This window comes from Macrobrachium nipponense, chromosome 30 (genome assembly GCF_015104395.2).
Source record: "Macrobrachium nipponense isolate FS-2020 chromosome 30, ASM1510439v2, whole genome shotgun sequence".
NCBI lineage: Eukaryota > Metazoa > Arthropoda > Malacostraca > Decapoda > Palaemonidae > Macrobrachium > Macrobrachium nipponense.
The window spans coordinates 17,424,557-17,496,645 of NC_087218.1; the positions used below are offsets into that span (position 1 = coordinate 17,424,557).

Sequence of the window (72,089 nt, forward strand, 5' to 3'; positions counted from 1 at the left end):
GATATTTCCGGAGAACTTCTGGAAGAAAAAGGAATTAGCAACAAAGAGAAAAAAGAAATTTCTGCAGGCGAGAATTCGTAGTTGAAGACAGATTCCTGTAATGAAGGAAGATGAAGATTACGTATAACTCACCCCAGGAATAATGGATGATCGACTCTTGATGTAAAACACTTCACTGATAAAACCTGAATGGATAAAGGATGTACTTAGCTTTCGTATATATGCTGGAAGACTGTTGTGTTACGATGACGTCACAGCCTCTCTCTCTCTCGCGTTGCAGGGACACTGTGGTTGTCGTGATGACATCACAGACTCTCTCTCTCGCGTTGCTCCGAGCTTGACCCAATCTCTTCGCCTTGGCCTCTGGTCGTGCGTTGTTTATTTGATGAATGTTTCACTTCCCATTGAAGATCCGATGCTGCAATCACGTCCGGTTTGATTCTTGAAGATATGTGATGAAAGTCGTTCACTAAAAGTTGATTTGGATGCTTGAATTCGTCTCGATGAAGGACATTTCTTCGTATTCGTAGGATGTTTACAGTTACTTGTTGATTGAAGATCCTTTTTCCTCAGTTTATTTCTGATTTATAGCTGATTTTCTATGATTCCATTGCTTCGGTAGACGTAGATACTTCCTTGTAACTGTAGGTTTAGGGCTGCTACTATTTCTTGCTAAATGCTCCGCTGTCCACCTGTTACAATGGTATAGGACGGCGGCAGTTTGTATGTCTTTTCTTACGACTGTTACACTTAAGCATTGTGGTTCTTTTTCCCCTTCTCGTCTGAGTGATATCTAGTAGATTTTGGTTCTTCTTTAGAATAAGGGAGATGACTCAAACGGACTGAGTTAACTTATTAACATCTTTATTTCTTAGCTCCATCACTGGAGTATAGGAAGGATTTGGTCGGATGACCGCTCAGTTGGGAAATCTAAGTTGAACTGCACTACAAGAGGATCGCGTCGATAGCGTAACACTAGCTATCTCAGCGTTTTACATAATAACAAGAATAAAATGAACACGTAGCCATACGGCTCCGAAGTCATGTGTTTCCGCTACAGGTGAATAGGTCAACCGCTTCCCATGGATGGTGTTGTGACCTGTTTACAAGACATACTAAATGTTTATTCATGCAAATGCAAACCAGGCTACTGCAAGCATTGCATAGCATGGTCTAGTTTCACGTCCTGTTATGGTGCTGCGGTTACACTCCTAATTCGCCAATGACCCCTTGGGTCATGAGTTTATTTACAGATATGGAATTTATCTGTTTACAAAATGTAATATATTACATATATATATATATATATATATATATATATATATATATATATATATATATATATTGTCGATTTAAATATTAATTTATATTACGTATCCGAGAGGGTATACTGCTGAAAATAGACCTAGGCTAATCATGTGTGGAAATCAGAAGTCCAATTTAGGCCTACTAAATGTCTCATGCAAATTATCTTATTGATCAAAGGACAAAACTAGTTTAATTAAACATCGTTTTCAAAGAATGTTAACGCCTTGATGTATTGTTTAGCGGCTGTAGAAGACGAAATGACAACACCCCAGTGCAGTACGTTACGTTGAGTCAAGACTTAAGCGGCAGCAAAGCCATACTTCAAAATGCTTCGGTATGCTGTCACGAAGCTAGAGTTGAGAATAAAATTAGAAATTGTGGACCCATCAGTATATATTTTCCTTACTTTACAAAATAATTATCTTTAATACGTTGAATAAGTCTACTCTATTCTAAAGTAATTTATTTCAAATATAGCACCTTTGAAAGGAAATGTTATTTATTGTTAAGTAAATAATCTGGCACCTGCATATGGCAATATTTTCATAACGAACAATGAATTAAGAAACTACGCCAATTCTTCGTTGGCCGTCTGTACATTTTGTAATGGGAAAAGTTAAATTATTATTATTATTTTTTGTCTTTTCCTACAAGGGATGTTTGTAATCGGGGTTAAGCTTTACATAGCATTTCTATTATAGACAGGAGGTAGATTTTATCGGAATATATATGTCAGATAGAAAGAGTATTCGACATTATATTTGATGGAGGTTAACTATATAAACAGTACAAGGGTTTTGCTGTATAGACATCATGGGGGTTTTGATAGTGTATTTGTCAGATATAGGATTACTTGTGAGGATTCAGTGGGTAAAAATCATATTTTGTTTTAGGGAGGAATTTTTAATAATTGACTATGAGATTGGGTATATCAGTTAATAACAGATTCATGTGGTAAAGCAAGACTTTAGTTATTCTATGGTCATGTAGACTTTTCATATACAGACACATGAAGACTTTAAAGAATTCCCAACTTCACGCAATGGTGACGACGGAAACAGCTTGGTTCTACAGTACCAGAGGTCGAATCTACACACAAGCGGCAATGTTATGAATCACCTTTGCAATGGACGAGATGTCGTCGGTGGATTGTCTCAGGATATATTCTGAGACAAATCAGGAGTCTGCAATCTTCTACGAGGGGGGTGCAAGACGCACTTGCATGGAAGTCACGGGATATTTCTTTGACAACGAGGTGGTGGTTACAGTTCCTTCATCGGAAGATTTTGAATCTACAGTTCGGCGAGGGGGTGTTGGATACACTTACAGGGGTTGCAGACGCTGAATAAGTGTGCATGCAGATGGCTGAATAAGTGTGCATGAGATGGTTCATGTGCTCAGCCTGGGTCTACAATTATTCGACAAAGGTTATTCGACAAAGTTCTGCCTATCTTGGAGATGGTTAATTACCCCTATCTTGGAGGATAATTACGAGAATGAATTCTTCTTCGAAGAACGCTACACAGCTCTAGCGATTGCAGTTATGGTATCCATAGTGATAGTCGAAATATGTGTTATAGGGGCTATCTTGTAAACATTATGAACCAGTATATACCAGTTGCTGATGTGGTGTGCGATGGGAGTGCACAAGACATAGGTGGCCGAGCCATCTTAAAACAAGGTGTGGTAGTGAATTGTTAATCTCAGCTTTTTCCAGTTAGAGACAGAGGCACTTAGTGATAAGTGCTTGGCCTCTCATGTGGCCGTCCGGCGTTGCTAGGCCCTCCGCAAGGCGTGTCCGTGTGTGTGTGTGTGTTCATAGCGTGTGGTATATGGGCCTTAGTGATAGGTGATGCAAAGAAGAGAGGACACTCTATGATTGCTTGTGTCATTGAACAAAACACACTTGAAGGAGGTTTGAGAACACCCATCACAAGTAATACGAGACTTTGGAAAAGTTACCCTTTGAAGCAAAAAGAGAAAGAGAAGTGTAGTGTGTACATGTTCATTTTAATTAACTTTCACATGTTTTGAGTGGTGTAATAAATATGTCTCTTTATTTCAGATGGGTTCATGGCACCATATAGATAATGGGTTCTCTGAAGACTTTAATGACCATTTTAATGGCGTAGTTAATCAGACAGTGAGATTTTAGTGGGAGTGTTTACTTAAACCTAGTTCAGGAGAGGAAAATGATAGTTTATGGTTTTTTGGGGGGCGTCAGACTTTATCCCTTTAATTACATTTTATGTATTCATTCTGTTCCATTTAATATTAGCTAATTTGGAAAATAAAAAGTATATTTTTGTATCTATGGGGATTCATTAGCCCAGTTTGCATTTCTAGCTCATGCTAGAACGATTTGCAACGAACGAGGTAAATATAGTTGCCTGTTTGTTTAATTTGTTTAAACGAGTGTCTTTTGGTCCTAAAAACTTGTTTAATATATATATATATATATATATATTATATATATATAGATATATATATATATATATATAGTATAATAATAAAGGTAAAAGCCAAGAAGGAAAGATAAACAACGGAGTTTCTACACGATCTTTCGACTCAACGTCCTTTATGTTGAGTCGAAAGATCTTTTAGAAACTCCGTTGTTTATTTGTGGATCTATCACGTTCCAAAACTATATATATATATATATATATATATATATATATATATATATATTTATATATATATATAAAACAAGGCGGGACACCTCTTCCCATGCTAACTCTCTTTTCAATAATACCTTTTTCAAAAACATGAAAGTAAAATCATTTCAATATTGCTGTTGACATTAACATTTGGTCGTAAAGAATTTCCTTCTCTTACAAATTCCTTTTTATCATTTCCCTAGGTGGTCTTTCCATTCCCTTCCTAGACCATGTGACCGTTAAAACTCCTTTGTAGGTCACTTCGCCACTTTTGGAGACATGGCTCGACCGTATGATTGCCCCAGGCACTACTTGAGGGAGTTCCTGAGGGGAGAAACTAATCAGGGACTCAACAAAGCGAAACACAAGGTCAAGGAGGTACGATATAAAGCTGATGAGTCATGCGAAAATGGGTGAATTAATTCGGGCGAAGGGATAAGAGGACGAAGACACGGCGCCTCTCGTCAGAGACACACTAGACGCAGTCCTGACCTCTACTAAGAGCCATTTCCCAAACCACGAGGGTGGCATCCAGTCCAGTATATTTCCAGTGTCAATTTCCTTACAACCATCCCCTATCACTGGCAAATCTGGAAGACCATCTCTCCAACACAAGGTACAGTTCCAGGAATTCGAGTTTTTCCAGTCATGTAGTTCCTTTTTCTTTTGCTAATCCTTCCATGTTTCCAACACAATTCTCATACAGACTTCACTTTGTTATTATTTGTGTTCATAAGTGAATTCAACAGTGTTTTACCCAAGGATCCGTTACCACCTTGAACCCTTAAATTGCACTAAGAGTTTTATCTAAAATTCCCCTTTCTTGTAAAGCCCTCAGCTCATTTTCTTTTCTTATATGTTTTGCCAACCCAGGAATTTTAGTGAGATTGCATCATCTCCTCTTATGTTCTCTTCTCGGGTTTAGAATATATATATATATATATATATATATATATATATATATATATATATATATATATAATATATATATATATATATATATATATATATATATATATATATAATATATATATAGATATATATATATATACATATATATATATTATATATATATATAATATATCTATATATAATCAGTATATAATATATATATATCCCCTTCGAACCGAAAAAATTTTACATCTCCGATTTTGTTGAAATTCGCAGCCTATGAAGGTTTCTGTCTAATAACTGCACATACCTTACGGGAATTTTCAAATGTAACCCGTTTCTGCCTTATGAAGCCTTTTATTGTGTCCAGATTTCTTGACAGTGGGCTTCAATGCACAGATTATGGCAAGATTATCGAAATATACATGGCATAGTTTAGTCATCTGAATGATAATGAAACCGAGAAATCACGAATATCATCGCATATTATAAAAGATTTCACTAATAAAAAATAGCGTCTCAAACCCTTGAAATTTTGAGGAAAAAAATTCTCATATAATGAGATGCCGCTGTTTATCTGCTGTAAACGTGTTTATCGATGAATGTACTATATTTACGATTGTGGAATAAATCACTACAAATAATTCAATTTCGACTAAGAAAGCAAACTGTAGTTTTTCCTCAAAAAAGATCATGGGTAAATAAAAGTTGGAATGTTAAATTTTTTTACTGAAATTACTCCCATGAAAAATAATACAGCTGCACAACAAGAGTGCAAATGCTAAAATGCTCTATTAGAGACCTGATAGTTTTATTTATGACCAAGTTTTGTTTTAATTAATTGTAAGTGTAAGACTCGGTAGCTGTTGAGTTATTGAAGACTTAATGTGAATATATTTTTAAACATTTTCCAGTTGGGGTTGGGGGGGGGGGGGGAGAACTTAGATATCTCCTTTGTTAAAGTCCAAATTTACCTTTGATTCTGTGATTCACCATCAGAATAATTCATTACAGATCTCTCTCTCTCTCTCTCTCTCTCTCTCTCTCTCAGTTAAGTGCCAAATAATGTCTTTGCGTTAAGATTTCAATAGCTCAGTGACTGTGTGTGTGTGTGTGTGAGAGAGAAGAGAGAGAGAGAGAGAGAGAGAGAGAGATATCTGTAGCAAATGATTCTGATGGTGAATAAGAGAATTAAAGGTAAATTTGGACTTTAACAAAGGAGGTCTTTAAATTCTCCCCAATCTCTCTCTCTCTCTCTCTCTCTCTCTCTCTTCAAGAGAGAGAGAGAGAGAGAGAGAGAGTGGGGGAAGAATTTAAATAGCTCCTTTGTTAAAGTCCAAATTTACCTTTAATTCTCTTATTCACCATCAGAATCATTTATTACAGATATCTCTCTCTCAGTTAAATGCTTCAGGAACTCAACAACTATTGAGGCTTACACTTATATTTAGCCAAAATAAAATTTTGTCATAAGTGAAATTCTTAAGTCTGTAATAGAGCAATTTAACACGTCCACTCTTGTTACGGTGATGCTGTTAATGTAATTATTGATAAAACTTCCAAGTGAGTTATTAAAATCATTGTATGTTAAGCTTAAATAGCAAAATGTTGATTGCAATGAGTTTCAGCATTAACTAATAGAGGGAAAATCGGAGTATTACTGAGGCCCAGTGTCCCAAATTCTGCACACTTTCCAGCAAGGCATTTCTTCACAATACAATTCACAGATTAAATGTGATAGTATGATCATTTCATCATTAAAAATATAATTAAACAGAATTTCTAGAGGTATCTATTAGGTTCTAAGTTTGAAATAAAGCTTGTATGATGAAGCAGTTTACGATTTATTTAAATATAAATTAATTTCCAATTAATAGAAGCCCACTGTCAAGAATACTTGACACTCAAACTCCAACGAGAGCTGTCTCCTTATAACACCTTTCAAAAATACATTGTGGGCCTGGTCATACTCAATAATGTGTGAGGGAGCTTCACTGAGAATTTTAAGCAGATGTTGTAATAAATAGGACGTGATAGGTCATGAAATTTACCCTTAATTCTAGATGTTTCCAAGAAACGGAACTTCTGGTCACTTGGCGGCTTGCTGACGCCATGTTTTCAGAGGTGAATATCTAAAACTTCTATGTTGTAGAGTGCATGATCTCTCATAGAAGATGGGATATTTATATTCCATAACTACTGAATTTTTCAGCTATGAGGATTGTTTATTAAGTGTCCAGTATTTTGGACACTTTACTTAAGGCTGGGTACGAAGGGGATATATATATATATATATATATATATATATATATATATATATATATATATATATATATATATATATATATATATAGTACATGAAGGACAGGTGACAAGGAGACAACCAGTTGCCAGGAATCATACATTTTATTGCCTATGCGTTTCGTAACTTCTAGTGACGTCATCAGGCAGTGAACATGTTTTCATCATGGCTCCGCCTTCTTTCTTTCCTTACCCATTCAGCTGTCATCTTCCGACGCAACATTTGCATTTATGATACTGTCTTGATTCCGTCTTTTTTTCTGGTACAATTTAGATTATTTTAGGTATTTTATTTAGTGTGAGTTGTTGTGTTTATGTGTTTATACGTATTTTAACTTGTTTGTCCGATTTATTTCATCTCTGATATTGTAACTATAGGTTACGAAACGCTTAGGCAATAATTGTATCTTCCTTGCAACTGGTTGTCTCCCTGTCACATACCTGTCCTTCATGTATGTTTTGGCACTCATTGCCGACGGATCTCGCCTTTATATATATATATATATATATATATATATATATATATATATATATTATATATATGTGTGTGTGTATACATGCACATACACATATATGTACATAATGTATACATATAATTATATGTATTGTATGCTGTATGGTTCAGTTAATTTTATAAAAGTTTAAAAAGAAGAAAAAAGAAAACACAAATCAATATACATAAGCACAACACAAAATCAGTTCAATATAGCTGAATGCTTTTGAGTAGGAAACAACGAGTGTGGTCATTCTGTCCACATTGTATTCCTATTTTGGGCAACTGGTGTTCCCATTCCATTTGGTCAGAAGTAAAAACTAAAGTGGCTCCTTTCCATTCCTGGAATTTGCAGTTGCTGTTGTAACCTAATCAGTGTTGCCTGCTGGAGCAGTATTTAGAGTTAGTCTGATATTTGATTATGTCATGTTTATCGGAGAAAGATCTCTTCAGGATGAAGTGTACTCAAAGTTTCCAGAGCCTCTAAATAGAAGGGTTCAAATGACCCTTCAGAGGTCACAGCTCCAGCCCAACCATACAGTTGGCCTTTGAGACGAACCAGTCTTCAAAGTCTTCGTACACTTTGAAATCGTAAAAGTCTTTGTCATATAATCGGGAACACATGTGGCACAATACCCTCTCTCCGCCGATGGTTGACGGTTGATAATACTTCCTCCATTCCAAGTATTTCTCGTACTCCTGTTGAGAAGTAATAAGATGTATTCAAATTATAAGAATCACTGTAGGTGACTGAGAGACCCAGGACCCTGCAGAAACCTACCGATACAGGTACAGTTAATTACCATCAGACAATCAGATGATGTAAATGCGTAGCCCAGGTTTTTTTTTTTTTCATCTATATGTGTGTGCAGGTGAAAATATTTTTTATAAGATAAGGACACTCAGCTTAGAATTACATGAATTGAAATTGCAATTTATAATATATAATGATATGGTATATATATATATATATATATATTATATATATATAAATATATATATATATATATATATATATATATATATATATATATATATAGTATATACTGTTAATTATCTTAATCCACTTCATCGTCGCCTTAACCCTTTGACTACGGCTGAGATGAGGTCTCACAGGTCCCCAGAGCCCGGAGCGTTTTCAGACGAGAGACACATGAAAACGTACACAATCATTGTATTCAGCTCGTTTCTTTGTTGTTTTCCTACAAATTAACCTGTTTTAGTTTTATGATAATATTTTGATAGTAGCCATCCAAGATATATATAATGTGTAATTAATGTAACATCACAAATAAATAAACATATGATATGTACTATATATCAGGGTTTTCTGTTGCCAGAGGTATGAGTACTTCACTGATTGCGGACGACACAAACTTTTTTCTTTTTTTTCTGTTTGAATCCGCGAAACACATCTGCATCACAGTTGAGTATTAGTGTTAATAATTATTTGCATATCCGCCAGAAAACTAATCATGAAAATTTTGATCATTTTTATGTTTCCGTTTACTATTCCAATAGTTATACACACAAAAAATTGAGATTTATTATTATTATTGAGAGAGAGAGAGAGAGAGAGAGAGAGAGAGATTTACAAAGATACATACCCTCTAAGTGTACAATAATAACTTTCCAGTAGACGCAATTACAATAATAGTTGTAAATGAGTACATCACTGATTATATATTAACCCCAGTTCTGAATTATATTTGTAGCAATAACCAAGTAACCAGTCGACAAGGAATACCATACGTAGTTTTAGAAATTATGATTTATGAACGCTTTGGGAGCTCTTATATAAGACTAGCATAGAATTTGTCTTGACCTCGATTTTACCATTCAGATATACACTTAGATTTATAAAACTCATGACTACGGGAGATTTACGAATATTTAGTACTTTATAATCATACTTTATATTTAAGCGATATAGAATAACTTCTACTAACTTATTATACATTCTTGGAAATAAATAGGAATTTTATCTATTCAAGATTATATTTTTTTAGATGTCTATAGGAATTCTCTGATATTTACATTTTTTGTTACACCTTTATTCTAAGACTGCTATTCAGAAGAAATAAATAACTGCGACACTTCCATAATACTGAGAATACTGTGTTACTTACCGGGAAAGTGTTTATGAGAGAGAGAGAGAGAGAGAGAGAGCGGTGGGGTGGGGGGGAGAGAGAGAGAGAGAGAAGCATAAAAACGGTAAGAATGGCAGGTATCTATTTTTCTTGAGTAGTGCAGCTGCTGCCAAATAATAAATCAACACTAAGAAAAATTAGAATATCTTTTTGTGCCACATAAAAAGGTAAATAATTTATATGGGTCCAGGTTAAATGAATAAAAGGAGACGTATAGTTGTTCCCCCTGAGCCTCTCCATCACCTGTGAAAATTATTGTAGCAGATTATACGTTTGCTGTCTACAAGTGGTGAATTATTTTGTTATTTTTTACCTAAGCGGTAAAGGTTATTGCAAAAAGGACTACTAGACATCCTAACAATTGTCTGTGGTCAGAAATTTCCCCAGTATTTTTATATTCGTTATCTATTTCCCACTCGCCTTTTATACAAACCTTGCCTCCATATTCCGAATAGTACTAGACAAAGAGAAACCACCCCTGGACTATGAAGCAATTAGACCTGGTCCCCCACACAAATGGTTCGCGCTGCATGGATCCATATAAGTTCTTGCCTTACCGGAGATTATTGATAGCCTAAAGGAAACCTTACCAATAACACCCGGCCCCAACTCTTCTCTTGTTCCTGCGTTGCTAATCACTTTTATTACAAGTGAAGGAAACTGATTTAATTTCTTTAGTGGAGCAGTAGCAAAATAAAAAAAAATAGTAAATCATATACTCTAACATGCACAAGAAACACGCACACACACACAAACATGCGCACACACGAACACACGCACACAAACACGCGCACAAGCACACACACTATATATATATATATATATATATATATATATATATATATATATATATATATATTATATATATATATATATATATATATATATATATATATATATATATATATATATATATATGTGTGTGTGTGTGTGTGTGTGTGTGTGTGCGTGTGTGTGTATCAGAATATGGGCATTTGGTCGGTGACGATCATATATGCATGGCGCACGCAGCAGTTGTGACCAAGATGGGGTGTGACAGCCGACGTAGGCGCTATTTGAGATGCCGAAATCCTTTTGACGAAAATGACTTGGTTGTTGTTTTCTGCTCTCGTTTACCTGCCACCTACGTTGAGATTTGTGTACCGGAACGCTGAAATACTACCTTGGGAATAGGGCCAAGGATTACCCTGTATCCCTCTGACAGATTCCAATTCACTGTTTGATTGATGATAGCGGTCAAAAGTCAGGGGGAAAGTGGAAATCGTATTAGCAGCCAGTGATGAAGGAAGATTTCAAAATCCGCCATTGTCAATGAAAGAAGGAACTGGAGACCGTCAGGACTTGGGATAATCCCGTGGCCTTATTTTCAAGCTAATATTCCGACGTCCACGCCCACCAAATTCGATGAAGGCGGAAGGTACAGTGAGCTGGAGACAAGGCAGGTCGTTTCTGCCAAAGGAGGCGAGCATCTCAGATACCACCCACGTCGTTTGTCACATCTGCATGTGACATGTAAACACGATTGTCACCTACCCACATTCACCAGGATCAATATTATAATCACTGTTGATCAAGTAGTGTATGCAGCGTTTTCATGGCCTCTAGAGATATAAGTACATACGTTCATACATACATACAAGCGTAAACATGCATATGAGTAAATAAATTTGTATGTATATATATATATATATATATATATATATATATATATATATATATATATATATATATGTGTGTGTGTGTGTGTGTGTGTGTGTGTGTATTTATGTATGAATGTATGTACTTATGTATATATCAAGAGTGTCTACATTCATACACATATGCATGTATACATTCAAACATACAAACCTAATATATATATATATATAATATATATATATATATATATATATATATATATATATATATTATATCTATATATATATATATGTACATATATATACGTATATATATATTATATATATATATATATATATATTTATATGTACGTATGTATGAATGTATGTACTCATATATCAAGAGTGTATTCATTCATACATAATTACATATATGCATGTATACATACAAACAAACACACACACCTAATATATAAATATATATATAGATGTGCATTTGATTGTATGTATGCATGCATGCATATTTGTATGTATGTATGAACGTATGTACTTATATCTCTATAGGCCACGAAAACACTGCATACGCTACACAATTATATATTTTGATCAACAGTGATTATAATATTGATCCTGGTGAATGTGGGTAGGTGACAATCGTGTTTACATGTCACATGCAGATGTGACAAACGACGTGGGTGGTATCTGAGTAGGCAGCTAAAGCTTTTTGAATGATAATAATAATAATAATAATAATAATAATAATAATAATAATAATAATAACACTCTATGCTATTAACCTTATACATTGCCTTCTCAACATGGCATTAAATTTTAAGTTTCTTTGTTTTGTTGTTAAATTATAAAGCAGCTGTCCGAAGTTTATTATCCAGTGTTGTTTTTCGCTTGCTACCATTTATAGAGGTGAATGGCACCAGGGGTGTACATGCAGGGAGTATTTATACAAGAAAACATGTTTACAAAATAAGGGTGGGGGGCGATATTTCATTGGTTGGTCTATTCTAGGATTTCTCCTAAGGGCTGTAAGCTTGATTTGACTGATGCAAGGGCTGATTACTTGCTGCCAGGGGTCTGCTCATTGTTTGAGGAGGAGAGTTGTTGTATCATTGTATCAGGGGCGTGCCTCATTGTTATCCTGACGTGATCAGCAGGAGGAGGGTAGGTTTTCACCAAAGAATGGCGATGGCCTTCTTATAGCAGAAATGTCAGTAGTCCATGTCGCCACCAAGGATTCTGGTATTCCTTATGATCTGTTGCTGTTGGGGAGCATTGCCTTGGCCCTCCATGCAGTTTTGGTACACCACCCTTGCATGCAGATGGATAGTAAGTATCTTAGAAAGACATCCATTCATAGGCACAGTATTTCGTAGACAACTCTTCTCCTATTCTGGATCACTATTGATAGAGGGGCTGTTCATCCTAAGGTACTGGGACAGTCCTCTGATCCTTATAGTAAATTGAAAGGTCAACAGTTGTGTCTACTTTGGCATGACTTCCATGAGCCCAAATGATGTTTTTCTGTGCAGCCTTGTTTTCGATATTCATGTATCCCTGTAGAATCATTTTATGGTCCTTGTCCCCTCATGAGGGGCAAGGCTCTCCCACTGATACCAACTGTTGACGCCATTCCTCGATACTCTTATTACTTGATGGTAGGAATATTACTGACGTATTGAATTATCTGGGCACTCTCCATTGCCATTGAGTCTGAGCCTGATGTCAAGAAGCTGTGGTACTATCAGTAGCTCTTTCGCATGTGAAATGAAGGACTGATTCTTCTTCAAATCTTCAACAGTGTCTCCATTCGATCTCATTGGCAACATTGATGAAGGTATCGTCTATGTATCTTATGTCCAGGGCGGCTTTGGGATCCTGGTGAAGACATGCTGCTCAGTAACTACCAAGTAGAAGTTGGTGAACGGCACACCAATGAGAGAACCCATGGCAGACTACCAGCCATTTGGAGAGCTCCTAGAATACAACCAAACAACCTTTTACTTTAAATTTCCTTTGCAGCACTGAATAACCTCATACGTCCCATGGCTGGACCTTTGTTATAAATATGTTCCTTTCCATTCCATACCTCTTAAATGAACTACATTTATCTCTTCAAAATGTTTACTACATTTTTGAAGAATGCCATTAGCAGATATATAATTCTTTTCATATAACATCTCACTTTGGACATTAACCTTATAGTTTATTTTTAAACATCTTTTTTTAGCCCCCATTTGTCTTTTATTACCTTGATCATTCGTTCCTGTATAACAACTGCACTTCAAACACACTTTTTATCATTCACCCAGTCTCTTCTTATTCTGCCATTCAGTGGCGCTACACCTTCTTCCTACATCCCTGTACTCTGAATCCTTCAAGCTAACCGATACCATATTTTAAGCAATTTGGTCTTGGTTGATCTGTAATGTAAGTAAACAATGAAGAAATATGAAACTGCTTTTACCTTGGGATGATCTTTCAGATAAAGCAATCTCTCTGCCAGCTCCTTAGGCGAATAATTGTTGGCGTCGATGTAAGAATTAGGGGGAAGAAGTGCTGAGTAATTCGCTGATCCTCGAACCACCGGAACAATTGGATAATATAGCAGATTGTAGACTTTCTCCGTGACGTATTCTTTGCAGAAATTGTTCTCGAAAGCAAAGAAGAAGAGATAGTGTTTGCCAGCAATCTTCAAGCACTGGTTTGTTGTTGCATTGTACTGGTGTTCTACATACATGGAATCACCACATTCCAGAGGCCCACATCGTCCAACAACATCAACTTGAGCATATTTCTCAACCCTTTTGATATATTGCAGACGGTTGGACTCTGCTTTGCAGTTGGATATAAATGTCACTGCTAACTTTCTTGAAACATTTATTGCCTCCATTACTGGAGGAACGACCCATGATCTGGGGAGTAAGTGGGATTCATTTCTGTGGACAATAAATCCATGGTGAACCATTATGTCGGCATCTTGACGGTAGGTCATCGTTCGGTTAAATAGTCCGTTGTAGTTTTCATATCTGACTTTGTGTATATTGTTTGAGTATAGTGGCGTTTCAAAGGTCATTATGACCCAAGGTTGCCGAGGGTCACGTGGTGATAATTTCTTTGTGATAGTCTGAGAATCTTGTGCACCTCGCATGAAGATGATAACAGCATCTGCAGTATTCCTCTGGAATGAAATTGGTGTGGAGTGAGTTAATGACATTTTCAGCATTCTCTACTTTTAGATCTTTCATACTTCTTGCCACAGCAGGAAGTAATACTCTATGAAAAAGGCAAAGGAACCTGTATGTGATTATGAAAACAGCTACTGTAAGATGGATATGGATCATGGGTCAATAGTTTCAAGATAATTACCTCTTTTACCTCGTAGATCACTTCACAGTGTAGAGGGCATTGGCCTTTGTCAACATGGGAAAACACAGCCCTCCAATAAGAACTGATGAGGGGCACTGACCAAAGAAGCACACGGGGTACAGCGCCAGATCTAAATCTAAGTTAAAAGAAATCTGTATTATTGTAGAAAAATCATCTGTAATACGGCAATAATTTTGGACTCTCATGGCTGGAAAATGAAGATCCAAAGCTAATGGGAAAATTCAGAAAAATTTCTGAAAAATGCCTATTTATAAAAAAAGAGAATATTCTCTGTTGGTTCATGAGTGCTGAAGTCCACAGCATCAAACAATACTGATGCGGCCCTTTTGGTACACTGAAGAGTAGCCATTAGACATTCCACGAGGCAGAGCTTAGAAATACCTTTTCAGTCCCGGAACCAGCTGTCCCACAGCTCTCTTCCGGAAGAGCTCCATCATAGGAGCATAAACCTCATCTCGAAAGGTGTTTGATGACTGAGGGAGGGCAACTGAAATAATAATAAAAATAATAATACAATTAAGTAGTTGCAGTAGAGTAAGGAAAGATTCTCTTAGAAATTAGTATAAACAATAGGGGTTGACTGTCAACCCTTCCCGAGGAAGAGTGAAAATGAACAGGAAATGAAATGAGATTAAAATAAGATTGATGAATCATCTCAGGAATGGAGTGAAATAATAGAAAAGTATAAACAATGACTATTGTTTGTATATATGATACCAGAAGTAGATGTTTAACATATAATGTGTTGTTGAAGTGATCCCTGCTAAAGTGAACTAGTTAATTTCTTGCTAAAGAATGGCCAATGTATAGTAAAGCCTCAAGGAAATCATGGAAGCAAAAAGAAAGGTCCCATGGAGTAGTGAAGAAAGTGAGTCATAGGTAAAGATACAATATCTGATGTTAACACACGAATGGCAACTTACCACTGTGAAAATGCAAAAATGTTCCAGAATTGAAATAAACATTTAGTGCACCGAGTCCACATAACATTGCGAAAACTATGAAGGGTTTGTTTTTGGGCCTCTTTCCATTCATGGTTATTTTGTTGAACCTGAAAATGAGACGACTATCATTGTAAAGTTTTAGCCTACAAAAAAGTTACCTGTAATCATATTTCATTTTAGCTTTCTCAATTGTACTGTCCAGCCTTTCTCTCTGATGTCTATCGCTTGTGCAACTATGGGGATTCCTCTCAGTTCCAATTTTAGACCCTTGTACTTTATCTCCATTATTTTCTGCATCTCTATCTTGTTTTCCAAATACTCCAGCTCCTTCTTTTCACCTTCTTCAGCCTAAATGGCAGGAGGAGCCGCAGTGCTTAGCTTTGCAGCCTAAACATAATACAGTCAAATAATTTGTGGGCCAATTAACAAGAAACGGTTTTATCTAATTAGTAAATGAATGTACCAGATTTGCAGGAGTATAAATTTTTTCTTCTCTTAGCTTACAGAAAATCGAAATAATTAAAGCCAAACTTTTACAAATAAATGAACACGGGAATAGCTTTAGTTATATGTATATATACAGTGGTCCCCCGTATTTGCCACAGATGTGTACCAGAACCCTCCTGTGAATAGTTAGAATCCGCAAATAGTTATAACCCCTATAAAAACACTGAAAATAGCCTATTTTGGTAGGTAAAAATCAAGAAATACCCCCTAAAAATTTTTATACCTGGTTTTTTAATAGTTTTATCGCAAAAAGTGCATTTTATGATGAAACTGATAAAAAGTCAGGAATTTCTAGATATTTCTCATAGAAAAATACTGCGAATAGGCGAATTTCCCGGGAGCAATGGGTAGATATGGTCCACAGAGAAATCCGTGAATGCGTGAGTCCACAAAATCGGAGTCCCCTGTACATATATGTATATATAGTATATATATAATGATATATACTTAAATTATATATATATTATATTATATATATATACTATAATATAATATATCTATATATATATATAATATATATATAGATATCATATATTTATTATATATATATGTAATTAAATACATTTAAAGAATACAGATAAATTACATATCTGTAAATAGAACCCACGACCTAAGGGGTCATTGGTGAATTAGGAGCGTCCTACGTGACAATATGAAACTAGACCACGCTTTGCAATGCTTTGCAGTAGCCTGGTTTGCATTTGGACATATCATCATTTTTGTTTACAAACAGCTAACAACACCTTCCATGGGAAGAGGTTGACCTGTTAACCCGCGGCGGAAACTCATGACTTCCGAGCCGGCGGACTACGTATTCATTTTATATGTAAATCGCTGAGATAGCTATTGTTCCGCTATCGACACGATGCCTGTATTATTAGTTCTCTTCTAGTTACGAAACAGAGCGGTCATCTGACCAAACCATCTCTCTACTCTAGTGATGGAGTTAAGAAATAAAGCTGTTAAGTTTCAACTTCCTCCGTTTGAATCATCTCCCTTGTTCTAAAGAAGAATCAACTCTACTAGATATAACGTAGGCGAGAAGAGAAGTAGAACCAACAATGCTTACGAACAACAGTCGTAGGAAAAGACATACTATCTTTCGCTGTCTAACACCATTATACATTGCATGGACAAGCGGGAGATAAGAAATGGTGGTAGCGCCAACCTACATACACAAGAACCATATACGCCTACCGAAGAAATATATCATCGAATCCCAGCTATAAGTCAATAATAAACTGAGGAAACGGGATCTTCAATCAACATGCAACTGTAAACATCCTATGAAAACGAAGATATGTCCTTCATCGAGACGAAGTCAAGCATCAACATCGACGTTTAAGTGAACATATCTACAAGAATCAAAACCAGACGCGAAGCAGCATCGGACATCAACGGGAAGGAAGAAACCACCATAGAAAACAACGCGCGATCACAGGCAAGGACATAGAAGATTAGGTCAAGAGGAAGCAACGGGAGAGAGAGAGAGAGAGAGAGGCTGTGACGTCATCACGACATCGACGGCTTCCTGCGACGCGAGAGAGAGAGAGAGGCTGTGACGTCATCGGAATGTCAACATTCTTTCCGCATATATACCAAAGCTAAGTACTTTCTTTATCCATTCAGGTTTTTTCAGTGAAGTGCTGTACATAAAGAGTCGATCGTCCAGTATTCCTGGGGTGAGTTATCCAATCTTAATCTGAATTCATTACAGGAATCAATCTTCAACTACGAGTTCTCGCCCGCAGATTCTTTTTCTCGTTGTTGCTAATCGCTTTTTCTTCCAGGAGTTCTCCAAAAAATATCTTTATCAAATTATCTGTATTAATATTATCTTTTTTGGGGGGATTTTCCTATTATTTGCAACACATTTTTACTTTATATTGCATATGCGTTTACGTAGTGGTCGTGTGTACTCTTATAGATATTTTGATAGGATCGCAAGAAATCGTAGTGACAAGAAAAAAGTAAAAGTTAACATGGCAACTACTGTGGCTGGTTCTTCCGCACCGGGTAACCCCAATGTTGTGACTCTCGTCAGTGCTAGGTCAGCAATAGTCCCTTTTCAAGGTCGGGTCAATGGGTTCCTGCCTCAAAACGTTGAGTCATGGATCTCATCTGTAGACGCTCATTTAAATGCAAAAGGCATCACAGACCCATCTGTACAATTACAGGAAGCCAAAAGCTTCATAGACTTTGCTAAAGGAGATGCAAGTGCATATCTGAGAGGTGTTTCTTTCCAAGAGGCGGTTACATGGGACGATTTCAAAGTTAGGTTACGTGCTGTATATGGCGGTGAAGAGGCTTTAGACGTAGTGCTGGCTTTAAGGAACATCCTTAACCAAGCCTCTATGACTCAGCTTAACGTTGTAGAACGGGCGGTGCTAATTGCCGACCGGCTAAATGAATATCAGGTTAATTTAAGTAACTCCGCATGGGTTACAAGTTCCAGAATCGCCGTGAAAGATTTTATACGTTTGATTTACCTCACATGTATGACAGTCATGTTGCCTGAAGCTTTAGTGCGGTGTTTTGACAAAAAGCTGCAGCAAACAGTACGGAACTAGATGTGTATAAACAGATCAAAAAACACATGTCTAAATGTACTGACCTTGATCCCTTGTTTACTCAAGTTTTTGCAAAAAATGAGGATAAACCACAACAAGTAAACGTGGTCAATAATAATCAAGCTGCAGGGATGATTTGTTATAACTGTAAAAGGCCAGGTCATATGATTTCAGACTGTCGGACGCATTTTTGTTCAATTCACAACAGTTCCACGCATTCATATAATCGTTGCTTCTCGTGGAATCAACAGCAGAATCCTAAAAACATGCAAACAGTTGCCAATGAAAACAAAAAGAAGGGTCCTCAGTACTTTAAAAAGAAGCAGGCGAACAGTAATGTTGCTCAACATCACAAACAAACAAATCGTGCTTCAAGTAACTCTGTTCCTGGGCCGTCTAGCCAGAACTCGCAAGGTCAGGCGAATTTTCCGAGTGTGTAAAACAAAGCACATACCACGTAGTAAGCTCCAGGGGGGGAGAGGACGGTGTTGGGTCATCCATATCAACATCTTTTGTATCAAATAATCAATTTAATCATTTACCAGATCATTGTGAGGCAATCGATTTTCCTATGAAACACACGGCCGAATCCAAAAAATCAGTGCAGGTTCCCGTAGATTTGCAACAAATTCACGCAATTATAAGTCAAGATGAGTTACGCCCAACCTTACATGCAGTAAATTTAGATCATAAGTTACTTACATTATTCTTTGATTCTGGTAGTCCACGTAATATCATGGATTTGCGGACTCATCATTTGCTTTTTTCGAACTTCCCTATAGAGGAGTCCGGAGTAAGACTCTCAGGTATAGGAAATAATGAATTAAATGTGGTAGGAGTAACTCATGTTCAGTACAAGGTCGGTAAGCGCACGTTTTCCGATACCTTTATCGTTGTACAAAACATTGATATGTATCCAGCGGTAATTATAGGATACCCGTCTATGGGCACTCAAAACATTACCTTAGCCCCTGCAAAACACGGCGTGTATATCAAAGGAAAATTCTATAAGTCTTCTAACACCTTAAAATCAGTTTTAGATAATAAGGAGACAGCAAATAGAGTAGTAACATACATTGAAGAACCAATCACTTGTCTCATGAACCAAGAAATAATCCATGCGACCCAACAGAATTCTCGCTCACCCGTCATATCAGCTTGCACGCAAACTCTTGAGCCGAACGTAACTTCGAACATATTAGTGCGTGTAAAGAAAACCTTGCCGGGATCTGAAATGTTAATCCTTTCCGACACTCTGAAAACACAAGGATTATCCGTCACACAAGCCATTTATACAGTCAGCTCACAACAACAATGTAACATCGAAGTCTGTAATCATTTGAATACCACTTTAGTAATTCACAAAAATCAACATATCTTGGATGTGGAAGTTTATAAACATCGCATTCTTACCGTAGCTGAGATCAATCATGCTCAATCAGTTGCGGATGAATCCCTTTTGCAATCTATAAAAAATAAAATCAATAAAGGCATTCAAGAAGAAGAAATTCAGCAGAAATTTCTTGATCTTTTAACTAAATATCATGATGTTTTTTCCACTACGGATGGATCCATAGGAAAAACGGATGTCATAGAACATCAAATAAGGTTAAAAGACAAGCAGAAAGTTATCTATGTACCTTCGTACAGATTCCCTATGAAATTCCAGAATGAGATAAATGAGGAAGTAGGTAAAATGCTAAAGGAAGGAGTCATTAGGAAATCGAACAGCCCTTATAATTTTCCTTTCCGTAATATTGTTGATACCGAAAAAAGATCGAACTTGGCGTATCTGCGTAGACTTCCGTCGCTTAAATGAGGAAACGATCCCTGACCGATTCCCAGTGCCATGTACTGACGATATTCTATCTTTACTAGGTCAGAACAAATATTTTACCAGTTTGGACTTACTCAAGGGTTTCCACCAGATACCGTTAGAAAAGGAGAGTATCCCATACCTCTGCCTTCAGCACAGCAGACAAATATGAATTTCTGCGTATGCCTTTTGGTTTACGTTGTGCTCCCATAACTTTTACTAGAATGATCAACATCGTGTTTGGAGACTTGTTAGGGGATATCCTACATGCCTATATGGACGACCTTGTAATCTTTTCTAATACCTTAGAAGAACATCTACGTAAACTAGAGTAGTGCTACAAACGGACTAAGGCAGATAACCTAAGGGTAAAGATAAGTAAGTGTGAATTTTTTAAAACAGAACTAGTCTATTTAGGTTTCACGGTGTCTAGTCAAGGTCTTAAAGTAGTCCATGATAAGGTATTGGCTATCCGTAACTTTCCGATACCTACTAACGTCAAGGGAATACAGCAATTTCTAGGATGTAGCGGGTACTACAGGCGTTTTATATGCAACTACTCAATCATAGCCGCTCCCCTAACCGATCTTATAAAGAAGGGCGTAGATTTCATATGGTCTGAGAAACATCAACAGGCGCTTCGATTACATTGAAAGATGGAAACTGTTGTAGTTCCCCTATCTTAAAGTTTCCTGACTTCGGTAAGGAATTCTTTATTGCAACAGACGCCTCAGACCTAGGAGTAGATGGGGTATTGCTTCAGCAATATGACAAACAGTTTTTCCCTATAGCTTTTTATTCCACGTAAATGAGACTTCCGAAAGTAAATATGCTGTATACGACAAGGAAGGGCTCGCTATTGTTAATTCACTAGTGCATTTTAAGTTCATAATATACGGTTATCCCGTCAAGGTTCTCACTGATCATAAGCCCCTAACCGACTTCTTTAAAGGCTTTAGTCACAGCCCTAAACGAACTCGGTGGCATATGATCATCCAAGACTTTGGCGCAAGGATCGGGTATTTACCTGGGAAAGCAAATATCATTGCTGACGCATTATCACGCAACCCTGCGTCATCTTGTACGGAGCCATTAGCTGAATTAATAGATATATCAACATCCATGCCTATTGTTAAAACTATATCTGAACAGGAAGATCTGGGCTGGAGTGCTGAACTATTACAGACGGAACAAAGAAAAGATCAGCAATTAGAAAAAATCATAAACACTTTAAAAGGAAATCCTAAGGAAAAGGAATATATAAAGTATAAGCAGCAGAATTATATAATCAAGGATAATATCCTGTGTAGATCCGTGACGAGGAAAACCCGCAACACACCACAGCTGAATAACGACCAGGTGGTGGTACCTATCTCACTTATACCCACTGTCTTAAATTGGTTGCATGCAAATCTATTGCATGGACACCCGGGTTTCTCCATCATGTCACAGAAAGCCAAATCCTTATTTTATTGGCATACGATGCTTACAGATATAAAAAAAGCACATAGCTAATTGTCGCACTTGTCAAGAATACAAAGGGCACACGAAGACACCTGTCAGCCTAGGGGCTTATCCCGTGCCCAATCAACCCTTTGAAAGAGTACACTTAGATTTATTAACAGGGTTTTACGAGTCAGACAGAGGAAATAAGCACCTCCTAGTAATCATAGATGCCTTGACTCGATATACCGAACTGATAGCGCTTAAAACTAAAACCGCAGTCGAGTGCGCTAGGAAGTTTTACAAGTGCTACATTTGTAAACATGGAATTCCACACATGATAATATCCGACTCTGGCGGAGAGTTCAATAATCACTTCCTTAACTCATTGTGTGAATTCCTTTGCATAAAGAAAATCAATATCATGATCTACCACCCAGAGTCTAACGGGCTAGTGGAAAGAGCAAATCGTAAGGTTTTAAACATTTTAAGGGTCACCTTAGGGGGGATGGACCCCAACTGGGACATTGCAATACCTGCGGTACTAAGCACTCTCAATCACTCATATCATGTATCTATTAAAATGTCGCCGCACGAGGCACTGTACGGTACCCCAGCTAGAACGCCTTTCCATGTATTAACGCCTACAACCAATTTATCAAATCCTCTAAAGGATGTTATGGATGCAAGCATAAGTCGTCATAATATACTTCGTAAGAATCTAGAAGAATCACAAATCATAATGAAAAGAAATCATGATAAAATAGCTAAGCCAACTAAAACATATGCCGTGGGCGATAAGGTATACATACAAGTTTGAAGGCCCGTTTAACATTTTAGAAACATTAACGGCCAATAGATTTAGGGTTCAAAACGTATCCCAACCCACTGATATGAGAATCGTTCCATTGGCACATATCAGAAATTAAAGAGAAGGGTAGATGGAAGTGAGGGAAATTTTTGTATCTATGAAACTTGTATAATAACTTATATATATATATATATATATATATATATATAATATATATATATATTATATATATATATATATATATCATATTTGTATGTAAACATATTCTTTAACATTAGTTATTACATATATTTTACTCATTGCAGGTTTCCAAAATGAATCTGTTATTGTTAGGAGTGATATTGTTCGTTCAGACATCTTTGTCGTGTGGGAAGAGCGCTAAACAAAAAAATTAGATTTTACTCATGGCACTATTGTAGAAAGAACAGAAGACGTTTTCATTACCGCAAGCAATATAGTCATAGAAGTTGATATGCAGGCGATATTTCTTCCTGAGGATGACGTCATTAACCTAAAGAGTGACCTGTTGAGGTTTGCTGTTTCGTTAAATGAAATGCACCAACGTCATTTTCATGCTAACTCAGAGGGTTCGCTAGCTCAAACAATCAGCGTCGCGGAAATGTTATCATACGACTTGCAGAATAAAACCGCCGAGGCAGAAGATCTGGCTCAAGACCTGCTGATGTGGTCTGTGCGGCACAATACTCTCGAACGTCGCAACCCGCTTATCTTTGCTGGATTAAACATCTTTGGATCTGTTGCAAGTTTAGGCTTAGGAATTTCAAATCGCCTTAAAATAAATAATGAAAATAAGAGAATTGAGTTTTTGCAACATAAAACCGAATTAGCTTTGTCCGAACTGCGCAGCCAGTTATCCTCAATCAATCAAATCATTTGTTTGGTGAACGAACATTCTAGTAATATCGATCAGATTATGGAAGTACAACACTTGCTGGCTACGTTAGCTTATTATAGTTCGAAAATAGATCATATCCGTACCAAAATATCACATTTTATTGAGAAATCAAAGGACTATGTAAAAGCTATTACGCAAGCAACAAAGGGTGTTTTATCTCCTCATCTTATGCCTATTAAAGATCTGACTTTAACTTTGGAGAACGGACGGGAGAAACTAGGTTATATTCCTTTATTAGACGCCCATAAGATAGTTTTATTATAGCTTAATATCGGTAAGCGTTGAAAATTACAGGATCATGATAACCATTCCCTTTGATTCTTCCGATGCCTGGCAATCATACAAAATAGCACCGTTTCCTACTTTCATGACGAATAACTCAAGTCCAGTAATATCTAATTTGATGGGACACGTATTGATTTCCCCTGATAGGAAATCATATACAGTCATTAACGACTTAGATAAATTCACTCACTGTTCAGAAGCCATGAATAATAAAGTTTGTACAGCTGACTCTTTTGAATTCCATCCTATATCAATGGATTCATGTGAGTTAAGCATGGTGCTAAACGGTTCTCTCTCCCATACACGCGAAGGTTGTCTGAAAAAACTTTATCCTTTTGACGGTAATAAGTTCAATTACAGACTGAACAACGGCTCGTGGATCCGATACAACAAGGAAGGCTTTCAAGTGGCATGTCCGGACGGGACCACAGCCCACTCCCAGGTCTTTGTTGCAGCAGACGGATGTACCGGGACGTCTATGAACTACACGGTCCGCGGGGTCAACACTATAATCCGCGAACGTGCGTTCTATGCCAATTTTATGTGGGCGACTACAGTTATCCCATCACTACCTCTCCCATACAACGCGAAGGTGGCTCATCGTTTGACGCAACTGGCTGAGATGGACCACACGTCGCCGACTTATGCAGGAGGAGAAAATCTTCGTTTCTACGTGCTGCTAGCCGTGTTTTGTGTTACGGTGATGGTTATTATCGCTGTTAACATCTTTGCTTGGCGTAGGTTGAGGCGAACACAGATGGATCTTCAAAAGAACGTTCTGCCGCGTCCAGACGACACTCCTGTTGCGTTAAAAGCGTTTACTTTCAGAGCCATCTGAAACTGGCCATTTCACCTGACTCCGAGGAAAATTGTCTAGAATTATGTTGTGTGTGAAAAGCGGTCTGTATGCTGGCAATATGTAGGACAAGAGACTCCAAGCCTTTGCATTTATATATATATATATATATATATATATATATATATATATATATATATATATATATATATATATATATATATATGAACAGCTAAAAGTATCTTTATATATATATGAACAGCTAAAAGTATCTTTCGGGCACCTAATAAAATATTGAAGCACTATATATAAAACTGTTGGTGCGTGTACGTACCAGGAATCTATATCTTGTGCACAATTATATGTTATCTTTATATCTTTACAAAGAGTAACAAGTACTCTTGAACAGTTATCCATGATCATGTTATGTATCTTTACAGAGTAACAATTATTCTTAATCGGGTTACCTATTACTATAATCTTCATGTATACATGTTAACCTTTTAATTTTTTTTTGGTACCTAATAATCATTATTTACATTATATGCCATATATATATCAAACATGGATCTGTATTTTCCATGCATTTTTCTTTATTTATGAATATGTCCAAAAAGTGTATGTAACAAAACCTTCTATGCACTTAATCACTTGTTTATGATTATGACTATATATATATATGTTACGGGCACACTCCTAAGAAACCATGTTTAACGTAACTTTTGTTATTCAAGGCTTGAATGGTAGCTGTCCGAGCCTAATGTAATAAATACATTTAAAGAATACAGATAAATTACATATCTGTAAATAGAACCCACGACCTAAGGGGTCATTGGTGAATTAGGAGCGTCCTACGTGACAATGTGAAACTAGACCACGCTGTGCAATGCTTGCAGTAGCCTGGTTTGCATTTGGACATATCATCATTTTTGTTTACAAACAGCTAACAACACCTTCCATGGGAAGCGGTTGACCTGTTAACCCGCGGTGGAAACTCATGACTTCCGAGCCGGCGGACTACGTATTCATTTTATTTGTAAATCGCTGAGATAGCTAGTGTTCCGCTATCGACACGATGCCCTGTATTATTAGTTCTCTTCTAGTTACGAAACGGAGCGGTCATCTGACCAAACCATCTCTCTACTCTAGTGATGGAGTTAAGAAATAAAGCTGTTAAGTTTCAACTTCCTCCGTTTGAATCATCTCCCTTGTTCTAAAGAAGAATCAACTCTACTAGATATAACGTAGGCGAGAAGAGAAGTAGAACCAACAATGCTTACGAACAACAGTCGTAGGAAAAGACATACTATCTTTCGCTCTCTAACACCATTATACATTGCATGGACAAGCGGGAGATAAGATATATATATATATATATATATATATATATATATATATATATATATATATATATATATATATATATATATATATATATATATATATATATATATATATATATATATATATATATATATATATATATATATATATATATATATATATATTATATATATATATATATATATATATATATTATATATATATATATATATATATATATATATATATATCTTGTATGCCTACATTCCTTTTGTACATTCGAAGATATTCAAACAAACACTGCAAAACTCAATTCGCAGTACATTTCCAGCTCTAGATATCAGATTATGTTCGAAAAATTCTTTGACAATTGGGTCATTATTTCACCATAAGGATAGGCTTCTTGCCTTGATGCGGTATCTAGTGGTTATCGTTTCACTTGCCCAAAATGTAAAGTTGGGAAATATATCGGAGCCACTAAGAGATTGCTCAAAGTCAGAGCTGATTCTCATCTTGGAGTTAGTCACCGAACTGGATGTCAATTAAAAAACTAAAGAATGTTCTAATATAAGAGATCACTGTAAGAAATACAAGACATCATTCTCTTATGAAGATTTTAATGTTATCGCCCAAGTACCCAATGACCACTCTCTCTCCATCCTGGAATCGTTAACTATCAAGCAGCTTGTTCCTTTCCTAAACAGCCAGACCTCTTCCACTATGTTATATATAGCCTAAGTTGACGTCGTCCTTCTGAAAACTAAGAATGTCACTCAGTTCTTAGCTCAGATAGAGTAAGGTACCAATACATTTTAACATCATAATTTTTTATATATATAATTTTAAAAGTTATTAGTATTAGGTTTTCAAGGTTTAAAAAAAATTCTTTAGCTTGTTTTTGTTTGTTTTAAATTCAAGTTTCATATTTTAAGACTTTGTGAGTTTTTTTTTTAACTGAGTCCATTTTTTAATTTTTATTCTTTGTAATCTTACAGCCATGATGATGAGACATGTGGTCAGGAATAGAATGGCAAGCAGCCATCGTAGCATCGTAAATTTATTTGCCAAATTTTCGAGACCACATGTCTCATCATCATGGCTGTAAGATTACAAAGAATAAAAATTAAAAAATGGACTCAGTTAAAAAAAAAAAACTCACAAAGTCTTAAAACATGAAACTTGAATTTAAAACAAACAAAAACAAGCTAAAGAATTTTTTTTAAACCTTGAAAACCTAATACTAACAACTTTTAAAATTATATATATAAAAAATATTATGATGTTAAAATGTATTGGTACCTTACTCTATCTGAGCTAAGAACTGAGTGACATTCTTAGTTTTCAGGAGGACGACGTCAACTTAGGCTATATATAACATAGTGGAAGAGGTCTGGCTGTTTAGGAAAGGAACAAGCTGCTTGATAGTTAACGATTCCAGGATGGAGAGAGAGTGGTCATTGGGTACTTGGGCGATAACATTAAAATCTTCATAAGAGAATGATGTCTTGCATTTCTTACAGTGATCTCTTATATTAGAACATTCTTTAGTTTTTTAATTGACATCCAGTTCGGTGACTAACTCCAAGATGAGAATCAGCTCTGACTTTGAGCAATCTCTTAGTGGCTCCGATATATTTCCCAACTTTACATTTTGGGCAAGTGAAACGATAACCACTAGATACCGCATCAAGGCAAGAAGCCTATCCTTATGGTGAAATAATGACCCAATTGTCAAAGAATTTTTCGAACATAATCTGATATCTAGAGCTGGAAATGTACTGCGAATTGAGTTTTGCAGTGTTTGTTTGAATATCTTCGAATGTACAAAAGGAATGTAGGCATACATGAGCAATTTAGGGACATTAGGTATGGACAGACGGGGTTGAATCTGCGGCGTTCTAGATGCCACAGTCTTCCAGTATATATATATATATATATATATATATATATATATATATATATATATATATATATATATATATATATATATATATATATATCTCAAGTATAAAAGGCCCATTAAAACACTGTTTTAAAGCTGAGGACTATATTTTGGTGGACTTACTTCCACCCTTATCAGGCAGTGTATGACAGAAGGAGTCTCATTAGTGAAATATATAGTAGGATAAATGTCCTTAGGCGATAGCTGGGGGCGCCGCTGAGCCATCGTGGGTTTCGTTAATTGCCTTAACCCACTTCATCATTGCCTTAAGGAAGATAGTTTCTATCTGGTCAGAGGCCTAGGCTCCATTGGAAAGGTTGATCCTACTATCTTTCTGTTTTATCAGTGAAGATTCTATCATTTGACATTTGTATTGACAGCTTTTTTTGTATAAAATTCGGGATGAGTTCCAATCCATGGTATGGTTTGTGTTATTTGTATGTTGAAAAATTGCCGAACTATGTTCCCCATATCTAAATGATCGTTTATGTTGCGTTAATCTTTGCAAGAGAGATTTTCCAGTGAAACCGAAATATGACTTATCACAGTCCCTACAAGGGATCTCAACTGCTCCAATGCTTTTGGAAACTGGTTTCTGCTGAACATTAATTAATGATTTCCCTACTGTATTAGGATAAGTGAAGATAAAAGGGTTCGAGGGACCTAAGATTTGTGTGATCTCTCGTAGATTATCCACGCGAGGGATTATGATTTCGTTTGTTTATTTTTCTTTGTTTTTTTGTAGGTTTGTAAAAAGTGCTGTTTGCTTTATGTATGGCTTTTCCTATTGCGTGCTTGAGGTAATTTATCAATATAAGTTGATTTCTGATTGTTTCAAGTTCCTTGTTATGAAAATCTGGGGAGCAAATTCTCAGGGCTGTAAGAAATAAGTTACTTCTATGCCGTGTTTGACTGAAATGTCATGATAGCTGACTCGGCATAGCAATTAACCATCACGACCTAACTATCCTGGAGTGAATTATCATAAAGAGAATTGTTCCCTCGTTAAATAGTCACTGTTGTCAACTCAATTATATGTCGCCAAGCCTTTCCTTTATGGTTATTTTCTTTTTTCTCTTAGTATTATTCTTTCATATCTCTTGGTGAGTCTGTCTGTTTCCTTGATGTATAACTTTTGTGGTCCCTTTTTTTGTTGGTTTTATGTTCATTGACATACTTTTTTTTAATGCTGCATTGCCAATTTTGTTTAATTGTTAATATGAAGATTTTTTATTTTTTAATAATACCATGATTCTATCTGTACTGCAAATTATTTTATTTTTTAGCCTTGAAAATGTGACATCTGTCATGAAAGGTCGGCAACATATATGTAAGAATGGAGGTCTTCGTTTCCCTGGTTCCTTCTGTGTGTGTGTGTGTGTGTGTATATATATATATATATATATATATATATATATATATATATATATATATATATATATATATAATATTATCCACATTCTAACCATTTATTCTAACGTTTTGCAATACGCTATTGCATTTACTGGCTGTTCTACAATAGATGTAAATGGAAAGTTTTAGAAAAACTATTTAAGATTATTTATAGAATTCGAAAATAAAAAAAATTAGATTATTTGTTATCTGCAAATTAATTTAGCTATAATTATTATAAAAAACACAATGTTTGTTTTTCACAGTAAAATTTCACGATATTTCACAAAAACTAAAAACAGAAAAATGTAAAGTAAGCAACAAGAAACTTTAAAGTAGGGACAAAATCACGATAAAATGAAGTTGAACAGCAGAGGACAGAGAATTGAAACTGGCGCCAACTGTTCCATTTCTAATGTTTCTAAAATATAAGAAAGCCTTTAGTGTTGTTAACTTGTCCAGTTTTCAAGAAATCTTTGTATTCAACAGAAATTTTGCATTTCAAAGAATGATTTTATACATCAGACGTTTCTGGGTTGGACAAGCCACATCCAGTGTTATGACTAACACCCCGCCGCCCCCAACCCCCCGGACTTGCTGTGATGGCCAATTCGTACCCTAGTTCCTATAGAGCAAGTGGAACAAGTATACGAGTATATACTGTACCTGTAACCACATTAGACGTCATGAAACGGAAGAGCAGGTCGTCCTTTGCGTTCCCCTGACTCTCTCTTGTTTGGCAGACAACTCAGCTAAGTATAAGTTCCAAACAGACAAGGGATTTGACACTTAAATATCAAAGACTGTCATGAATACTGCAAAGTTCGCTTAGTCTTTCGCATTATAGCCTTAACCCGCACCGACAGACGAATATGATCCGGGCAGTTCTGGGTGATATGTCTTGATTGATTCGACATGACACAGGGGAGAGTGGGGCACGTTGAACATATTTTTGTAATTCTCTCTCTACAAAAATTTTTCTGGAATATTTCGGTCTAGTACTTACCATCAAAAAGTTCAACCATTACGCTAATTATTCTGTGAAGCACATGGGGTTCTTATAATTTCTTGGGGGTGTACTTTAAGGTAAAAAAAAATCCAAATTGCTTCAATCTGCCCCGTAGGTGGGGTACATTGAACATACCTAAGGGGCAACTTGATCCATGTTACTTATAGAAGGAAATAGAAGTACAATTTATTTATTTGCATATATGTAAGCCTATTAATTAGTTCCACTTATAAAAATAGAAATAAAATATCCTCTTTGCTTTTACAAAATCCTAACATAAACTACTTTCTTTGGCTTCATTAAGCTAATTTCTTATGGATAGGCTATTCTACAATTAAGCTAACGAGATCTGCCATCTTTGGCATGGCTCTGTTATAATGGGATTTATAAACCTCACATCTTTGGCATAAAACTGTAATAATTGGGTTTATGAATCTCGCTTGAGAGAAATCGCTAAACAATTATGGTACAGAAATAATTATCTGTCCTTCAAAAAGACACTGTTCTATCTGAAATAAAAGAAGGGATTTGAAAAAGTAAAGAAAATTAAAGGACAGATTTAAAAAGGAATAAAAGGAGAGAAAAACAAAACCATAGTAATAACTTATTGACATTTGTATTGCTCCAAGTCCACATCAAAGTGTATCATGGACTGCACCCTTTTTGTACCATCACTGCTGACTGGATTTGAGAGGCGCATCAGAATATCACTTCTCATAACTTTGGCCTTGTCTTCTTCTTCTTCTTCTTTCTCTACAAGCTTGTCCCTATTTGGGGTCGCTGTAATGGTTCTTCAACACACTCTTCCATCTCCCTCAGTCCAGTGCATCCTCCTCTCTCAATCCCAACTCTCTCTCTTCACACAGTCAATCCATCGCAATTTTGGTCTACCTAACCTTCTCCCACCTGGTAGTCCCATCTCCATCATCTTCCTTATCGGGTGGCCTTGTGCTCATTAATATTAAATAAAACCAGTTTTATACCAAGTTTACAATAATAAAATGCATTGGGTACTTTGAACCATAAGGTGGGGTACATTGAGCCATATGTGCAATTTGCCCCTTCTGCAATGGTTCAAAGTCCCCCATTTTCAATCCTTAGAAAAACATGAACATCCACCACTGGTATAGACCTAATCAGACCTAACAAATCTCTTATAAGAAGAATTATCTGATCCACTAGGTATACCAGTCATGTGACTGAGAGTATCTGGTAAAGGAATATTATGAGGAGGATTGTTACTCACCTCTGAATATTTACAGAGGAGGTTAAAAATCCAAGAAGCGTCCTGTGCCACGTATCCACTACAGTTTGGCTAGCACCTTACTGGTCATAAAGTGAGTCATCAACAGAGGGTTCTTGCATGGGAGAGAGACATCTAGTGGCAAAATAGAAAACTGTGCCTGAAAAGTCCAATGGTTCAATGTGCCCCTATGTTCAAGGTGCCCCACTCGCCCCTACTCGTATGTATTACATATTTATTTTGCTGGCTTTTGAAAATCGTCAGAAAACGAGTGTGGCGAAAATTTTTCTGTTGATGTTATTTATAAGAATTAGGCTGACAAGTGAAGCTGTGGGGCACTTTCGGGCATTAAACGCTTTAGAAGGTTAAAAGAGGGAGTTTGAGTATTATGAACAGCAAGGTCATGAGGTCAAGAATATCAAGAGACGAAGTACAAAGACCTAAAGGTAAAATTGGGAGAACATCCCACAGTTGCACCAAGATGTAGTATTTGGGGAGGCTAGACTACTAGATACGAGAAAGGAACGAGAATGGCGGTCAAGTAAGAGACTCGAAGTGGATGCAACTAGGGCCAGTTAACAAGAAACATTTTCTTCTAACAAGTAAATGAATTAACCAGATTTGTAGGAGTATCAATTTTTCTTCTCTTAGCTTATACGGAAACTTGAAACAGTTCAAGCCCAACAATGAACCTCTTACAGATAAATGTTAATCTCAAATGTATGTATGGGCGTGTTTATATGTGGCTGATTTTATATGTAATTCGCATATTTGCATATAGATGTATAACTGAATGAGAAAATGATTGCGTATGCAATAGTACATTTATATATATATATATATATATATATATATATATATATAATATATATATCTATATATATATATATCTATATATATATAGATATATATATATATATATATATATATATATATATAGATATAATATATATATATATAATATATATAGATATATATATATATATATATATATATATATCTATATATATATATATATATATATTGTGTGTGTGTGTGTGTGTGTGTGTATATATATATATAGTATATATATATATTATATATATATATATATATAATATATAATGTGTGTGTGTGTGTGTGTGTGTGTGTGTGTGTGTGTGTATTTGAATGGATCTCTTTTCTTTTGAGACTCTGTACCGAGGTTGAAACCTCGGTAACACATTATTTGTATACAAATGTATGTATTTATCTAGGCAGTTCTTTATGTATTCGTACAATCACACAAGGTCGCATGTACGAATGCATGCGTCCGTGCATTTGGATCCTCATTTTATTAGGGTTCACAGCGGACCAAGCCCCTCATCCTCCTTCCCGCCCCCTAAAGAGAAAATGTCCGTTGGAGGCAACAACGAGGACCTGCAGCCAAAGAACAAACTTACTTCGTTGGAGTCTTTAGAGCTGAAGTGACGAGGAGGCGCGTTCCGGACAGCGCCGTGGCGATGCTTCGGCAGAGGAAGAGAAGAGAGGTTCTGAGTCGGCGAAACATCTTACCCAGAACACGACAAAGTTCGTCTCGCTCACACTGGATCGCGCTTTATCGGATCAGTTCAGTTTATTTGCAGATCTCCATCTTGCTTTGTTGATCATAAATCTCCAGCATTTAAAGAAAACGAGCTCTTCCACACCTTTGCCTGACGCGATGTGCTTGCGAAATTTAAATGAGTAACGAGCGCGCCCAGTTAAGACGCGAGGAAGGGCTGTAGAAAATGCCGAATATAATACTCTCAGGAAATCTCGAGGGAGCGTGAGTTGCCAGAGAAGGAGAATATTCTCAGGAAATGTCCCTCATTTTGTGACTTCATTCTTCCAAGTTTTTGGTGACGATTAATCATTAAATATGAAATATTGTCTATATAGTTATTGTTATAATTATCGTCCATTATAATGATAATTATTGCTCTTGTAAGCAACGCAGAGACCAGAATTTAGAGAAGCTCCGGGATCATGGCTACATTTCCTTGACTCATCATCTATCCATCCGCCTGAGGGTGATATGTCGGCGAAGAATCTTGCATGAGAAATATTATAATTGTTGTATATATATGTATATAGTATTCACCACTTGCCTCCACCCCATTGGACGGGTGATTCCAGAAACATCCAACAATTATAATATTTCTCATGCAAGATTCTTCGCCGACATATCACCCTCAGGCGGATGGATAGATGATGAGTCAAGGAAATGCAGCCAGGATCCCGGAGCTTCCTTAAATTCTGGTCGCCTCGTTGCTTGCAAGAGCAATAATTATCATTATAATGGACGATAATTATAACAATAACTATATACATAATATTTCATATTTAATGATTAATCGTCACCAAAAACTTGGAAGAATGAAGTCACAAAATGAAGGACATTTCCTGAGAATATTCTCCTTCTCTGGCAACTCACGCTCCCTCGAGATTTCCTGAGAGTATTATATTCGGCATTTTCTACAGCCCCTCCACGCTTCTTTAACTGGGCGCGCTCGTTACGCATTTAAATGTCTCAAGCATTTGTGTATATGTATTTACATAGTTATGCATACATACAGACATATTTATATATACACATATATAGGCATATACTATATATATACATATATATATATATATATATATATATATATATATATATATATATATATATATAACCATAGAATGAGAGAGAGGAATATATCTCTCTCAGTCTATATATATATATATATATATATATATATATATATATATATATATATATAAATATATATATATATATATATATATATATATTATATATATATATATATGTATGTATGTGTGTGTGTGTGTATCTTATATATGTGTGTGTCTATGTTGTATATTTTTTGTGTGTGTATATGTTATGTTTATATACTATATATCTCACTTTTATCAGTGGAATAACGACATGATATAGAACTACAAACTCTGAATTGTGCAAAAGCATAATTTATGACATTATCCTTTGCTCCCAGCGTCGTTTTATGTTGTAGTTTCGAAAAGGTGACAAAAATTGTAATTTCCACTTACGCTTTACAATCATGAGCAAAGTATATGTGAATTTCGTTCAATAGCTTAGTTTGCACAAATGTTATATGGAGAGAGTGTAAGAGAAGGCTGAGAAATTTGCAATTTCACTCTCTGGGACGTTTTACTGCAAATTGTTGTCCTGGTGTTTCCAGACTGACATTACAGTATATATATATATATATATATATATATCCATATATATATATATATATATATATATATATATATATATTATATATATATAAATATATATATATATATATAGTATATTATATATATATATATATAGATATATATATATATATATATATATATTATTATATATATTATAGGTATATATATATATATATATATATATATATATATATATATATATATATGAATTGATGTGTTAGTGAATTACATGATGTATCAGAGTTGTAGTACCCTTTGCATCCGCCATTTTCCTCTCTTTACGGAAGCTTTTGTGTTCTTTAAGATTCCCCGACCTCAATAGCATTAATGTATTTACTATATACACACAAAATCCAATCCAGAACAATTATTGCAAACTTCCCCCAATAAAAGATAAAAAAAAAAAAAAAAAAAAAAAAAAAAAAACATGCACCGCACCAGTAAACAACCCACAACAGCTGTTCGCAGCTGTTGTGGCTAAAAAAAAAAGAAATGCAAAGCGCTTTCCTCAGCGGATCAGCCCAGCAACAAACTTCTCTCCGTCCCTCAGACTCACGCACTCAAATCCTCGCCTCTCTCTCTCTCTCTCTCTCTCTCTCTCTCTCTCTCTCTCTCTCTCTCTCAGGGCGTGACTCACAACAACCACAAAAACCTCGCTCATATTTTCACAAAACCCTCCCTAATGTCCATCGAATTTCGAGAGGCATAAAAAAAACACCCTTTGAGCAAATTCATCACAAATAAAAAGAGAATTAAAAATAAAATACAAACAAAGACGGAAAAAAAAGAAAGAAACAATGAAATTACACTCACATCTTCATATGACTAGAACCCAAACTCGTATACGCATCTCACGTATGCATAACCCGTAACCTATTCACCACACTCACGAAACACTTTAATATGTCAAAAATCAAACTTTTTCCCTCACAATTTCAAGACCCTACTATGAGATTCAGGGCCTCTGTAACACGTTTTTTGGACTTTGCTCCTTGTCAAAGCATCGGATGTAGCTGAAAGTTGACATATGTATATTTTACAACCACACACAAATTTTGTCAGCATTATCCACTAACCTAACCCGATAGTTTTAATTTTATAAAGTAAAATGATCTAGCCGACGCCATGGCCAATGATTACGAGCCAAGAGTCGAAAAAACACTTCATTACGTAAGCAAAGTAAACACCTTTTCACGAAATGTTGCGCCGCCCATCCACTAGACAGAAACCCATTCACCTTGTTGTTCCATCGGCTCTGAAACCCAAAGACTTTATGAATGGCGGAACGATACATAGATGTGGGTGGGGGTTAGCGTACCTTCAGCCTACAAAATGTATAAAAAGCTTTTAAATCACTACCACAAATAAACTATAACCGCCCCGCCCTAACAAAACTACCCAAATGACAACTCTTGCCTGTTGGTAGCAGGCACCCTTTCTCTGCAAACATTGTCAACTAGGCTAATAAGCTCACATAAATAACATATGTTGGTTTGTTCATTATGACAATTATCAGTGGAGAGGTTCAGAATTCATAAAGGTGTGCTGCTTTGCTTGTATTTAAATTTGTTTGTCATTGTTGCCAGAGGTATAGTCTTTGTTACGCATAGCCAATCATCCATCGAGAAAGAGGGAAGAAATGCTGTCATAAGTTACGTAACGAGTGCGTTCGAAACCTTTTCTCTGAGTAAGTTGGCCCATCTTCAAAAAGAGTCACTTTTACATTGTAAGTACCAAATTTATTCAACCTACGTAATGCAGAATACAGTCAAAATTTATGTGTAGATATAATGTGTATTCTGAATAAGCGTTATAACTATGAAATGCATAGATAAAAAGTTATTGCGAAAAAACCGTGTTACAGAGGCCCTGAATCTCATAGTAATTTTCATGAATCACTGACCGGCTAAAACTATCTAAGAAGCAGAGAGACACCCGACGCTTCGAACACCAAACCAATGAATCAGCAAAAAGAGCCCGAGTTGCCTGTGACATAATTATAACCTCTCTTCCTACCAAAAAATATGTCAAACTAGTCACCAGTCTCTTCGTTAGCGTACCTACAGCCTACAAAATGTATAAAAAGCTTTTAAATCACTACCACCAATAACTATAACGCCCGCCCTAACAAAACTACACAAATGACAACTCTTGCCTGTTGGTAGCAGGCACCCTCTCTCTGCAAACATTGTCAACTAGGCTAATAAGCCCACATAAATACAAAAATATGCTATTTATTACCCAAACCAGATAAACATAAAATAGAACAAAATGATTAATAATTCATGTTTTAAAAACCCAAGTCTGCCCCAAAAAGAACTGTAAATTATCATTCGACTCTTCTGGATTAGTTTAAGTAATCACTCCAAGTCTCAAATTGTCAATGCTACATTTTAATTGTCAGGCTTAGAGAATCCCGTTTCTAGAACAGTGATATGGGACCCATCTTTTTGAGATGGGCTTTTCCTCAACACCTGGTGTCCTCTCAGCCGTATTTCTTCTTATCTCAAAGGAATGTGTCTTTCTCTTAAGTGCCTCGAACGGCCGGACCTGTTATAGGTATGAATTGATGTGTTAGTGAATGACATGATGTATCAGCTTCCCTGGCTTAGAGACAGGGCGCGCCTAGAGATAGCCTTCCTTGGAAGAAGGAATTTGATGTGTGTGCATTATTGGTGACTGCTAGGGCTGTTGCCACGGGCGATCTTGGGGCGTGGTAGATATGTACATTCGTTCGAACGTGCATAACAGGTCCGGCCGTTCGAGGCACTTAAGAGAAAGACACATTTCTTTGAGATAAGAAGAAATACGGTTGAGAGGACACCAGGTGTTGAGGAAAAGTCCATCTCAAAAAGATGGGTCCCATATCACTGTTCTAGAAACGGGATTCTCTAAGACTGACAATTAAAATGTAGCAGTTGACAATTTGAGACTGGGAGTGATTACTTAGACTAATCCAGGAGAGTGGAATGATGATTTACATTTCTTTGTGGGGCAGACTTGGGTTTTTAAAACATAACATTAATCATTTTGTTCTATTTTATGTTCATCTGGTTTGAGTAATAAATAGCATATTTTTATATTTATGTGAGCTTATTAGCCTACTTGAAAATGTTTGCAGAGAGAGGGCGCCTGCTACCAACAGGTAAGAGTTGTCATTTGTGTAGTTTTGTTAGGGGGGTTTGTATATATATATATATATATATATATATATATATATATATATATATATATATATATATATATATATATATATATGTGTGTGTGTGTGTGTGTGTGTGTGTATATATATGTATATATATATATATACATACATACTGAAAGAGATCCTCTCTCTCTCTCCTCTCTCTCTCTCTCTCTCTCTTATTCTATATATATATATATACTATATATATATATATATATATATATATTTATATATATATATATATAAATGTATATGCATATATGTGTTTATATAAATATGTCTATATGTATGCATAACTATATAAATACAAATACACAAACACACACACTATATATATACTGCCTATACTATATATTTTATAATGAAGAGGCTGGAAGAAATACCAGGAGTTATGACACCAAGGTAGCAGCCAATGAAAACACACCTGAGAAGGTCAACGCGCCTCGAGCGTTTCCGAAGCCTGGCCGCCAGCCAATGAAAAGTCGAGCATTCTCCGGGTCTTGCAGGAGCATCCGTGAGCGCCCGCACGACCATGTATAGAGAAGACTCACCCACCTTCATTGGTTTACGGGCTGCTCTGTGAGCAAGAGCCCGTGCTGACACAAGGTCAGCTAAATCAAAAAACAACAACAACCTTCATCACCTTACGGGCTGCTCTGTGAGCAAGAGCCCGTGCTGGCACAAGGCCAGCTTAATCTTAAACAACAACAACAACCACCTTCATCCTACGGGCTGCTCTATGAGCAAGAGCTCGTGCTGGCATAAAGCCAGCTTAATCTTAAACAACAACAACCACCTTCATCCTACGGGCTGCTCTGTGAGCAAGAGCCCGTGCTGGCACAAGGCCAGCTTAATCTTAAACAACAACAACCACCAAGGACCTACGGGCTGCTCTTGAGCAAGAGCCCGTGCTGGCATAAAGCCAGCTTAATCTTAAACAACAACAACCAAGATTCAGCCCTCCAGCAACCATCGCTGTGACCATGCCCTGGCAGATCTGGGCGAAACGTGAGAGAGAGAGAGAGAGAGAGAGAGAGAAAATTGTAGTAGTAATAGCAGTAATAAAGATAAATCAATATGACTACACTGGATTTGACGATCCCCTTTGGCACGTTGCTTGCCAGTTTCAGCAACATTGAGAAATCCTAAATAAGGAAAATAGAGAAGACTCTGTACAAAATTAATGGAGCAGATGCAGCCATCCTTTTCAACAAGACTTGTTTAAAAGAGGGTCTACTCCCAAGCCTATACTATATATTATATATGTACATATATAAATACTTAATTATCCTGCCCGCCTTCTGTTTTGTGTAAATCTGCCAAGTGCCCTCCAGTCAGTTACATTATATATATATATATATATATATATATATATATATATATATATATATATATATATATATGTATATATGTAAAACTATATATATATATATATATATATATAGATATATATATATATATATATATATATATATATATATTTATGACTTCATTAAATAAGCGAATACCAAAGGAAAATGATAGGCAGAAATCCAGGCGCTTTCGTCTTTACTAAGACATTGCCAAGGAACGAATGAAATACAGATGGAAAGAGACTTATCAGGTAAACGAAAAGATCAAGAATACCAGATGGTTAATTGTTAAAAAGGTAAAATCAAAGAGATAATCAAGGATTATCGGATATCACACGGTCACAAACTTAAATATAGATTTAACCCTAACAGAAACTACAACATATCCATATAGTCAAAAACATGTAAAAACTGAATATATTAATTTTGTTGCTTATATTTATCTACAACTTTTTTCATTATGAAGGCATCGAGTTTAAATAAACGAAGACTTAAATTTAGAACATTATTTGACTTGGTGATACAAGATTCAATGATATTCCTTTTAACTGGTCATTACATGGAATTAAGGCTCTTGCTTAACTCCAGTTAATAGGATGATCTAAATCTCTCATATGTACGAATAATGCATTCGATATTTGTCCAGTTCTCACAGAATATTGATGTTGTTTGAGACGTTGTGAAAGTGATTTGCTGGTTTGTCTGTAATAGACTTTATAACATTTTTTGCAAGGAATTTCATATATGTAGCCCGGAAGATCTTCAGGAGAATTTTTAATTACTGAACTCTTGACATTAATATTACTGAAAACAACATTTATGTTAAAATGCTTTAAGATTCTACGAATTTCACCCTATGATGAAAGGTTTTTGATAATTGCTAGAATTTTAAAGCTTTTTAACTTAAATGTTGTTTTCAGTAATATAAATGTCAAAAGTTTAGTAATAAAAAATTTGTAATGTAAAAAGTTGTAGATAAATATAAGCAACAAAATTAATATACTCAGTTTTTCCATTTTTTTACTATATGGATACGTTGCAGTTTCTGTTAGGGTTAAATCTATGCTTAAGATTGTGACCATGTGATATCGATAATCCTTGATTATCTCTTTGATTTTACCATTTTGACGATTAACCATCTGGTATTCTTGATCATTTTGTTTATCTGATAAGTCTCTTTCATTCGTTCCTTGACAATGTCTTAGTAAAGACGAAAACGCTTCGATTTCTGCCTATCATTATCATGTGGTACTCCGCTTATATATATATATATATATATATATATATATTATTATATATATTATATATATATATATATGTAATATATATATATCTATGGAAATTAATTCGGTCACGGAACCAGATCTTTAGTACTTGTATCCCGATAAGTTCAATGGAAGTGTCTTCGTGGCATTCATTGTAGTTATGCCCTCGGGCAGTGGCGAATTGGCAAAGCAAAACAGTTGCGCCCTGGTACTTCGTGTCAGGTGCATAGTCCTTACGTTGCTTGCAAGCGTTAATCTAGCCTTTACGAAGGCAATACGTACTTCCTACTCATTCATCACCCGTTGGCATCTGATCGAACGTAGAAAAATAATGAAACACGATCGTCGCCCAAAACGAAAAGAACTAAGTTATAAAATGACGAACATTTCGATAGAGTATTCTCCGGCCATGAACCGTTCAGGCACCTCTGAGCTCAGCTTTATTAATACATAAATTCGCTTTTCCGCGGAGATTTCCTCAGAGTCAGTCAGTTCTTATGTCCTCTTGATCTTCCTCGAGCTTATTTCACTTCAAACAAAGATTCAGACGACGGTGCGACAGGGCTTGTTTTCCTTAAACGTAAGACTTCCATAATCAAACGGCAAGATGGAGAACCTGTAAATGTATTGTCTCCACGCGAAGAGAGAAAAAGGCGACAGAAGCAAAGAGGAACACAACAAATCCGATAAAACACAATTCACTGTGAGTAAAGCGAACTTTATCGGATATTGTTTAAGATGTTCCGCCGAATCAGAACCTTTCTTCTTACTCTTCTCCGAAGGATCGCCACAGCGCCGTCCGGAACGCATTTCCTCGTCACGGCAGCTCTGAAGCCGCTAACGAAGTAAGTTCCTGTAGGTCCTCGTCGTTACCTCCTTCCCTAGGTGGGTGCTGGAAGGTCGATTTTTTTTTAAGTTTTTTTTTAAGGCGACAGGATTTTGTGATCAAGTGAACTCTAATTTAATCTCTCTCTCTCTCTCTCTCTCTCTCTCTCTCTCTCTCTCTCTCTCTCTCTCTCTTATCCGTTGCCTTTGATCGCGGTACATAACTGTTGCATCTCCCTTCATTTTCTATTATTCATTCATAATTGAAGATTCTTCTTTATTGATTATTCCTCTTTGACAGCTGATTCTCTCTCTCTCTGGCCTCGTAGTGCAATGGTAGTGTAATAAGCTCATAAACTAAGGGACTTCCGTTCGATTCCCGAACCACTAAAGGAGGGAACATATGTGTCGCTTTCCTGATATCAAGCAGTGAATTGGTTTCTTTTTTTTCATAATGCAAGTAATTCTGTATTAAAATTAGTATAATTTCAAGTAATTGAAGCAGTCCGATTGCAGACATCAGCAAAAGACAGGTAATATATAATATATATATATATATATATATATATATTATATATAATATATATTATATTATAATATATATATTATACATATAATATATATATATACATATATATTACATAAATATATATATATATATGTATATATATATATATATATATTATATTATATATAGTATATATCTATAGGCTATACATATATATATATATATATATATAATATATATATATTTATATGATATATATATATAATCTATATCTATATATATATATATATATTTATATATATACATGTATGTATATATATATATATTATATATATATATATATATATATATATAATATAGTATGTATGATGTATGTATGTATGTATATGTATACTTTTAGGGCATAGTTTTTCTCTTATACAATTTTCGTTAAAAACAATTGCTTTAGTGGCATCAATAAGTTTCTTGCAGGTATCTTCATACCAACAAAGTTTTTTCCGATTCTCGTTCGTCAATTCCTGGTGAAAAATACGTACACTTCATTCTTCCATTTATTGAATTCTGTTTCGCCTTATGGCATTATCAAGCGACTACGACTTACAAATCTAGGGCCTTCAATCTATTTATTTCATCGTCAGGGAAGCATGACCTTGAGGTATGGATACTGGTTAGTCTAGGGATTAACAGCTTACGGGGTGTTGTTTTGGATACAAAGAACATAAGGACATACGTATGTACTGTGACAATAAAAGTGAAAGTTTTAACAGTGGTTAAATAAATATTCAAAATACAATGCCATGTCCTAGTGTTTCCTTAAATGTATGTTTAAAATTTAATATGTTACAAGTTGGTTTTAAATAAAAAATTAAGAAATTACATACAGGAATCAAAAGGAATATAGAAATCTAAATACAGGTATAAAAAGCAAAAACAAAAAAAAATATTTTATAGCATGCATAAAGGCACAAGTCAGATCATTTCCGTTTATACATAAATTTGTATAATCTAAATTTGGGTGAGTGCTCGCGCGCGTGCGCGTGTGTGTGTCCAAATGGTCTACGTTGGTTAACGGCTGCAGATTCGTGTTGGGCGGGGTCTCAGTGACCTGAGCGATTCTTGTTGGACGTTCAAGGTCGGCCACCGCTTCGGTTATTAAGAGGCGACCATAATTGTCTTCTTTGTGCACGACCTGGGTACCTTCTATGAGCTCTTGTAGAGATGGCTTCCTGTCGTGAACATCTATATAATGTTGATGGATGGCCCCTTGATTTCTATGAGCCAGCAGACGTCTCCGAAGGGTCGTTGTAGTGTGCCCGATGTAGTTTTGGCTGTGAGATTGACGCATCTCCTCTGGACAAGTAAATGTGTAAACTACGTTCGTTCACATCTCCTTCGGTCCCCCCGGAGCGGTGTTGTTCTTCATTATTAAGGCTGTTACAAGGTTGGGCTTACTATATATCCTGAGGCTTATTTTGTGGTAAGGGGCTTTTGGGGTTACGCCTCTGTTTATTATCCCGCGTAGTGTGCAGCAATCCTCCTTGTATGCAGACCCATAATGTACACAATGGTAAATAATCAAGTTCTCCTCGTTTTTCGTCGTCGTGTTGGGTGGGTAAAATTCGTCCATTTTCTTTTTTATTGCTGCTTCGATCATTTGATCTGCATAGCCGTTGTCTGTCAGCAGTTGGCGAATTCGATCGAGTTCGTTATGTATGTCTCTCCATGATGAGCTGTGTGTGAAGGCTCTGTTGACATATGGACTCACGACAGACTTTTTGTATGCGTCCGGGCTTTCCCCGCGTGCGTTCAAGCAACGGCCAGCGTTCGTTGCTTTCGTATAAACGGTCGTCTTAAACTGTCCTTCTTGTTGTTTTACCAGGACATCAAGAAATGGCAAAGTCTTCTGCTGGCTGTACTCTGTGGTGAAGTTGAACACTGAGTTTCTTTTCAGAGCTTCTGCTAGTTTTCTGGCATCATCAGGTTCTTTTATTGTGACGAATATTTCGTCGATGTACCGCCCATAAATCCTAGGTTTTTGATGTTCTCTAAAGGTCCTTTTTTCGACAGTGGCCATGTACATATTTGCAAAAAGGACCCTGATGAGAGAGGGAAGTGGCCTCAGTAGTACTAGCCTTCAGCATATCTCAGAGGACATCTTCGGAAATGGGCAGCGGGTTCTTCTTGGACCTGTATACACGATCAAGGATGATGTTGATCGTTTCTTCGACGGGAACATCCGTAAACAAACTCTCAATGTCGAGTGAGACAATGTCGTCTTCTGGTCCTTTTTCCTGTAGGATATCAATAAACTCCACCGCCGATTTCAGTGAATATGCACCGGGTATGTAAGGTACCAGCAAATCATTCAGGACCTTCGCTATCCTATAGGTTGGAGATGTCATCTGAGAGATGATGGGCCCTAAGGGGTTGCTTCCCTTGTGCGTTTTCACTGTCCCATAGCAGTAACCGGGCCCATAGTCTCCTTATACCTTAGGGAATTTTACGACGTCTTGCTAATTGTTGGCCCTAGTCACAAGCCTTGACACTTTTTTCTGAGGTCTTCGGTGGGGTCCTTTGTTAAACGTTGGAATTTGGAGGTGTACAGAAGGATCATATCCATCTTTTCAAAATAATCACTTCTCTTCATCACTATGTAGACTGATGATTTGTCACCTTTCCGTATGATGATGTCTGGGTTGCTACGTAGTTCTTCAGCGGCATCACTATTCAGAAGCCGACCTTGAACGTCCAACAAGAATCGGACCATATACTCCCCTCCAGCAGGAGAAGGAATACGCCAGCCAACAGGGACCAGACAGCGTGCCCCAACCCACCGGGAACATCTCGCCCCTCAGAAGACATGAGAGGACCCAGCGAGAGCCAAGTAACATCCTTGCTCAGGTCGCTGAGGACCCGCCCAACACGAATCTGCAGCCGTTAACCAACGTAGACCATTTGGACACACACACACACGCTCACACGCTCACTCACTCAAATTTAAATTATACACATTTATATATAAACGGAAATGATATGACTTGTACCTTTATGCATGCTATAATATATATATATATATATATATATATATATATATATATATATATATATATATATATATATTATATTATATATACATACGTATATATATTTTTTTTTCTTTTCTTTTTTTTTTCTTTTATTTTTTTTTTTGTTTTTTTTTTTTTGTTTTTATTGCCTGGTATTTAGATTTCTATATTCAATTTCATTCCTGATGTAATTTTGTATTATTTTAATTTAAACCAAACATGTAACATATTAAATTTTAAACATACATTTAAGGAAACACTAGCATATGGCATTGTATTTTGAATATTTATTTAACCACTGTTGCAACTTTCACTTTTATTGTCACAATACATATGTCCTTATATTCTTTGTATCCAAAACAACATCCTTAAGCTGAAAATCCCTAGACTAACCAGTACCCATGCCTCAAGGTCATACTTCCTACACGATGAAATAAATAGGCCGAAAGGCCAGATTGTAAGTCAGTTGTCGCTTGATAATGCCATAAAGTGAAACAGCTGTCGCGACAAAATTCAATAAATGGAAGAAGGAAGTCTGCGTATTTTTCACCAGAAATTGACAAACGAGAATCGGAAAAAACTTCGTTGGTATGAAGATACCTGCAAGAAACTTATTGATGCCAGTAAAGCAATTGCTTTTAACGAAAATTATATTTAGATATATATATATATATATATATATATATATATATATATATATATATATATATATATATATATATACACACACAAAAGGAACCAGGGAAACGAAAACCTCCATTCTTACAAATATGTCGCTGACCTTTCATGACAGATATCACATTTTCAAGGTTAAAAAATAAAATAATTTGCAGTACAGATAGAATCATGGTGTTATTAAAAAATAAAATTTAAAAAAATTAATATTAACAGTTAAACAAATGGCAATGCAGCATTAAAAATAAGTATATAAAGGAACATAAAACTAACCAAAAAAAAGGGACCACAAAAGTTATACATCAAGGAAACAGACAGACTCACCAAGAGATGAAAGAATAATACTAAGAGAAAAAAGAAAATAACCATAAAGGAAAGGCTTGGCGACATATAATTGAGTTGACAACAGTGACTATTTAACGAGGGAACAATTCACTCCAGGATAGTTAGGTCGTGATGGTTAATTGCTATGCCGAGTCAGCTATCATGACATTTCAGTCAAACACGGCATAAAAGTAACTTATTTCTTAGAGCCCTTAAAATTTGCTCCCCAGATTTTCTTAACAAAGAACTTGAAACTTATATTGATAAATTACCTCAAGCACACAGTAGGAAAAGCCATAACATAAAGCAAACAGCATATTTTACAAACCTACAAAAATACCAAGAAAAGGAAAAAAAACAAATGAAATCATAATCCCTCGCGTGGATAATTTATGAGAGATCACACAAATCTTAGGTCCCTCGAACCCTTTTATCTTCACTTATCCTAATACAGTAGGGAAATCATTAATTAATGTTCAGCAGAAACCAGTTTCCAAAAGCATTGGAGCAGTTGAGATCCCTTGTAGGGACTGTGATAAGTCAGTCATATTTCGGTTTCACTGGAAAATTTCTATCGGAAAGAAAAACACAACATATAGGATGACTTAGATATGAACAACATAGTTCGGCAACTTTCCATCATATAAATAACACGAACCATAACATGGATTGGAACGCATCCAGAATTTTATGCAAGAACTGCTGTCAATACCAATGTCAGATGGTAGAATCTTCACTAATTCAACAAGATAATAGTATCAACCTTTCTAATGGAGCCTTAAGGCAACGATGAAGTGGGTTAAGACAATTAACAGAACACACCATGGCTCAGTGGCATCACCTAAGGAAATATTGCCTACTATATATTTCACTAATGAAACTCCTTCTATCATTCACTGTTTGATAAGGGTGGAAGTAAGTCCACCGAAATATGGTGTTTTAATGGGCCTTTTATACTTGAGATATATATATAATTAAAACTATTCCTAAGTTAATTTATCAATAAAGTTATACCAATTGGCTCGAATTATTTTAATTTTCTGTAAGCTAGGAGAAGAAAAAATTTATACCCCTGCAAACATGGTAAATTCATTTACTAATTAGATGAAACCGTTTCCTGATAATTGGCCCTCGATTGATTTGACTGTATTACGATTGGGCTACCAAGCTACACACTAGGGCACCTCCTGCCATTCAGGCTGAAGACTTAAAAGGAGTTGGAGTGTTTGGACAGCAAGATGGAGATCCAGAAAATAATGGAGATAAATTACAAAGGTATAAAATTGGAACTGAGAGGAAACCCCAAAGTTGCACAAGAGATAAAAGTCAGAGAGAAAGATTGGACAGTAAGATTGAAGAAAGCTAAAATGAAATGTGATTAAAGATAACTTTTTTGTAGGCTAAAACTTCACAATGACAGTCATCTCATTTTCAGGTTCAACCAAATAACCATGAAAGGAAAGAGGGCCCAAAAACATACCTTTCATAGTTTTCGCAATGTTATGTGGACTCGGTGCACTAAATGTTTATTTCAATTCTGGAACATTTTTGCATTTTCAAAGTGGTAAGTTGCCATTCGTGTGTTAACATCAGATATTGTATCTTTACCTGTAACTGACTTTCTTCACTACTCCATGGGATGTTTCTTTTTGCCTCCATGATTTCCTTGAGGCTTTATTATGCATTGGCCATTCTTTAGCAAGAAATTACCTGTAAGACTATACATGGCTAGTTCACTTTAGCTGGGATTACTTCAGCAACACATTATATGTTAAATATCTACTTCTGGTATCATATATACAAACAATAGTCAGTATTTATACTTCTCTATTTTTTCACTTTATTCCTGAGATAATTCATCAATCTTATTTTAATCTCATTTCATTTCCTGTTCATTTTTCCCTGTCTTTATCACACTTCCTTGAGTAGGCCTGACAGTAAACCCCTATTGTTTATACTAATTTCTAAGTGAATGTTTCTTTACTCCACTGCAACTACTTCACCGTATTATTATTTTTATTATCATTTCAGTTGCCCTCCCTCAGTCATCAAACGCCTTTCGAGATGAGGTTTACGCTCCTATGATGGAGCTCTTCCGGAAGAAAGCTGCGGGACAGCTGGTTCCAGAACTGAAAAGGTATTTCTAAGTTCTGCCTCGTGGAATGTTCAATGGCTACTTTTCAGTGTACCAAAAGGTCCGCATTGGTATAGTTTGATGCTGTTGACTTCAGCACTCGTGAACCGAAAGAGGATATTCTCTTTTTTATATCAATAGACATTTTCAGAAATGTTTCTGAATTTTACCGTTAGCTTTGGATCTTCATTTTCTAGCCATGAGAGTCCCAAATTATTGCCGTATTACAGATGATTTTTCTACAATAATACAGATTTTTTTTAACTCAGATTTAGATCTGGCGCTGTACCCCGTGTGCTTCTTTGGTCAGTGCCCCTCCTCAGTTCTAAGTGGAGGGCTGTGTTTTCCCATGTTGACAAAGGCCAATGCCCTCTGCACTGTGAAGTGATCTACGAGGTAAAAAAGGTAATTATCTTGAAACTATTGACCCATGATCCATGTCCATCTTACAGTAGCTGTTTTCATAATCACGTACAGGTTCCCTTGCCTTTTTCATTGAGTATTACTTCCCGCCATTGCAAGAGGTATCAAAGACCTACATAAGCGTACAGAATGCTGGAAATGTCATTAACTCACTCCACACCAATTTCATTCCAGAGGAATACTGCAGATGCTGTTATCATCTTCATGCGAGGTGCACAAGATTCTCAGACTATCACAAAGAAATTATCACCACGTGACCCTCGGCAACCTTGGGTCATAATGACCTTTGAAACGCCACTATACTCAAACAATATACACAAAGTCAGATATGAAAACTACAACGGACTATTTAACCGAACAATGACCTACCGTCAAGATGCCGACATAATGGTTCACCATGGATTTATTGTCCACAGAAATGAAGCCCACTTACTCCCCAGATCATGGGTCATTCCTCCAGTAATGGAAGCAATAAATGTTTCTAGAAAGTTAGCAGTGGCATTTATATCCAACTGCAAAGCAGAGTCCAACCGTCTGCAATACATCAAAAAGGTTGAGAAATATGCTCAAGTTGATGTTTTTGGACGATGTGGGCCTCTGAAATGTGGTGATTCCATGTACGTAGAACACCAGTACAATGCAACAACAAACCAGTGCTTGAAGACTGCTGGCAAAGGCTATCTCTTCTTCTTTGCTTTCGAGAACAATTTCTGCAAAGACTACGTCACCGAGAAAGTCTACAATCTGCTATATTATCCAATTGTTCCAGTGGTTCGGGGATCAGCGAATTACTCAGCACTTCTTCCCCCGAATTCATACATTGACGCCAACAATTATTCGCCTAAGGAGCTGGCAGAGAGATTGCTCTATCTGAAAGATCATCCCAAGGTAAAAGCAGTTTCATATTTCTTCATTTTTTACTTACATTACAGACCTTAGAAGACCAAATTAAAAGGTATCACTGTGTCAACCTGAAGGATTCTGAGTAGAGGCAAGTGGGGAGTAGGCGTAGAGCCATTGGATGGTGGAATAAGAAGAGATTGGGAGAATGATAAATGGTGTTTAAAGTGTAGTTGTTATAGAGAAACGAAGGCTTAAGGTATGTAGTGAACATTTTGAATAGATTAATGTAGCAGATTTAAGAGGTATCAAATGGAAACTAAATATAAAATTAGACCAAAGCCCCAATGCTGGGACCTATCCTAAGAGGTTTTTCAGAGGTGAAAAGGAAATTGAGAGTAAAAGGTTTAAAGGTGTAAGGAAAGTTGTACTATGGAAAAATTTGTGGAAATGTGCGTGTGCATTCTTAAAGGCTACCTGGCACTTCTTGTACTACATATTTTTATATCCCTCTAGAATCATTTTATGGTCCCTGTACACTCACGTGTGGCAAGGCTCTCACGTTGATACCAACTATCGACTCCATGCCTCAATATCCTCATTACTTGACAGTAGGAATATTACTGATGTTTTAAATTATCTTGGTACTCTCAATTGCCGTTGAGGCAGAGCCTGATGTCAGATAGTTTCCTGTGGATCTTCATCAAGAAGCTGTGGGAAGTAGTGGTAACACAGATGTCCAAGAAGATGGTAATATCAGTAGCTCTTTCGAATGTGAAATGGACTGATTCTTCTTCCAATCTTCAACACATTGTCTACCATTTGATCTCACTGGCAACATTGATTAAAGTATTGTCTATGTATCTTATGTCCATGGCAGACTTTGGGATCCTGCTGAAGGCACGCTGCTCAATACCATGTAAAAGTTAGTGAACAACACACCAAGGGGAGAACCCATTGTAACTCTGTTAATCTGATTCCATAGTTTTCCCCATTGATCACTGGACAGAGCCTCCTTGGCGCAATTCTCCAGCAGCAGGTAGAGGGACTCTTCCAGGATGTTTAAATTTTTGAATGATTAATCCCAGTAGACCTTGATGATGAGCATCAGTACGGCAAAGACATTAATTAAAATATTAACAACTTACATCGCGAATGAACTTTTCATTGCTTCTGTAGGGTTTCTTGACAGGCTATGCACCTTGCCATCCAAAGTATCATCATATCGTTCGATGTAGTCTCTTCACCTCGTGCCCATCGACAAGACCATGTAGATGATCCTCGAAAAGGTCTACAGGGACAAATCATTCCAACTTAAACATCTGGAAGAGTTTCTCTACCAGCTGCTAGAGATTTTGACTAAGTAAGTTTCATTGGTCGATCAACAGGGAAGACTATGGACTCATAGCGACAGAATTTCCATGGGTTCTCTCTCTTGTGTGCTCTTTGCCAACTTCTACATGGGAGGTATTGAGTAGTACATCTTCAGCAGGATCCCAAAGCCTGCCCTGTATGTAAGATACATAGACAATACCTTCATAAACATTGCTGATGAGTTCTAGCTGGAGAAATTTCATTGAACATTTGAGGAAGGATTTGTCCTCCATTTCATGAGTGAAAGAGCTACTGATAATACCATCTCTTTCTTGGACGACCATGTTACCACCATTGGCCATGCCCTCTTCCACATCTCTTCTTAGTGCCACCTCCGATGAACTTGAACACTTCGCCCAGTCACTAGTTAAAAACAGATAATCTTGCCATCAAGTAGTAAGGGTATCGAGGAGCGGCATTGACAGGTAGTATCAGTGGGAGACCCGTGCTCATCGTGAGGGCACAAGGACCAAAAAATTATCGTACAGGAGATACAAGATTATGGAGCATAAAACGGACGAGGCAGCCCTGAAAAATATCATTTGGGGTCATGTAACTCCGGCCAAATAAGATACAACTGTCGACCTTTCAATCTGTTATAAGGATCAGAGGACTGCCCAGTGCCTCAGGAAGAACAGGCCCTACAACAGTGATCCAGAATAGGAGAGGAGCTGTCTACCAAATACTGTGCTCAAGAATGGATGCCACCATTCTTACATTGGTATGACAACAACACGGCTTTCTAAGAGGATGACTATCCACCTGCATGAAAAGGTGGCAAAACAAAACTGCATGAGGGAACATGGTAACGCTCCCCCAACACCAACATATCATAAGGAATACCAGAAATCCTCGATGGCGACATGGACCACCGCCGTCTCTACTATAAGGAGCCCCCCGCCATTTTATGTGAAAACCTACCCTCCTACTGCTGACCACCTCAGGAGAACAATGATGCAAGCCCCTGATACAAAGATACAACCGCCCTCCTCCTCAAACCACGAGCAGGGCCCCCTGGAACCAGCTAATCAGAGCCTGTATCGGTCAATCAGACGCACAGCCATTAGGAGATATCCCAGAATATGACCAACTAATGAAAAATCTCCCCTTTTCTTTTATAACCCTGTTTTCGTGTATAACTACTCCCTGAATGTACGCCTGGTGCCATTCACCTCCATCAATGGGAGCAAGCGACTACCAACACTGGATAATTAACTTTGGACATCTGGTTTATAATTTACCTTTGAAACGAAGAAACATAAACACCATATTGAGAAGGCAAAATATCAGGTCAACAGCATATGCTATAATTATTATTACTATTGAGTGGTTAGGCAATTTACTAATAGACCACGATCCATGTATATATATATATAATATATATATTATATATATATATATATATATATATATAATAATATATATATATAATATATATATATATATATATATATATAATATATATATATATATATCTATATATATATATATATAGTATGATATATATATATTATATATCTATATATATATATATATATATATATAGTACATATTATCCACCATATATATATATATATATATATATACATATATTATATTATATATATATATATAATTATATATATCCTAATTATAAACGTATCTTTAATGCATTTAGTTTTAAGCTGTAATTGCATGAGTATCTAAGTATATCTTACGGAAAGATATATTCATGTATACAAGAGATGCAAAAAAAAAAAAAAAAAAAAAAGAAAAAAAAAAAAAAAAAAAAAAAGCTTATAAGTGTGCCTGTATCATTAGGTCTTTGCAGGGTCCTGGGTCTCTCAGTCACCCACAGTGAGTCTTACAATCTGAATATTTCTTATTACATTTCGACAGGAGTACGAGAAATACTTGGAATGGAGGAAGTATTATCAACCGTCAACCATCAGCGGAGAGATCGTTTTGTGCCACATGTGTTCCCGATTATACGACAAAGACTTTTACGAATTCAAAGTATACGAAGACTTTGAAGATTGGTTCGTCTCAAAGGCCAACTGCATGGCTGGACTGGAGCTGTGACCTCTGAAGGGGCGTTTGAAGCCCTCCAGTTTAGAGTTGTCCCTCGAAGAGGCTCTCGTGACTCTTGAGAATACTTCTTAAACCCGAAGAGGTCTTTCTTCGATAAACATGACATAATCAAACGTTAGCCTGACATCCAGTATTGCTCCAGCCAGGGTGGGCTGAGCAAGGTTACCACTCAACAAACCCTGCCACACATTCCAGAACTGGGAAGGAGCCGTTTCCATTATATGTATGCCTCCACCACAAAAATGTAACACCAGTTGCTCAGAAGAGAATATAGGGACATTCATGCATACTGAACTGGTTTTGGGTTGATCAGCTTCATTATACTGATTTGTATTTTCTATCATTCCTCTTTGTTAAATTTTATACTACGAAAGTACTTCTTCCAAGTCCCAGTTTCACTAACCATTCTACCCTGGATTTATAGAAAGTTATATATATATATATATATATATATATATATATATATATATATATATATATATATATATATATATATATATATATATATATATATATATGTGTGTGTGTGTGTGTGTGTGTGTGTGTGTATACATACACCTATGCGTGTGTGTACTAACACACGCACACAAATATATATATCTGCAATACAACTAAGCTAAGTAAGCAATCATGGCCGACTTAGGCAGTCTGCGAATATGTCAAAAAAATATTCGTCATATAAAATATCACTGAGAAAATTATAAGAAATTTCAAAATACAATTTCTCTTGTACTTTCTTCATATACATTTATGCAAAGTAAGCTAATTTACAAAAATGACGTATACTTTGTTAATATAGATACTTGGGAAGATATAGGACAGTAAATGGTAATTTCATGAATTATATTCCAACACTATTCCTGATTTATAGCGACGATTTGGAGACTCATCTAAAGAGAATTAGAGATCTAACCGAGGCTATGAGAAAGGCTGGTTTGGTAGTTAACTGAAGGGAGAGTGATTTTAGTCAGGCCACGTTAATTTATCTTGGGCACGAAGTAGGCCTGGGTAAAATCGCGCTGACGAAAGCAAATGGGGAGGCAGTTTCATACTACCAGCATCTCAAAATAGGAGAGGAATAAGACGTTTTCAGGACATGGTAGGTTAATACCGCAGGTTTGTGACGAACAGTTTCCAACATTTGCTCATCCTTTAACTATCCTTTTAAAGAAAGATGTAAAATTTATTTGGGATAACCAGTGTCAGGAATCATTTGAAAAATTGAAAGTTTCTTTAATAAATTTTCCATTATTACGTTCACCGGACTTTTCTCTCCCTTTTTGTTTGACAACAGTTGCAAGTAATGTCGGTTTAGATGCGGCCCTTCTCTAGAGACGTCCCGATGGAACGAATAATTCTGTGGCGCATTACTCAAAGACGTTGTTACCAGCAGTGAGGAGGTACTCGACCATGGAGAAGGAAGCCTACTGTTTAATAAAAGCCCTTGTTCATTTTGAAGTTTACTTATACTGGGAGCCCTGACCTATGAGGAGGCCATAGCCTCCGAGAAGCATTCCGGATACTCCAAACGTGCTGTTCCTCCTTTTGTGGGAGAGTTAGGCTTGACATTGATAATCTGAATGGTCAAGGGTTTGTTATCTTCAATTCTAGCACTGGTAGGTACCCTATCTCGCCAGATGAGGAAGACTTGGGCGCCAGTGTCTTCAAAGGCAATGTCCCTTTGTAGTCAACAATGACCTCTGGGAGGTGTGACAGTGATAGAACCCCCACGTTGGGGGTCCTAGGGCCAAGTTTGGAGTGGATGCTATAGCAACAATGGCTGGAGAGGACATATAGTTGTGTGTATGCCTGTATCATTGGCACACTTGGCAGAATGCCCGATTCCAATCCCTCTTGGAGCTGTAACTGTAAGGTTGGGCAGAGGGCGCTGTTTGGAGTACTTGACAGCTGTCTGACAGCACTCCAGGAAAGTGGTAGGCTTCTTCTCATCAATTTAAAGGGCTAGTGGCTCTTGAAGGATCAGTTAGACCAGGTTTGACCAGTGGGTTTGGGAAGACTGCACTAATGCTGACGCCAATTTTTGTGGCTGAGCTTGTAAACTACCGCTAAGGCTCTCCTGACTTCAGTGAGGTCTCCTCTATTTCTATTCTCCAGAGGGTAAGGTGTCCTTTCCTTTCCCAACCATGTGCTTAGGTAGGATCAGGACCTTCTCTTGTGGTGTTGGGTGGTATATATCAAAGATGGTGTACATTTCATTCATCCATCGTGTAGGATCCAAGTCGTTACATTTTGAGATGAGCGAGTTGAAGATGGGGATGACATTGTGTGCTGGCATGGGTGGAGGAGGAGGATTGCTAGCTCAGTGCTGATACTTCTTTTCCTCCTCTTGTCTCAGCCTTTCTAGTTCTAGCTTGTGCTCTTAATGTTCTTTTTCCTTCTTTCTCTGCTCTGCCATCAGTTCCCTTACTTTGTATAAACTCTCCTTCTTAACAGCTGCTATATACACTTCTAGCCTCTCGGCGGTATAGCCCATCGCCTGTCCATTAGCAATGATGGCAGCTATCTCAGCAGTGTACATTTGCTGGTGTTAAAGACAGAGATTAACCTCACTCAGAACATAAGAGTATGCAGGCTGTGCATTCTGTGCAATTGCACAGATAGGAAATGGTACTCAGTGAACATGTGGGGAGAAGTCCGACATTCACGAAGAAATGTGGAAACTAATGAAAATATCTGAATTAGGCTAAAGCCTGTTTCTCTGTGAGAGACAAAGAGACTTCTTAATAATATGGTTAGCACAACATACAGAATGGGTTCTCATCGCCTGAGAGAGAGTGAGAGAGGAATTTGCATCACTTCGAGTTCGTACAAACAACACCACTCAGTTGGGCAATAGCACACACTCAAATTAACATGAAATTTGATCCAAAAGAAAAACTGTATATACTAAAAGAAACAACAACTCTAAGAAATGCTAATAACACTCTAAGAATCTGACTTACTTCATTCTACTACTGCGTTTTTCCTAGTCAAAACAAATCCCAAATGTTTGGTTTATGTACAAAAACACTCACTAAGACTTTCACCATTTAAGTGGGGAACACTAACAAAACAAAGGCAAACGTTTCAATGTAAATTATGCACTGATTTTCTCCTTATCATCTGCAAAACTGCATTTGGTTCCTCAAACATGTGAGGAATTTTCTGGCTCCTATTTCTAAGTTCCTGCAATCCCTGGCTAGATATTTTGGCACAAAACTAGTCAGCCCATACTATTTCCTAGCAAAAAACTTTTCTAGCAAGAAAAAAAAAAATTCTAGTGAGAATTAAGAATGCGCGGACACATATTTTCGGACATTAATTACACTGCTGGGTCGTTCACTTTTCCAAAGCTTCTGCCTGAAAGTGCTAACTTTTTTAGGTTCATCTTAATCACCTAGACAGAATGGGAAATTCACATAAATCTTAATTTCCATGAAATTACTTTAAAGTTTCCAAACAAACTACCTTCTTTGTGATATCCTGGCAAGGTCGGCAATGTTGCAGATCAAGGTCTGGTAAAATCACAATGACTAGATAGCCAAGGAGCTAACTGGGGACCCCAATTAGAATTATACTGCAATTAAGGGGAAGGAGATAAAAGGGTTAATGTTGAATAACATTAGTGTATTCATAATTAACTGGAAAAAACGAGACAAATCAACTTACAAAATTAAATAAGAATCAAATTAATGGAAAAGTTAAAGAATGCGATTAATCAGCACACATTTTCGGTAAGCTTAGATGGCTGAGTCGGGCAGTGATTTGGGCCTGACCATTAATCTCATGTGAGGGCCAGACAAGCTATGAAATCATAAAAGCAGCACAAACACCTCCTGTAAGTGGAATGATGCCGGAATTACTAGAGATTCGTTAGATACCACGAGTTATTGAATCAATTAATGAGGCCGGAGTAAACAAGGGCCTAAGGATGGAAAAGTTACATGCAGATGCAAACCACACAGTTAGAATTAATTCAACATGGCGGTCCTGAAGAGGATGGATGGACAAAGGAACGAGGACAGGAATGAAGCATAAAAGGGATTGGTAGGGGAGGCAAAGATGTAGGTTTGAGAGGGATGATTTGGGCTGAGCAGGAGGCCACTGTTCACAGACACTTACCTTAGTCAATTCAATGGCATTCATTTATGTTACATGCCCTTGAAGATACAGTCTGCTAAGGGTCCCACTCGTAAAGGCCTGGGAAGCAGGTAGGAGCTGAAGGCCTCGGTTTATAACAATAAACATAACCGAACTACAGGGGTAAATAGTACAGATAATCAAGAGAACATTTATATATACCCACTTTTGCTCTTAGAGATCTATTTATATCACCTGCACCACTGGCAGATTTAAGGGGAGCCATCTGGTCACGTGCCCGCTCTTAGATATGAATAGTAGAACATTGTTTTCTTTCAATAAATCACCAAGAATAGCAAAAATTTGCTTAGTTAATGATTATTTCAAGAACAACATTAACTGTACAACAACAACTACTACTACTATTACTGTGTATATATATGTGCATATATATATAAATATTGATATATAACACCGTATGCTTGTACATGTTAGATATATACATATATATGATACATAATCCTAAGTGGTCACCAATGAAAGATTTCTAGATCTGCCACTGACTTGCACACAATCACTGATTTATATACTGATGTATATACAATCATATTCTAATTAAAAATACATCTAAAATCACCCACACATAAATATACACCTACATACAATTATATATATACGTATAGTTATCTATATATATAGTATATATATATATATATATATATATATATATATCTATATATATATTATATATATATATATATATATCATACATTTCTACGAAGGACACTTCTTTTCCAACAACCACCACCAGCCTATAATCATTCTAATGTATGAGATATAAGGAATAAAACTCATTTTACTCATTTTCAAATAAAAGCATGATGGGTATAATTCGCTCAGCACCAACTTTCTCTCTTTATTTATTGGTACAACCTCAATACCTTTCTGCTTTCAAAGTGACTACCAACAGATTCGCTGGAGGCGTACAACCAGCAAGGGAGGAAAATAAAAGAGAAGGGCCCGGACTATAGCAGCTGAACATGTGCTTGGTCACCATGACACTTGGGAAAATGACCCGACGTGAATGACCCCATAGGAAACGAAACGAGCATCGACTACAACGCCACCTACAAGGATGCCCAAACGTAACTCTCCAAAGATACATAAGAGCCACGGTCTGGGAGTTCGAAGCAGAAACGTTTATACTCGGAACTGCTCAGAAGCCCCCAGAACTTAACCTAGGACACTTGCCGTCCTTCAGTTTTGCCTCTCCCTTGTACTCCCTCGATGGGCACTGAACTTGTTACATAAAGAATACATGCATTCATTTAACTCCTCCTGGAACAACATTCTGTATGTTAACTCACCAGTATGGCGCCCTAAAGGCAATAACTAGCTAAGCTGTAAGTTAAACCATCAAAGGGTTAACAAGGTATCTCAGAACTCTCTGCTACATAAACATTATTGTTCATTGCATTTCAAATGGTCTCCCAACACCAAACTGCTAATAATATGACAAGCGATACAATGCAGAATGTTTCTCCAATGTGGAGGTGAAGGCATAGTTAAACTAAGCCTAGTATTCGAGGAAACTAATGAAATTGATGCTAAAATCATCATTTTTTAGAAAATTGTAAAGCATTAATTAAAACTTCATTTAAATGTAAAAATAAATCTTGTATGGGATGAAATCTAAAGACATAAGGTTTTATCTGCTGAAAGAGCTTTCCTTTCATCTCCAATACTTTTGGAGAAATTAGTATTTGAATAGCGTTAGGGCCACGCCGGGGTTGGTTGGACTGGAACGGCCACAAATGAGCCCACCAGTATTGACTTCGCTCTGCTCGTAACAAACTAAAACAGCTGGCTTATTTTCCAGAGACCATTTTTTTGTATTTTGTACCTTTACAGTAATTGCCTTTTCCAAGAGCTTTCTGTCAGTCAGGGATTTTTTCTACGTGGGACTTCTGAGAAACTGTTACAGATTTGGAGTTCCAACACTGCTAAGACTGAGCCCATTCTTCAGTTTGTACTTTCCACATATGTAAAGTAATTTATATATACCTAAAAGGGAGGGAAACTAACGTCCTGCCTGGGGTGGGGCAGGACAGAGCATAGATTGCTCAAAAGCAGGACTGTCCTGTCTAAGGGTGCAGCCACACCATTGGCCTTGGGCTATAATACAATGTTGCCATAATCCTCACATGGAAAGGTAACTGGCAAACAGGCCTAATGTTCTTCATCGTTGTTAGTGAAATTTATCCTGGAGACGATTTTTCTCATGTGGTAACACTGCCAAAATGACTTGCCTGTGACGTCACAAGCGAGTATGCCTGATGCGACACTGCCGGGCCGTGTAGACGTACTCAAGGCCCTCAGAGTATATTTGAAGGATCTTGGACGCACCCTATGGTAGGAAGTCTGACCAGCTTGAATCTTACTACATTTCTGATACGCCATTTCCTTGTCACTATAAAGTTTACTTTCAAGGTGGTTTATCAACTTATCTCGCTAAGTACTGGGATCCTGAACACCAAGAATTTCAAATTCATAGAATAAAATACCTTCGCATACCTACGAATTTTAGAAGGGATTATAGCGATGCTTGGTCCAATAAATGACATTTCTGGCAGTTACTTAATGTAAATCCCTCATCCTTACCAATGCTATTATAACCTCTACAAGTTCATTCTTTATACTATCAATTGTTATTTTTATTCTACTGTACCTTTGCCAAGGTTTTATGGCGGGTTTCTAGCTCGCTGCGTTGTTTTATTTGAAAACAAGGTTCATCTCTTTATTCTCGCGAGAAAGGCCAACCCACTTCAACAGCAAAATTTGTATAATTTGTTGCGATGTTACCTGAACTATTCATTTTTAAATCGTTATGAACACCCACACATATACTGTGTTTGCTGTGTGTTATAATACTTTTCGGTAAATTAAGGAGATTCCCTTTAGTCCTAAATTATTCTTTGTTTCATAGTTCAGGTTTTCTCTGTTATTACTTATTTATAGTTAATTATTTCTACCCCCATTTTTTTCTTATTGGACTTTGTTTTCTTTCAAGTGTATTATCTATCTGTAATTCATTTCTTCCCCAAACCAGCATATAGCTGTAACTTTTTCTTCCTATTTTTTACTACAAGAGAGAGAGAGAGAGAGAGAGAGAGAGAGAGAGAAACTGTTTCTTTTTTACTTGATCCATTCTTCATTTACAGTTAATTACTTACAAACTCGGCACGTTAAGGATAATTCCCTTAGCCTGGGTAAGAAGAACACTGTGCTGATTATTTGTTTCCACGTGAATTTTATAAGGCTGCTATATAGGGGTCCTTTCCTTCAGAGGATTACACAGCTGTGGCAGAAATGCCGATAGCTTCTGCCAGTTTTACAAGCAAACACTACCTTCACCGTCACTGAATGGTAGTAACACTTACTGCAATAATTGCATGTTGAGACCAGCAGTAAAGTACTAGAGTATACACTATAATGTGGGAAATTTCAAAGAGGTATCGTCGCACATGACTTATATTCTCTCGGACTGCCAAGATGGCCTGGGAAAGGTATCGCTTCAACCATTTCAAGCCCATAGTCTGAATTAATCACCGAGTGAATTTCCTTTCGTACCCCAAGGCTTCTTCTTCCTTATATGGAGCTCTTCCGGAAGAAAGCTGCAGGACAACTGGTTCCAGGATTGACAAGGTATTTCTGGTACACTTTGCCTCTTGGATCGCCATAAACAATGGCTGTGGACTATTAAACTCGTGAGCCAACAGAAACAATTATCCTTTTCGGATAACTAGGCATTTTCGAAATTTCACCACACTGAAACAACATAATCAAAATCAGATATGAAAACTGCAATGAACTGCTCAACCGAACGGTGAATTGAATTGAATTATATATTGCATTAGCCAAAGGCCAAGCACTGGGACCTATGAGGTCATTCGGCGCTGAAACAGAAATGAAGAGTAAAAGGTCTGAAAGGTGTAACAGGAGATAAACCTCGCAGTTGCACTATAAATCAATTGTTAGGAGAGGGTGGAAAGTAATATGAAAGAAAGAGAATATGAAGGGAGGTACAGTAAAAGTAATGAAAGGGGTTGCAGCTACGGGCCGAAGGCACGCTGCAAAGAACCTTAAGTAATGCCTACAGTGCACCACATGAGGGTGTATTGATGGCACTACCCGGCTACGGAGAACCGAACGATGACTTACCGTCAAGATGCCGACATAATGGTTGATCGTGGATTTATTGTCCACAGAAAAAAAACCCACTTACTCATCATGGATTGTTCCTCCAGTAATAGTTTAAGAAATCCCGAGAAAGCTAGCACTGGCATTTATATCCTACTGTATAGCCGAGTCCAAATGTCTCCAATATATCAAAAATGTCCAGAAATATGTTCAAGTTGATGTTTATAGACGATGTGGGCCTCCTGTGATGGTAATTGCTTCCTATCAAAGAAAGATAAAGGAAGGAGAACGAATTTTCGAGAAGTTCGGCAGCAAGGAGGCTTTCGCGCCACTGTTGGAGGCGTCTATGCTTGTGGTTGTTCTAGAATCGTCGGGCGTGTTGTGGAGCGCAAAAACGCGCCAATGTTACGTGAGAAACGCCGCGATTTTCTGATGCAATACCTCGTCTAGATTCATCTAAGAAGTTCTAGAAATCCCTGGAGTCGGTGACGTTCGCCGTAGGCTCCGCCCCCAGAGTGCCGTATAAATACGATGAACGAACTTTGGAGAGGAGTGATCGTAAGAGGAAGAGATCGTAAAAGAGAGGGATCACCAGTTAGTAAGAGACACAGATCAGATTATCAGTGAGAGATCAGCAGCAGCAGAGATCTTCCGTGAGATACGAGAAAAATGAACCGACGCAGTATCAATCAAAAGAAGAGTTGTTCGAGAGTTGGTTGGATATTGGTCTAGTCGTCTTCAGGTGTGGTCTACCGTGTTATCTCGACGTCGAGCAGACTTCAGAGAAGAAAAGGTCCTGTTACAGGTGTTGGGAAATTCCCGCCTTACAAGAAGATTAGTTTCTGCAATACGGAGTCAAGGGGACGTCCTCAATCGCCGATCTACTTTTATGAAGCCAGCGCGTCGAATTGCCAAATCGATTAGCAAGTATTTTAATTGCCTCGCTGTTCCCCCAGTTCATGCAGTGTAAGATTCTATCTTTTTTATGTAAATAGGAGATACCATTCTGCATTTACCTTTGTTAGTAAGCTTGTAAATAAACCTTTGTTGTGTTAGCGTTTCTTTCTATATTCGTATCCCCAGTTTCAACTGTTGTGTTGATATATTTTTTTATTTATTATTTCATATCGAACCTGAAGCGGACCTCTCTCAGAGGCCGTAACATTGTGTCGACCTTTAGCCAGGATATTTCGACACCGTAACATTGTCTCTGAGATCACAGTCCTCCGAAATGTGATGGTTCCCCATATGTGGAACGCCAGTACAATGCAACAACAAAACGTGCTTGAAGATTGCTGGTGAAGGCCATCTCTTCTTCTCTGCTTTCTAGAATAATTATTTTTGCAAAGAATACCTTATGGAGAGAGTCTACAATCTGCCATATTATCAAATCGTTTCATTTTCCAATCGTTCCATTGGTTCGAGGGTCAGCGAATTTACTCGGCACTTCTTAATCCGAATTCTTACAGAGCGGTTGCTTTACCTGAAAGTTCATCACAAGGTAAAAGCTTCATAATGCTCTATATTTAATTATATTTTATATCATATAATGCAATTTAAAGGACAGTATTGCATCAGCTTTAAGCAAAATGGGAACAATATTGTTGGAAAGAGGTACAGAGCCACCGCTTATTGGGATAAGGAGAAAAATTTGACAGTGACATAACCAGGTTGTTTGATATGCAGTTGTGACAATACAAAATAATGTCCCACGCCATTGAAAACAGTGAATGTGTTAGTGAAAGAAAATGGGGTGTGAAACAAAAGATGCAATGAAAATTGGATGGCAATTCTGGGCAAAATGAAAAGTTAATTAAATGAAGACAAAAAGGTTGCTGAGCAAAGTGATACGCTATCTTGAAACAATGTTAATGTATACAACTGCAGTTCAACAATAGAATTGGCATCTTTGAAAAACAAAGTGTACAAAGAGTCTTTCGGTGAAAAAGGCAAGGTATAAATACCCGATTTATGAAACTGAATAGGTTCGTTGAAGTGATTTAAATGAGGGGAAAGTGAAGTGAAAAACTGAAGGGTAGTACCAATAATTGCTAGTACCTACTGTACGGGAGATATTACAGTACGATTGTTACCGACTGTAATGTGCGTCTAGAGGAGAGAACTGCCTACGGGTTAATATATGATCAGTGTGATGAACTGTAAAAATCATCAGGGCCTAACATACTTTGCATACCTGGGAGGATAAAGCACAAGGACAAGAGCAGTGTATTTAAAAGTTATGCAACAAGTCCGGTGGTAAAGGAAAAGCTGTAGGCAGCAACCACACTCTTCAAGCAGGTCCTGAGGAAATAGGACATAGAAGGTAACTCTTGGAGAATGATTAGACTTTATGAAGACAGCTAAGCTTGTATTTAGATTATCTAATTAGAAGAGTGACAGGATTGGTTTGAAATGGATTTCTACCAATGGCGAAAACCTTCCATGGCATTTGAATAATATCCCTGATATATAAATGTAGTGAAAAGGCGGTCATGATATGAAGTCCACGTTTGTAAGATTAAAGAGATGTTGACACTGAACTGTTGAATGGCCGAGGGTTGCAGGCCATAAATATGTTACTGGCCATAAAGCACCTGTTGAGTTGAGTTGAATATAGAATTTAGGCGAAAGTCCCAGCACTGGGACCTATGAGGTCACCCAGCGCTGAAATAGAAATTGACAGTAAAAGGTTTAAAAGGTGTAACAGGAGGAAAACCCCGCAGTTGCACTGTGAATCAAGTGTTAGGAGATGGTGGAGAGTAAGATGAAGAAAAAGAATATGAAAGGAGGTACAGTAAAAAGAACGAAATTGGTTGCAGCTAAGGGCCGAAGGCACACTGCAAAGAACCTTAAGTAATGCCTACAGTGCACCGCATGAGGTCCACTGACGGCACTACCCACCTGTTGAAACTTAAGGAACGAGTCCATAAGCAGTTTGACAGTAAATGTAAGGGAGATTGAAATTACTACGTTCAGTTATAAGCCAGGTGTTTGTTCAGTTATAAGCCAGGCGTTTATTTAATTATAAACCAGGTGTTGGAGCAGTAAAAAAATGTTTTATAGGCACTTGGGAGGTGGTATTACTTAGCATGGCATCCCATGCTATCATAAATCAAAGGTAGTAATCAGGGGTCTGGGACTATTTACCGAAACGGCCCACGAAACGACCCTAGATGTTTTATAATTGTAAACTTGTTTAATTACTGTGTATATTTGTTTTATAATTGCAAACTTGTTAAAACAGGGCACTTGAAGATGAAGGTACAGTGATGAGAGCAATTTAATTACTGGCATGTCACACACGTTAAGACGATGAGAAGCACTTTTCTTGTAATATAGTCTAGTGTATAATTCTATCAGACAATTGTGGTATGAGATATATAGTAAAAAAATATATTTTTTAAACTATTAACATTATTTAACATAATATTTGGTTGCGTGGATAGAGATTTCTCAAAGCTGTAACTACCATCTTCAGCTCTAACACATGATGGACTTTTATCCATTAGTACACAATCTGTATGAATCCACAAGTCACATTCTGTGTACTTTATGACATTGCATTTGCATTATCACACTCCTGACTACAAACACTACAGGGATACTTTGTTTGTAAGGTGCTTTTACGTTGCCTGGAACCAGTAGTTATTCAGCAACGGGACCAACGGCTTTACGCGACTTCCGAACCACGTCGAGAGTGAACTTCAATCACCAGAAATACACATCTCTCACTCCTCAATGGAATGTCCGAGAATCGATCTCGCGACCACCGAGGTGGGACGCCAACACCATACCAACCACGCCACTGAGGCGCTTTGGCAGAGGGGCAAACTTGACTTTACTTGACTTTCTTATGCTTCCGCATTTTGATTACTTGTAAAACACCCAAGAGACAACTGACAGAATCTGAACCTTTTCAGCCTTTTTATGCTGATATAAGGGTACATGAACAACCACTGCCAAGGTAATTACAGGTAAAGTGTGAAGAACCCGTTATCAAATTACTGAAAATAATAGTTTTGAAAATGGGTTGAAGTAGTCAGTAGCTGTTAACATGGAAGCGTGAGGACACCAAGAATGCACTTAGCTGCTTGTCGCTGATTGGATGAATGTCGTGTTGCCCGAATCTCTCTGTTTTGTTTTCACACTGTTTCAGAATTGTGATTATACGGCCATAGATTGAGATAAGAGCCAAATGATGTAATGTTATGTAAATACCACTTGTAATAAACTTAAGTATTAAGAACTTACTTACCAAATTATTATATAATAGTTAACAGTTATGAAACAACACTCTCCGAAGCTGTAGACTTGAAATATGTTTCAAACGCATGAACTTTAATGTTTAAATTTCTAGCTAGATTTTTAGTGCAATCATGCCATTGGTTGTTTGAAAACAAAAACATATTCATTGTACATTGCTGATGTTGTATAACGCCTAAGAACAAAATACTATCGTAGAAATGTAAGCTTGTCAGAAAATTTGGGGTGGAGGAGTTGTGGGAGGAACAGCCTTGGGGTTGACAGAAAGTTGACGTACTCTCAGTGGGAGGTTCAAATGCGGGTTGTGGTGTTCTTGTCTTCATAAAATAATAATGATGTTTATATATCATAATGTTCATTTTTTGCATTTCAAAACTTGAGTTGCTGTTGCTGTCGCCTTAATGATTTCTTTCATCGTCTTGCTAGGGCCCTGTGAAGTGAAACATTGAAAAACACTCATTATTATATTACAGCACTGACTGGCAAGCCTACTGCCAGCAGCATGTATATGCCTGGTGTTTGAAGTGCCTTCATCTCTGCTTTGTTCCATGTCGGGAATTTTCTCGACTTTTATTATATGATTCGTGCCCAGATGTTCTTTGCAGATGACAAGGCCTTGAGGAGGCGCGCACTCTAAAACTCTTAGGGTGAGATACAATAAAATTTGGTCAACATAACAGTTTTATTACGAAAAAATAAACATTTAAATACATTAACAGTACACCGAAACTAAAGTTCCTAGCAGAATTCCACAGTACACGCAGTTTCGTACTGCTTTCACCAATTTAATACAATTACCTGAAAATTCTCATGGCCTTTGTATGTTGCAGCACATAGGATCTTTGATGTCGCGTGCTTGTAAAGCACTAAGTCCACAACTGGACGAAAAATCTGCACAATACGAGATCCATTGACTCAATGTCACAAACAAATAACTTTCTTGCACTGGCAGCTTTCTTTTGCTGCATAAATCGAGTCCCTTATCGCAGGGATGGCACATATATACGTGGATAAAGTTAACTTACTGTTAAGACGGAATTCGACCTAGCATGGCGATGGCTGGGAGTCGGAGAATTGAGAGACACAAATTTTATGGTACTTACTCGGATCAGGGTTCTGGGCAGGAATGAAGCATCGCTTCGCCCTTCTTTAAAAAAAACTTACGCTTTCCCGCGTGAACTACAGAATCCTTGTAATTCAGGCGGGAATCATCGATTATTTCGACATTACGTATATCACTAAATCTATTTTATTCTTGAATGTGAAATATGACTGTTACGTTAGTATTTAAGATCAAGGAATTGACTTAAAGTTCTGGCTGAAGGCCGTAATCTGCAAATTCTTTAATGGCTATGGAGTCCTTGGCTCCAAATCTATACATAGATAATTTATCTCGTTCTAGTGATCTGCAAATTATATTTATTAATGAAAAATTCATAACGTCTTCTTTTCTATACGACGCGCTCCTTCCCCACCATGCCTTTAGGAATTGCGTCATAAACTGTCGTGTATTGGACAGCTTTCTGTTAAATGTATCACCCGCGAGATCCCTCAGTCTTGCCCCAATTTAACGCAACACTTGTGAAGTTAAATGATCAGTTCGAAATTCACAACATACTCCACACCCAAAGTATGGGGCGTTAAAATGTTGGACAATTCAGGAAAGACTGAGCTCGGGGGGGGTAACCACTCCTACATTACTCAGTCAGGCTCGCTGCGTAGCGCTCCACAGCGACTAACAGAGTACACAAAAAAACATGACATGTCAAAGAAATTATACATCAACATTACACCCGGGGTAATCAATGTCATATACAAATAAAACATCAATGGCAGATATATACATAAATGTACCCATACACATAAGGTAGACATGAATCAGCACAGAAACTTCATAGGCAATGGGCCTGCAATAAGATCAAAAGCATAAATGTAAAGTCACGATCAAGGAAACATGAATATACTCTCACAAGGCATTCTGCCTTCACTCAATCAATGGCATGAAAAAGGAAACAGTCATGTATGTACAACTTTATATGCAACAAGCGTAGACTTTATGTACTCTCCTCAAAATGCAATACAGCATGCAAGAGAAACTTCTATATTAAGCTCTTCATCTTCAATAATCAACCAGCATTAATCAGATTGACAGGCCATTTGCCTCCAAGGAAACAGATTACAACTGATTCAGTGTGTACTCTTTCACGGGACACATGCCCTCAAAACGCTTTCACTTCTCTACAAGGACTCATATACATTTTTCGTAATTTACATTGAGGGTGGGGGCTACCTCTGCACAACGCTCGACTTGTTTGCACAAGAGGGGGCTCCCACTACCTTACGCTAACCCGACGCACTTCCATCCTCTGAGGATTCAACTCACCTACACTTACTTGGGTCCACCCTCCCTGCCTACCAGAATACAGGACCTTCCTGTTTTCTTTCACTGTTTCTAGCTATAACTTATATATATTCACTTTCCATTAAGCGCTTCATCAACTCACGCTGCTTAGCAGCAGCCTTTCTCAAAGGGCGTGCAGAACGTCTTGGTCTGCCTAACTGAACGTCAACGTCACTACCACTCGATACCTCAGTATCATTCACTTCAGTACTCTCACTTACCGTATTGGTATCGCTCGATTCGTTACCAATATCGTCAGTGTCTTTGTCACTCAAGACCTTTGTGGCTGGTTGTTCGGATGTTGCAGCCAGTGCCATCCCTTGGTCGTCCCCAGACGTCACAACATTTCCTGGAACACCTACTGCTGGGATGTACGCTCCCTCGTCTCGGACCTCTTCGTTGCCGTCATCGTCACGCACCATCTCCTCCGTCGCACCATCAACATCGTCATCCCGTTCGTCTCCAACGCCATCATCATCATCTGAGGGGGGCCCCAAATTTTTTTTCCCCCAGGGGGGGGGGGGAAAAAACCCAAAAAGTGGGCTGACAGCACGCAGGGACTCAACATCTTCGAACAATACCTTGGCCGAATGCACGACGCCGTCGTCGTCCGGGTACGTCTCCACGACGCGTCCAAGGGGCCACGTTTTTGTCGTTTTTTATTTTCTTGTTTACTAACACGATGTCTCCGGGGTGCAGCTTGGTGGGTTCCCCAGACTGACAATCGTGCCGGGCTCTTAGGGCACTCAGGTACTCCTTCCTCCACCTCTCTCGGAAGGCTTTCAAAGTGTCTGTTAGTTTAAGATATCGATCTCGTAGCCTCCGGGAGGTGAAGGTAGCATTAAGGTCTTCATCTGGCAAAACAGGTGCCATTAAATTGATTAAGTGACCTCGCACTAAATGAGAGGGGGTGAGGACCTTGTCCTCGCACTTGTCACCGCTATACATCAACGGCCTATTATTCAATACCGCCTTCGCCTCCAAGGAGGGGCAGAAATCTAAATACACGGCCCTGGTGGCCATGCATGTCACGAGGAGTATATAGCATGGTCGCGTTTCGGTTTGTATGGCTGCGGTGTGGTCCACGCCGACTGCGGCAAATGTTTCTGCAAGGTGATCCTTTCCTTTGGCAGGTGTGTGTGGTGGTGGTTGTCTCATCAGCGGTTGGAATGCTAGCACGCATTCTGGACACTTCCGTACAACTTGCTTAGCAATTGACCTCAGGCCCGGCGTCCAGCATTTCTGTCGAAAAATCGCCATTACCGTATTGACGTTACAATGGCGGTTGCAAACCCCCCCAAATTGCAAAATACTTTAAGTATGCTCCTGACTAAGTGTCCCTTTAGGCAGGCAAAAGAATTAAATGTTTCATCTCGTTCAATTTGGGACACTCGTCCCCTAGTGCAAATCAATTTGTCTACTATTATTAGACTTAATTGCCTCACAAAATTCATTATCTCACGAGGGGGTCTGACCTCACCCACCAAATATGCATACATAGGGTAAAAAGAATTTTTGTTCTAATAAGACAAGAACTCGAAAAGGATCCCTTTTCACTTTTGCAAACTTTAACACTAATTTGGTTACTCTAATCAAAATTCGGAACTCAACCTCCCTGAGTAGTAGTTCCCATATCTCTCCTGGGGGAATAGACCTTGTTTCTTCCCTCAGTTCCTGCACCGCCGCTACCACGGTTCTGATATTTGTTATATCTTCCTCTTTGAAGGGAACAGGCTCTCCTGGGATTCCCAAGAACTCTGGACCTTGGCGCCAAAGAGGATTCTGCTGCAATTGCTGGATTGTTGCGCCCCTTGACAAGACATCAGCAGGATTCTGTTTGCTGGGCACATACTTCAATCTGAAATCACAAATCTGGCGGAGAAAAACAACTTCCGCCACACGGTTAGATATAAAGATATTTTTGTTGTCCTTGGCATCCGGGGATGCCACCCATGCTAATGCAACTTTGCTATCTGACCAGATACTAATTTCTTGCGGCTCTATTAGCCCTTTAATTGTTTTCGCTAGCCTACAACCTAGCAGCATTGCTAAAAGTTCTAATTTAGGGATGGTGATTTTGAGCATCCCTTTCTGAGTGATTCTCATTTGTCTGGTGAGTAATCTTACATTACTTTCTTCATCTCTGACATACACTACAGCACCGTATGCCCTACTACTGGCATCGGTGAATATATGGAGTTCGGATCTTCTGACTCCTGCCGCTCTCGGAAATGTTAACTCACAGACTGATTTCAATTCTACTGGCAGTTCTCGCGCTTCTTTAGCCTTTTCCTTACATAACACATCATCCCATCCAATCTCTTGTTCCCAAAGTTGTTGGAGAAACAGTTTTCCCCTAACAAATAAAGGACTGACTAGACCTAGTGGATCGTAAATGATACTAGCAAAGATAGTACCCTACGCTTCGTAGGTACCCATCCCTCCCCAATTCACGAATCCTCTCACTCTCTTTCACACACAGATGGTCGACGCTCGAGCCCATCTCAGCCCGAGCACGCTCACATTCACAGGTTCTTTCCACTCTCTCTCGCTATCGAAAGCTATAATGTTTGTTGCCCACCCTTCTAACGGCATTCTGGCCCTATCCAAAATTGCGTGGACAGATTCTTGTTCCTTTTTCATCTCGTCCAAACTGTTAAATGTACTGACATAGTTATCAACATAAAAGGACTTGCTTAATTCAGGTCTTCCTTCTAACTTAAAATGATGACTCAACACTTGTTGTAACAAAAAGGGACTAGCCGTGATACCTCTCGTCGCAGGAATCTTGTATATTTGGCATCACGGGGATCTAACAGTACTCTATGAAATGCTTTGCTTATGTCTGCAAGCATGGCGTATTTATTCATTCGAAACTTTAGAAGCAAATTATAGGCCAACTCTAGTAAATTAGGGCCCGGTAACAGGCATTTCATTTAAGGATTTATTATTCTTAACTTTGGATGAGGCGTTGAATACGATTCTAAGGGGGGTCGTGCGGCTATCCATTTTAATGCCGAAATGCGGCATGTAGTATCCTTCTATTTTTGGATCTTTTACTTCATATATAAATCCTGCCTCTAGGTATTTGTTGATCACTCCCTGATATTGATCATAGTATTCCTTGTCTTTCTGAAATTTGGTTTGCAACGAATCCAGCTGTGCTACAGCATTTCTAAAGTTGGTTTCTGGCCTACCTTCTGAACGGAACGGCAAGCTAACCTGATATCCTTCAGGCTTCTTCATTACACTCTGCGAAACCTTTCACATGGCTTCCGCTTCGCGGACAGTGTACTGCTCGGATGGGGCGATGCCTAAGGTATCTAAACACCACCATTCATCAACATCAAATGCAATTGGTTCGCTCGCGACCCTACATACCCTGAGTGTTCTCACATGATCTATCTTGACCTCTAATAGCCACTGTGGCACTCTCCCATATGGCGACATGCCATTATGGGTCAGAAAAAGACTTATCCCATCTATCTTTTCTACTCCAATAGTGAAATAATTAAAATATATAGTCTGCACCCACAAGAATGTGCACGTTTCGTAACTTATTGCTCTTACTGTCAGGATCTGCTAACGTGACTCCCTTCCCCACTAGGTGTTGTCTTACTCTTACATAACCTGCGTTATGAATCGGGACATCTACGTTCTCGTGAACAACTAGTTTCATTCGAACAATTCTATTACCCATCTCTACCTGGCAACTCACTACGTCCATTACTGGCCACTGATTTCTGTGAACCAAAGATAGCAATGTTTAAATGCCACTGTGTCCTACCACTGGTAGGCCTAAACTGGCTTTGCAGTCTTTGCGGAGATAAAACTTCGTTGACTCTCAGTGTCCAAAAACAAGCGAACCCGTTTACTCCCCTGCTCATGACGGATCTCGGCCATGGCTGTTGGCAAAATCGTACAGGGAAGATCTACACTAGACGTTTGGGCTACTTTAGCGCTCTTACACGGTTGTGATTCTACTTTCTCTTTGGGTGGACGGGGGTTTCTATCGTGTTGCCTGGTCGTCACATTTACTACAGGGCGGGAGGTTGTAGCTTGA

At 37.4% G+C, this 72,089-nt stretch overlaps 2 protein-coding genes across 2 annotated transcripts; one reads left to right on the forward strand and one right to left on the reverse strand.

Moving 5' to 3' along the window:
* Positions 1 to 8,166: 8,166 nt before the first annotated feature.
* On the reverse strand, positions 8,167 to 30,588 carry LOC135201990 (alpha-(1,3)-fucosyltransferase C-like). Its single transcript, XM_064231267.1, has 4 exons — positions 30,570 to 30,588; positions 14,824 to 14,933; positions 13,896 to 14,609; positions 8,167 to 8,349 (listed from the first exon to the last, which is right to left on the reverse strand). Exons 1-4 carry the CDS (start codon positions 30,586 to 30,588, stop codon positions 8,167 to 8,169), a joined length of 1,026 nt encoding a protein of 341 aa, XP_064087337.1.
* An 18,339-nt stretch (positions 30,589 to 48,927) lies between these two features.
* Positions 48,928 to 53,073, forward strand: LOC135201992 (alpha-(1,3)-fucosyltransferase C-like). Its single transcript, XM_064231268.1, has 2 exons — positions 48,928 to 49,686; positions 52,891 to 53,073. The coding sequence occupies exons 1-2, from the start codon at positions 48,928 to 48,930 to the stop codon at positions 53,071 to 53,073; spliced, it is 942 nt and encodes a 313-aa protein (XP_064087338.1).
* Positions 53,074 to 72,089: the final 19,016 nt, after the last annotated feature.

Excerpts from the sequence above, each read along its gene's own strand:
- LOC135201990 (XM_064231267.1), bottom strand. Across the intron at positions 14,610-14,823 it reads AGGCCAATGCCCTCTACACT|AGGAATACTGCAGATGCTGT; the intron begins GTGAAGTGATCT and ends ATTTCATTCCAG. Across the intron at positions 8,350-13,895 it reads ATCTGAAAGATCATCCCAAG|GAGTACGAGAAATACTTGGA; the intron begins GTAAAAGCAGTT and ends ACTTCTCAACAG.
- LOC135201992 (XM_064231268.1), top strand. The coding sequence starts at position 48,928 with ATGCTGGAAATGTCATTAACTCACTCCACACCAATTTCATTCCAGAGG. Across the intron at positions 49,687-52,890 it reads ATCTGAAAGATCATCCCAAG|GAGTACGAGAAATACTTGGA; the intron begins GTAAAAGCAGTT and ends ACATTTCGACAG.